Source organism: Solanum verrucosum, unplaced genomic scaffold (assembly GCF_900185275.1).
Source record: "Solanum verrucosum unplaced genomic scaffold, falcon-dt-bn FXZP01000231.1, whole genome shotgun sequence".
NCBI classification, from domain to species: Eukaryota; Viridiplantae; Streptophyta; class Magnoliopsida; order Solanales; family Solanaceae; genus Solanum; species Solanum verrucosum.
In genome coordinates, this window is record NW_026020176.1 from 616,817 (window position 1) to 688,905 (window position 72,089).

Here is a 72,089-nt window from a genome sequence, read left to right on the forward strand (position 1 = left end):
CACAACTCTTCATTAAAGTTGCAACTCTTCATAAAAGTCACAACTTTCCATGAAAAGGGAAGACTAATTTTGGAAATAAATAACTTAAAAGGGAATTCTTGTTTGTAGTGGCGCCACGTAGGCGTGCATAACGTTCTTTTTTATTAATATAAGATTCACTTTAATCCATTAAGTTGTCTGCTTGATTTCTCAATCTTCCATCTTTAATTCTTTTTAGCTCCAAACTTCTTTATTTTTCCATCAATTTAATCCTACAAATAAAATATACTATTAAGCATAATTCATAAAATTCATGCTAAAAAGGACAAATATAAATAATAAATGTGAGGCAAATAATGATTAAAAATATGTATTTTGGCCTCGCATCACTTGTGTTGCACATAATTACCAATTCAGAAAATATATGTTATAGTAAATAATATTGCCTATTTAGGCGAAGATTTGAATACTAAGCTTAGAAAAAAATAATACTGCAGATTCTTTTGTGAATGTTCAATGTGGATCATTTATATCTCTTATTCACGGGAACCTATATGAAGATCGTCAATGGAAATTTTTATTAGTTAAATACAATAATGTATATATTTATTTCAATTTGATGAAGTTCAATCATGTAATTAGTCGTATCTCACTAATATTACCTTATAGACCATATTTGTTGTGTATTTTTCTTGTAATCTAATCAAATGTGCTTTGCAACAACTACATTTTATCTTTAGAACTATTTTTTGCATATTACTATTTATTTTATAAGTTATAACATAATGGATGACTTTCTTGTTGCTGATTCTCATACTTGACTTCTCGATTGACTGTGTACATAAATCAAAGATAATTATCTAATTGTCCATAGTTAACTAAGAAAGGTTTTCTTTTTTTTACCAAAAAAACTAAAATTAAAATTAAAGAATATATTCCATGTGTGAAATCCTATATATAATAATTTGTTCATCTTACACCCAACAAAGATATAATTCATATACTTATAAATTATTTCAATTTATTCAACCAAGTATGATTCATCAAAGGAGAAATAACAACACCATGTTATCACATATATAGGGGCAGTGTAATAATATGAAAAATTATTAGTCAAAAGTAAATATAAGGAAAGATGAAAGATAGAAATATAATTAATGTAATAAATATGGAATTCATAATATTGTACCTAAGAGTATAAAAGAGTGTGAATAATGTTTGCAATAATTAGTAATAATTAAGAGAATTTATAATCTTATAGCTGAAGAATTATTGTGCGATGGCTGAATTTCTAAGAAATTTTATACATACACAAATAAATAAATAAATAGGATTTTTAATATGGAATATACTCTCTTAGGATAGAACGATTTACTTCATCACAATAGTGCCCCATATTCTGTGTAACACCATGTATTCTACATAGACCAGAATGCAGATTTCAGAAGTTGCAGGTGCCAGCGACGGGCACCACCCACGGATCATAGGGTGACCCATGGACCGTAGGTGGGGTCCGTGGATGGCCACCTGCAGACCTTCCTAGAAATAGTCCAGAAAATTGTCTAAGGGTCGACCCATGGTCGGAACCACGGACCGTAGGTCAGACCACAGGTCGTGGTCCTGGTCCGTGGATCAGATCCTTCAACAACCCTCTTTAAAACTCGTCGACGCCTGCCATGATGGACTGTCAGTCTGTCCACGGTTCGTCAGTCTGACCGTCGTTGACCATCGATAGCTTATAAGTTAGGGGTCGTTTGGTCTTTTTCCTTAAACTACGTCGTTTAACCCCTAAAATATGTAGTTTTTTGTCTGTTTTAGCCTAGCAACTAAATTAGAACCTACCCTAGTCAATTCATTCTCCAAAATTCATCCAATTAGAACGAAAAGAGGAGAAAGAAGTCGAGCAGCCCTAGTCCAAGAATGTAGTAAGGTTTCATCTATTCCAGCCCCGAAATCAAAAGATTTCTCCGTGAAATTCGTTACCATGTATGTGGGATTTCACTAGTGGGTTCCTTTCACCCATTAGGTCCCTAGAATTCAGTCAGATTCTTGATTCTCTACAACATGTTAGACCTAGGATTTCTAGAATTTTAGAATTTATGTTGTGATTCAGTTGTTAGACTAATCCAAATCAGATTATCATATTTTCGTGGAATTGTTGCTTAGTTCTTGCTTGAAACTCAAAACCCTAGTCGAGTAGATTTGGTTAGTTCATGAATTACACTTGCTAGGTCAGATTACTTAGATATACAAGCCTTAGTTAAGAATGTTTCATTATCAATACATTAATGATGCATTGTCGGTCAATATTTTAGAACATCGAGCTATTCAATTTATTTCAGTTATACTGTATTCTATGCATTCTATTGGGAGTAGGCTTAAATACTAAGTTGGACTAGAGGCAGTCACCCTCATAGTCCTAGAACTACGTGACCCCAGGTTAAGTCCCCTCTGTGGGCATCAGTTTTAGCGATCAAGCCAGTCATGCCTCTATACCTCATACAAGGTATATTGAGTCCTCTCAATGGGGCATATACATCGGACTCCATATTTATCTCATGTGATTTTATGTCAGTTATTAGTAGCTCCCACAGACAGATTCTAATGTATTGACCAGGTTATCACTTACAGTTCAGTATTCAGTTTCAGCATGTCATAAACTTGGTCATTACATTCAGTTAGTTCATGTTCCTCATGTTTAGTATATTATCATGTTCAGATTATATCATTGCTTTATCGCTTTGTTCAGTTACATGTTTTATTCAGCTTTATTCTATCATGCATGCTCAATACCTTTAAGTACTGGCGCATACTCTGCGCTACATCTTTTTTTGATGTAGGTTTAGGTCCTTAGCATTTAGATCACGCATAGATCGGTTCCCGATATTCAGTTCAGCGGCTTCAGTGGTGAGTCCTCATTCTTTGAGGACAATAGACATATTTCCATATTTAGTCTTTTCATTTTAGTTTTCAGTTTTTGCTAGATTTAGGTAGGGCATGTCCCAGCATCTCTAGTCAGTTAGAGGCATTATTTCAGACATAGTTAGATTCAGTTTTAGCGTTTGAGTTTTATTTCAGTATCTTAAACACTTCTTAGATTTATATATACAAGCAGTATTGGGTATTCCCTATCATTTCAGTTTACCTTATGTTTAAGCTTCCACACAGTATTTCTATTTCAGTAAATCTTTAAGTATGCTTATGATATGCCAACAGGGTTAGCTTGGGGTTACTTGTGATTCTAGGTCCTGCATCCACGCCCTAGGGGTAGCTTCACAACGTGACATCTGCTAAACTTCAAACTCACTCAACGACAATAAATCACACAAAAAATTTTTGAATGCAAGAAGAAGAAGAGTAGAAAATTAAAAAAAAATTGTGGTTGAAAAATAAGAGGAAACCACTCTATTTATAGTCAACAAATGATAGTATGAACAAGTGTTTTTTGTATCTTATATGAAAATTCATGACCTTTTCGAGAAGTTACAACTAGGGTTGTACATGGTCGAGTTGGTTTGGATTTTTCAAATATTAAACCAAACCATTTGTGTCGGATTTTTAAATCTATAAACCAAACCAAACCAATAAAACTCGGGTTTTTCAACCTCGGATTTTTTTGGATTTTTCCGCTAAAGTATTCATACAAACATATAATTTACTTGTACTTCAAATATTTCTTTAGTCCTACCAAAATACAACTATCTAAGGTGTTTCTAAAGAATACAACACAAACAATGATATGATTAATGACACTAAAATATCCAATAATAATAATAATAATGAAATCGCATAAAATAAATATTGCAAATTAACAAGTCATAATGAAAATGATGATAATTTAAAAGTACTAAATCATGCTAAAATAAGTTTAATAAGTATACAGTTACATGACGAAATATTAAAGGAAATTAAAATTAGACTATGTACTTTAATTGTCTAAACCAATGTAAAACCAAAGAACAAATATTCAATATTATTGTTATTCTTAGTGTTAAATTGATTTTCTTTTTTGCATTAGTATTAATTTGATTTTGATTTAAGTTTTATTATAATTACCAACATCTATGGACTATAATCTTTATGGAACCATTCAAAATTCTAAGTTTGAAACTTGAAATAATATATTAAAAGATAAAAACTATGAAAAAGTATAAGAAATATTTAAAAATTATATCAAAGTAAATATTTTTATGTATAAAATAAAATTTTAAAATTATATATATAATGTCGGGTTGGTTTGGTCTCGGGTTGATTTTTTTTAGTTAAAACCAAACCAACCTAGCCAAATATAGTCGGGTTTTTTTTTTCAACACCAAACCAAGTCAAACCAACCACTAGTCGGTTTTTTTTTTTGGTTTGACTCGGTTTGCGGTTTGATTCAAATTTCGGTTCGGTTTTGTACGCCCCTAGTTAGAACCCTTTGGAAAGTCACAACTTATTGAAAAAGTCACAACTCTTTGGAAAAGTCAAAACTCATCGAAAATCACAACCCTTTGGAAAAAGTCCACAACTTATCGAAAAAGTCACAACTCAAGGAAAAAATCACAACCTAAGTTAGGGATATTATTGTAATTTAACATTCAAGTTAGGAGTTCATGCTTTTAAGGTAATATAGATATAGATAGATGAAGTTAATTTGGGATCAAATTAGCATTTTCAAAGTTTTTTAATCTGTTATAAAATATAAAAAAAAACACTATTTTTTTCAGCCACTTTTTTCTTCTTCTTCTTCCTCAGAAAATTGGACTATCAACAAAGATTCTCCTCATTATCTTCTTCCTCATCTCCGTCCGTCACTCTCATTCGAAACTGAAGGTCGTGTTCAACTTAAAACGGGTAAGTTATTTTTTGAAAGATTTTATAATTTTCGAACAACACACTTGATACTAAGTTCTTTTCTTGGGTTAATGAACAAGAAATCATTCTATAGATGTGAAAATTAAATAATGGTGTAATGGTTCTTATTATTTATAATTTTTGAAAGAAAATCAGCAAATCCAAGAAAAATCTAATTTTGAGGAAATGCATATATATTGTTGTTGTTGAGTAAAAAGTCTTTTTTTTTTTTTTACCATTTTGTTCATATAATTGTAGAAATATAGTTTTGTTCAGTTGTCCAACATATATTTCATTCGTATGATGCAACATATTAGTTATATGTTGGTACATATTTCAACATAGTTGTTATATGTTGGAACTTGTCACCTATGTGTTAAAGCAACAAAATGATCATCTGTAGTAACAGGTTACCCATATATTGAAACAGAAGATTCATTTGTGTCAACAAAAGGTACATCTGTGGTAACAAAATGTTCATATGTGTCAACATAAGTATAAATTGCTACCCTTATTATTTTATAATCAGTTGTAAACTGTCAACCTTTTTTTATTTACCTTGTAGATAAAATGTCACAAGAAGCTTCATGTGTGGCAAGAGCTCAATCTTTTGTTGGTGCTTCTTCCTCTTCTAACATCAAATGTTCTTCTTGTCGATGCGAAGGATGTGAGCAACAACATGATTATTTTATTAGTCATAATAAAGAACTCACTAATATTTTTAAGGAAATGACATATAATATTGATGTCCACACATCCAAGAAGATTTCACAGCCTTTGAAATGTAGGAGGTTGAAAAAATCAATTTTCCGATCACTATTTATAATTAGTAAAAGAAACAAAATCAATGACTACTGCTACAGTATCTTCCTCAACTGCAAAAGGCAAGGAGAAAGAGAAAGAGAAAGAGAAAGAGAAGAAAGTCGTCAGTTGTGATGTGAAACAATAATATCCATTTGAAGGTTTTAACATTGTTGGCGAGGGTCCAACTGAACTAATGTCATCCTTCTCGCAATGGATAAACAAGGGTGTTTACAAGCATCATGCAAAAAAGTAAAGTCATTCAACTATTATTAGTATTTTTTTATGTCCACTAAATAATTATTTTTAATGTTTACACAATTACAGAAAAGACAAGGATGATCACTACTTAGTCAATTACTCAAAATTTGGATTCAAACAACTTGATTTTGTAGTTGCATTTCCGAAGAAGAAAGACTGATTCTACGGAATGTCTCAACCCAATAAGTATTAGACCGATGAGGTAAATCCATGTCCACTTACGTTTTGTTTAAGACATACTCATACATACAAATAATTGATACATAAATACACTTATTGATGCATCTGTGCAGCATGCGGATGTCATCTTATACTATTTGCAGAAGAAGTTGAAGCAACAGAGTCATTCTAAATATTGATATACCACTACTAATTGATATTTTTAAAACATACATTGACAACGCTAATGTTGTTCCTAAAATGAGAATAATAGTATACTCATTGGACTACCTTGGCACCTCACAGATGAGGTTTATGTCCCTGTAAATTATAATGGGGAGTTTCATTGGTCCTGGATGTCTTTGTATTGAAGGAACGGTGCATAAAAGGTATATGATTTGATGTCCTCATCTAGAACTAATAGAAAATTGTCCTCCGAGATTCAAAAGTTATCTACAATGTTGCCAAAGTACCTTGAATTCAACGATTTTTTTTTAGCAAAAAGACCGAACCAACTGATCAGTTCTTGAATCTTACCAGTGCAGGAACTAATCTCACCCAAATGAAGTCAAACATGTTATTGATATTGCCCAACAAACAAGCAATAGTCTCTACGTATCACATTCTTTTTTGTGTCCTACCACTATCGAAGTGTGATGTTGTTAGAGATTAGTTTATTATATTTTCTAATTGATTATTTACCATGCAGAGATTGTGAACTTTTTGTTGCTGCGTATATTGAGTTTTTGAATGATGGACTACAAATACCATCTTATGAAATTATTTTTCAATACCTTCGCATGAGATATGCTTCACTCCTATGGAATTATGGGATTTTAAAGGCTCAAAGTGGCTACGTTAGTAACAATGAAGATGCACAGAATCCTAGACCTAAAAATGCAAAGATCATATATCCATATGAAAATGTTGTGATTATCACCATTGAGTAGATTTAGTTTTGATGGTTATGTATACCATTTTGAATTACCTTTTTGTTGATAAGTTGTAAAAAATAATTGGTGAAGTGTTCATTTTTGTTGATATATTAATGATTAATATTATATGTCAATCATGTAGGAAATGAGGAAATGTGGTATCTGTGGCAACATATATAACTTTCATTGTAAAAAAAATCACACAACAGAAAGGTGATATGTGGCAACATATAAAGCCTCTATTGTAAAAAAGATTACAGAATTATCTGCATGTGCCCCAACAAAAAGAATATATATGGCAACATATGTCACTTTAAATTGTCAATGTTGCAACATTATATTGTCAAAATTCAAAAAAATTTAAAAAGGTTGAAAACAACTGTCATTTTCTCTCTCTCCTCTATAAAAGGTCGTTTCATATTCTAAATTTAATTTTCGTTTTGTATTTCCTTCTTTCCTCCCGTCTCTCTTATTTCTCTATTATTCTTCTTCACAAATCCAGTTATTGTTGCGTTATTTTCTACAACATAAGTGTAATATGTTAAAGTTCTCTTTATGTACAATAGTTACAGCGCATCGTCATTGTCCTCATTCCTAATTTATCGTCGATATCTTCTCAGGTAAAATTTAATTAGGATTTTCAAATATTTGCTGGTAATAATCACTTATTTGTTTGTAGGGTTGGTTTGGTGGTTTGGTTGGTTGTTATTCCTTTTGAAATATTATATAGTTTCAAAAAGCTTCAATTTTTAGTTGGTTGATTAGGATTTAGGTAGGATTTTTTGGTTTGTTGGTTGGTTCATGTATGGTATTGAATCATATTTGTAGATGTGTTGTTGTTTGTGTTGTTCTGTGTTGTGTTATTTTGTGTTTGGATGTTGTTATTTTTGTTAAGAAATATTTGATTTTGTGGTTACAAATACAAATATAATGTCTGCTGTCAAAAGAAAAACTGAAGTTACAACTGAAACAACTGATCAAGAAGAAACCTATGGCTAAAACTGGTAGGAAGAAGAAGGAAAATTTCAGTTCCACTCTTTTAGAAGAGCTTGCATCTGAAGCAGTTTCTTCTTCTCAAGTAGAATAATGAGTTTCTTCTTCTCAAGTAGAGCAGGATTTTCTCAAGAAAATCTTGAAATTCTTCATGAAGTTGATGTAGAGGAAGAAGGGCAAGAAAAAAATGAGGATGATTATGATAGAAAAGATACAAATGAAATTGATGATGATGAAGAAAGAGAAGACGAAAAAAAAGAAGTTGAGGAAGAAGAAGGGAAAAAAAAAGAAGTTGAGGAAGATGAAGAATGGGAAAAAATGAAGTTGAGGAAGAAGAAGGAAAAAAAAAAGAAATTGAGAAAGAAGAAGAAGGAAAAAAAGAAGTTGAGGGTGAAGAAGGAAAAAATAAAGAAGTTGAGGAAGAAGACGAAAAAAAAGAAGTTGAGGAAGAAGAAAAAAATGAAGTTGAGGATGATGGGATCAAAGCTGTCAATGCATACTTTTCTTGTGCATTTCCAGCCTAATGCTACTGGTGATAGAATTATAAGGTCATCCCTAGAAAAATCTTTCGACTCCTCCAGGAAGATACTCCGAGAGAATGATTTGAAAGATGTTATTAGGAATAATTATTTTGGGCAATATCTTGATTGGCCTATGAATAATAATGCACGTTTTCAAAAGAGCATTGTCTATGAACTTCTAAAAAAAGGTTCATTTTTTAGAATAATGAAAAAAAGGATGATGGTTGATTAATTATTGTGGCATACCACTCTTCTTTGGCAAAAAAGAGTTTATCATAGTTACATGGTTAAAATGACATTCTCCTTCTGAGCCAATCCTTGTTTTCGCAGCCAAAAAACAACTACGGAGACCAAAGAAAGGAGAAGCACATATAATTAAGGAACAATCAACTGAGGAGCAGGACTTGGTGTCCTTTGCTGGCCCAAGCTTCAAAAATCTCAATTTGATCGCTTTATTGAATGACAAAAATACATCAAAGAAGCACTAGGAGTAATTGTGCTTACTTTGGGTTGTACATAATGTACCTATGTCCAAAGATGTCAACAACAACATACCCCTTAATTGGGTGAAGTTATCTGAGGATATTGAGGATTTCAACAATTATCCTTGGGGTCATGACAACTACAAATTATAACTGTCATATTCTTGTTGGCTTCTTTATCTCCAAAGACCAATAACTTATTTGGCTTTCCTTGGGCTTTCATGGTAAAAATAAATGTTATTAATGTTTTTATATTTTATTGAATAATTCAACATTTGATTTGTGACATGTTTTCCTTTTTTATAGGCTTGGGCATTTGAAGTCATTCCCCATTTGAGGCATCAAGTATCTGCAAAAAAAAAATAGATTTCATCCCCAAGGATATTGAGATGGTTGACAACAAAAAATGTCAAAAATCCTCCAAATCTTTTTAACCCTCCTAATGATGCAATAAGTTGTTATATTACAAATTTCAAATTATGTCATATGTGTCAAATGTTGTTACAGATGAGGCATATGTTGCTAAAGATGAGTCATTTGTTACTACAGATGCCCCATATGTTGTAACATATCAACCATCTGTAGTAATATGTGACCCAAATGTTGCTACAGATGACTCATAAATTGCTAAAGATGATGCATTTGCATGTGATGCAAATGTTGCTACAGATGACCCATATGTTGGTACATATGAGTTATATGTTGCTACATATGATGCATCTATTGCAACATGTGACCCAAATGTTGCTACATATGCCCCATATATTGCAACATATGACTCATCTGTTACAACATGTGACGCAAATATTCCTACAGGTAACTCATTTTTATAATTTTAGATCGTGCATCTATGGCCTGTCCCAACATAAAATGAATTGCAAATGCCATTTCTAATTACTCTAGGGTTGGTTGAAACCTTATTTGATCCTATAGTTGATAGAGCTAAAAGGGAATTGATTGGAGCAACAATCATCAAAAAGGGCAAGAGTTGATAACCAGTTAGTTGTTTTTAATGAGGATATAGTTGATGCAGATGTAAGGGCTGGTGTTAATAGTGGTGTTGGTGTTGGTGTTGATGTTGGTGATGGTATTTGTGTTGGTTGCTGGTGTTGGTGGACAAAGTGTTGGGGCTTGTAGTAGATGCTCTAGCTTTTTATGTGAGAAGTGCAATAAATATGATGACAACTCCATCATGTATCTTCAAACATTGTGAGGTTGTGAATGAATTTAAATACAAGAGGGGGGGTCAGGGTTATTTCATCAAACAAGGTTCGGGATCCATATACTCCATAGGCCAAGAGGAGAAAAAAATCCTTTTTATCAAGACAATACACAATTTGAAAAAAATAATATTTGGAGAATTGCCAATGGCCATAGAAGAGAAGATGGAGCTCAAGCCGGTGAATATTTATTAGATGGTTCCTGTAGCTAAAAAGGTCATTTTGTTGGAACTGAGTAAAGGATCTGCGCGCACAATACGACATGCATAATATTTTGTGGAAATGATTTCAGGTCCATGACAAGCATGGACATTTGGTGGGAAAAATGGGTAATTTTTCTCTACTAATCTTCAATTTATAATGTTTGTTTGTTTTGTATTTTCAATCATTACTCTTCTTTACTCTTTAATATTAGTTTTTATTTCAGTATATTGATGAAATTCTTAGACTCATGCGGGAGAGGCATTTGAGAGTTCATTAGCACTATGATTTCACAGATAGAATCATGGATCTCAACTTCTATACCAACTTCAAAAAAGGGTATGATAGTATAAGCAAGGAGACAACAACACTTGGCGGTAGAATCTTAAAGCAGTTACTTAATGAGTTTGTATGGGATGACGATATGATTAACTACGTTAGGGGCATTAGACCATATCTTATAGGCATGGATTGGATTGGGGCAAAAAGGATTATTGCAGTCATGAACATGAACAATATTTATTTTGTGACTCTTGAAATCCTCTTGCACGAGGGTCGCATGAATGTTTAGGACTGCAACCTGATGAGTCTAGAACATGACAAGTTTTTTGACATTCATACAACTTGTGTTCGAGTTGCTGCCAAGCTTATTGAGGCAAAGTGAAATAATGAAACATTTCCCAGAAAAGTGCATCAATGAACCATGGGAATTTAAAGGTCAATTGGAGCCTATGGTAAAATATAACACCAATTTCGCGTGCGATTCATACTCGCTTGCATTTATTGAGCATTTGATAACTGGCACACCAATTCAACCTACCAACACCAAGTTGTGTGACAATACAGTTGGTCGGATGCAATGGGTTTGGGCTGCTGGGATAGTATCTAGGAGCTTGGAGCCTTAACAATGTGTTGTAATTATTGATAATATTTTATTTTATTTGTTGGTACATATTATTTTATATTATGTTATGTTATATTGAGAACAAGTACACAGTATGTAATGTTATGTTGCTCCAACCAATTCCTTTTTAACTCTATCCACTACACGGTCGAATGGTGCTACAGATGGGTGATATGTTGCAACATTTGGGGCATTTGTAGGAACATTTGATTCATATGTAGAAACATAAGATTCAGATATGCCTTTGTAGCAACATTTAACTCATATGTAGCAACACATGGGTTATCTGTAGCAACATTTGAGTCACATGTTGCTGCAGATGAGTGATATGTTGCAACATTTAGGGCATCTGTAGCAACATTTGATTCATTTCGACAACTATGTTTATTTATTTTGATAACTATGATAATTTTAATGGTTGCACACAACTACATATGAATTTTCCCTCTTTTAAAGTATTTTTGGTAATGCCTAAAATAGAAAAAAAGACCACAACAATCAACATGTAGATTAGCTTCCAGTTGTTAAAACATTTGTTCTTCTTCTTCTCCGTCATCACCCATTTGTTACTTCTTTTAATATGACTTTCATCATCTATTTCCAACTCCTTAATTCTCTTCGCCAACCTCAGAATAATGAACTTGGATCGTATATCAACATCTTCACGATCCCTCTATCTAACTAAGTTGCATGCATTCTCCTAAAATACACCACAAATAAATTTAAATTAAACAAAAACTAAAATAAAGACAAACAGCAGATCTCCAAATCAAGATGTAGAAATGTACATACACAATAGCGTGGACAAGACCAAAATCTTCGATCTCGATTGTTCCCCTACCATGAAGTTTGCATTGAAAGTAAACTTCCATGTTTGCAGCAGATTTTCACACCCAACATGGGACCATTCTCATCATTACAAATTTGATTCAGTATTGCATTTGACATTATATCAAAACTAACAAAAACAAAAAAAATTCGTTCATGAGATCTCTAGTACTACGCTATATTTAAAGACATTTATTATTACCCAACAACTATATTGTAAAATTAATGACTTCATTGATTTGACAGTACATGCCATGTGAATCTCTTATTTATTGATTTGGTTTAACCAAACCAATTAGATGCGTGTTAAAAAAAAAAGAACAGAATGATGATATAAATAACATTATTATATCACATGCACCCCAGAGATCCCTGCACTCCATCACATAAGATAAATGAAAAGAGAAAAATGAGAGGAGAGAGAAAGAGAAGAGATAGAAAGCGAAGCGGGTAAATCGAAGCGGCGAGGAAGAAAATGAAATGAAAACCCTATCTTATCTTGAACAACTTAACTTATTTATATCCCTTCTAGAAATAAAATGATGGGCCGATTGGGCCACTTTTAGGTTGGGCGTGCCCTTGACTTTTATAAAGCTATCCTTTTAATTTGTTGCAACATATGTCAATTATGTGTAATGCAAGTAGTATTACCATTAAGAGAGAAAGTCAAGCACATAATTTGGCAAACATAACTATAAACATAAACATGGTAACATGTTATTGATAGTGACAAACAAGTAGTATCATATCATTAACAGAAGAAAAGGCTAGGTCTAGGCTACATAGAAGCAACATCCATATTTACAAAGACATAAACGCTAACAAAAAAAATAAAAAATTTCATCTGAAACGCTCTAGCCCTATAATACTTCTTTAGCCAACAAAAAAAGGACTTGACTGGAGGATTTGGAGTTAACATTGAGCGATTAAACTTGAAGGGGCATCAACATTCTTTCATGAAGGGTGGTGGATCAGACCTACTCATGTACTCCGTTGCAAGACCACCTACAAAAAAACAAACAATCATAGTGATTTACCCATGCACTCCGTCGCAAGACCACCTATAGAAAAAACAAACAATCATAGTGAGCTACCCAAGCACTCCGTCACCAGACGAGACATGATGTTATAAATCAAGAAGACTTAGCAAATGATGAAGCTACCCTCCAATAGACAAGATCTGAAAAAACAAACAACGACTATCACTAATGCACATTGAGAACACAGTTGAAAAAGAAATCATATTAGCTGAGAACAACATAATTACGTTGATCACCCACAACAAGAGCGTGCATAAACTTAGATTCTTTCAAGGTGGTAACATCTTCTCAAGGAGATTTTGAGTGGAGAGAGGAGGATAAAGAAAGGAAAGATATAAAAAAATGAGAGCTTTGTAAATTGTGAATTAAGGGAACCTAAAGGTTAACCTTTTTATAATGAGTGAGAGTGAGAGAGGAGAAACACTATGGGCCGTTAATTGTAGTTGGGCCAGTTATGGGTTGGGGAACAGTTTGTAAATTATTGCAACTTCTTCGTATTCTGTAGCACTTTTTCCAACAGAATGTCCATATGTTGCCACAGATGTAATTTGATGGATGTGTGAATTGATAAATTAGGCAATATAATAATAAAAAATGTTAAATTGAAACTTATTTTATTAAATTGAACCATAATTAAGCAATAAAAAAATGTTATAATACTATGTTCAACGATTTCCTATGGTGCTATATAACTATCATATGGAATCACTTAGTCACTAGGTGATGAACTAGTGGTATAATAGTATTTGTAAAAATAATTGATAAATTTGATGAAGGTTATTGTATTAGACCATAATTTTGTATTTAGACATGTTATAGGACTATATATTAGTGTAACATGTTGTATTTGGTTACAATTTAATTGAATTAATACCAAAAATCATATGTGGTTAGAAATATGTTGCAACATATGCATGTTTTGTGGAAATTTCAACACAAAATCGATGAGAATATCCAACATAATGTACATATATTACCACATATGCCAATTTGATGGATGTGTGAATCGATAAACTAGGTAATTTAATGATAAAAATGTTAAATCAGACCATAATTAAGCAATAAAAATGTTATAATAGTATGTTCAACGATTTCTATGGTGTTATATAACTTTCATATGAAATTACTTAGTCATTGGATGATGAACTAGTGGTTTAATAATATTTGTAAAAATAATTGATAAATTTGATGAAGGTTGTTATATTAGACCACAATTTTGTATTTAGACATGTTATATGATTATATATTAGTGTTACAAGTTGTATTAGGTCACAAATTTAATTGAATTAATACAAAAAACCAGATGTGAGGTTAGACATATATTGCAACATATGCATATTATGTGGCAATTTGAACACAAAATCGTCTAGATTATCCAACAGAATGTACATATGTTGCCACATATGCCAATTTGATGAATGTGTGAATTGATAAATTAGGTAATTTAATAATAAAAAATGTTAATTTGGACCATAATTTAGCAATAAAAAACTGCTATAACACTTTGAACAACGATTTCCTATGGTGCTATATAATTATCATATGGAATTACTTAGTCATTGGATGATGAACTACTGGTATAATAGTATTTGTAAAAATAATTGATAAATTTGATGAAGGTTGTTGTATTAGACCATAATTTTATATTTAGACATGTTATAGATTTGTATATTAGTGTTACATGTTGTATCAGGTCACAATTTAATTGGATTAACAACAAAAACCATATGTGAGGTTATCTGTATGTTGCAACATATGACACATCTGTGACAATTTCAACATCAAATCCACCAGATTATCTAACAGAATGTACATATGTTGCTATAGATGCCAATTTGATGGATGTGTGAATCAATAAATTAAGCAATTTAGCAATTAAAAAGTTAAATTGGATTATATTTTATTAAATTGGACCATTGTTTAGAAATTAAAAAAATGCTACAACACTTTGTACAATGATTTCCTATGGTGCTATATAACTATCATATGAAATTGCTTAGTTATTGAATGATGAACTAGTGGTATAACAATATTTGTAAAAATAATTGATAAATTTGATGAAGGTTGTTGTATTAGACCATGATTTTGTATTTAGACATGTCATATGACTATATATTAGTGTTATATGTTGTATTGGGTCACAATTTAATTGAATTAATAACAAAACCATATGTGAGGTTATCGATATGTTGCAACATATGACAAAATCTATGACAATTTCAACACAAAATTGACCAGATTATCCAACAAAATGTACATATGTTACCACAGATGCCACATGTGTTGCCACAGATGTCAACAGAATATACATATGTTCTCATATATGCCAAACAACTATATAATAGGGAATAATAACAAAACATATTGAATAGGAAAAAATAAGAAAATATAGATATACATAGATTAAATTAATATATCATGTCAGCTCTACAAAATTTAACTACAAAATAAGAGACATAACTGATGGAATAGGTTTATTGTCCAACAACCCGAGTATGAGGCAAAAATTTAAATATATAATTTAGTTCTAAATCACAGCTACATAATTCATAACTAATATCATCTTCATCGCCACTTCCCTTGGGCCAGTCTTTCTTGCGAAGGTTTTGCTCATATTGATGAACAGTGCAACAAATGGGTCTTTCTCCCAACATATAAGCTTCTAGCACCCACATTCTACCTAAAACTTGCTGTAACTTATGTTGATATGTCCTGATTTTTTGTGGCTCTGTTTGTTTCATGTTGGCAATGAACATTAAGCCTTATCTCATGAATTCACCGAGCCATAGTAACAAAACCTCCCTCTGCTCGGCATTTCGGGTGAAGGCTCCACTCTGCACTGTATCCCATCTATAGCTAAAGTCGGTTGTGTTTAGCGCCCAAGTGTGATCAGGGCCAGGACCGTAGAGGAATCGACTGATGGTCGCATGAGAGATGTTTACCAAGAAACCTCGGACCATGGTTGAGGTGAGGGGATCCTAGGCTGTAGGCTTGGACCGCGTATCAATCGAACCTCAGAGAGTGGCAGCATAGGAAGAATAGAACTCCCATACAATTTCCCCGTTATACGTTTTGGGGTCACGAGCCATCCATTTGCACTTGTGAAGCTTAAATAGGCGGTGAATGTCGGGCATGGTGTGCAGATTTCCTGTGAGGACTCTGCGCTCCTCAGTAATAAGCCGGGCCATCCTCTCTTTCTCATTTAGAATTTTGGCATCCCGGTAGATCTGCCACTGCCACTCAATACACCATCTACTTGGTTCCCCTTCTACTGGATCAGGGTTGTTGTTTTGTGGAACCGGGACTTCTTTCGAACTAGAGGCTTCATTAGACGAGGCAGCTTAATTGTGTGTACTTGAGCCGGTGGCGGAGCCGAACTTAGCCCTTGAGGTAGACCCTGCAACAGAATCAGAGTAGGAACCCTCTCTAGACCCGAAAGCAGACCCAGTTGGTGACCCGATCAGTGTGTCATCCTCATCAGACTGGGAGACAGTGACTACGTCGGTGACCACCTTCCGGGGTATGTTCCTGGTAGACCGGGGTGCAGTTGGGGATGTCCTCGTGGTTAGTGGGACATATGCGGGATCCTTCTCCATTTCGGTGTCCTCATCAATCACCCTTAGAGTTGGGGCAAATGAATTGGACTTCCCTTTCTTGGTGTAACTTACTTGCGTCTTAGGTGCCATGGTACTTGTGAAGGAGTAGTTAGTACCCAAAACAAACCTAAAACAAACTTGAAAAATAATTTTGGTAGTAAGTTACAGTGGCCACCTACGGTGGGGACCTATGGTCCATAGGTAGACTTACGGTCCGTAGAACCCCTCCGTAGCTCAGAGGTACCAAAAAGTTGGTCTCTGTTGGAAACTACGGACATGCAGAACGGTCCGTAGATTGATCTACGAACCATAGTCCACATCCGTAGTTTCACACTTAGTGAATTTTACCAAGTTCCTCCATCTACGGACCTTATCTACGGTCCGTAACTTGACTTACGGTCTGTAGATGGGGTCTCGTAGATGGGGTCTGTGCCAGGTCTTAGATGTGCCTCAATTTTGAAACCCATTTTCAAGCCAATTGCAATATTATCCTAGTCTAATCATGCATTCCAACATAATTCATGCTAGTTTGTCATTCTAAGGGTTCCAATTACGCAATTTTATAATAACTTCAGGACTAGATGTGGAACCCTAAGTCGAAACTTACAGACTATTTATTTTCACTAATTTTATACTATAGCACACACAATCACTGACCATCATCCCAAGGGTTTTAGTACTCCAAATTTAGCATGCATTTATAGACGGTTAACTACCCAAGGTCAAGACCCAACTCCTGATTTTTTATAATCAATCTATGAACCGAAATTCAAAGTGAGGGGAAAGTCTATTACCTTACAAGTAATGAGGAGTGATGTGATTGTGTGACGACACTATGATTCCAATATCACCAACAAAAGTCACCTACTTGTACCGCACCTGAACACCGATGTTTGAAAAATGGGGGTTTAGAGAAATTTGACGGAAAAAGAAAAGAGAATTTGGGAATATGGGGGATGAATTTAGTGTGGGTGATGATGTATTGATGGTGAGAATGAGTGATTTGAGGGGTTTGGGAGGTGGAGAAACGGTTAGGGAGGATTTAGAAGAAGTGGGAAATGATTTGAAGTGGGGGTTTTTAAATTAGAGGTCATCCGGGTCGGGTCGGGTCGGGTCGGTCAAGCTAGGGTTGGACCTACGAGACCACGCTTAGGGTCCGTAGGTCAATCTACGGTCCGTAGATGGGGACCGTAGATCACCTTCACACTTTGTAAAATTTTAGACACTTACCTGGGATCTACGGACGCCATTTACGGTTCGTAGACTGAACTACGGACCATTGATGGGGTCCGTAGACATAAATCCAAGCGACCTTTTCTTAAATTCAAGAGATCTTTTCGTAGGTGTTTGCCCCCGATTCAATCGGGGGATCGAATTGATTATAGAAACATGAGTTTAATTAGTCGATTTATTAGTGAATAAGGAAAAATATTATCAAGACGTATGAATAGATTTACCTTGAAACAACAACGATTAATTACTCTTGCTATAAAACAAGCTCGTATTTTATCTTTGTTACCTTTTCTCAATAATGAGAAACAATTTGAAAGAACCGAGTCGACCGCCTGAACTACTGGTTTTAAAGCCTGAAATAAATAGGCTTACTCTCTGCACCAGACCATTTTCTGCAGATTTTGCCTTGCGCACCTGCACATATAGCAACTATTAGGCCATTTGTTTTACATTTTCTGGGCACTTTTTTAGACACGGACCCCATGCTATATCTAGCCAACACTAACCAAGAAATTAAAGCACCTATCTAATTGAGTACAAAGACGTAATTAACCAAAGAAACTACTAGACGCAAAAGAAAACCTATAGTTGGCTAGATTGTACAGCTTGGGTTGCCTCCCAAGCAGCGCTTGATTTAATGTCGCGGCACGACGCATGCCCCTTGATTACTCAGACATTATCAAGATAGTAGGCCTCAACAACCTCTTGCACACTCTTTGCGTTTCCCAGATAGATCTTGATCCTTTGTCCATTTACCATGAACCTTGTTCCTTCATTATTCTCAAGCTCAACCGCACCATTGGGCAGCACCTTCGTGAGTAAAAATGGCCCGGTCCATTTGGACTTGAGTTTACCCGAAAATAAGCGCAACCTAGAGTTGAATAGAAACACAAGATCACCCATAACAAATTCTCGCTTTTCAATTCGTTGATCATGATACCTCTTCATCTTCTCTTTGTACAAGGCTGAACTTTCATACGCTTTTAGGCGAAACTCATCAAACATATTTAAGTCATGTAACCTTTGATTTGATGTGGCTCCCCAATCCAAATTAAGCTTCTTCATTGCCCACATGGCCTTATGCGCTAACTCTAATGGTATGTGACAAGACTTTCCATACACAAGTTGGTAGGGAGACATACCTATAGGTATCTTGAATGCGGTGCGATAGGCCCATAGAGCATCATCAAGCTTCCTTGACCAATCCGTTCTGTTGGCATTCACAGTCTTCGCCAAAATCTGTTTGATCTCTCTATTGGACACTTCAACTTGCCCACTAGTCTGCAGATGGTAAGGAGTGGCTACATTGTGGCGGACACCATATTTCTCAAGTAGTGCTTTGAAAAACTTATTACAAAAGTGGGAACCTCCATCGCTGATAATTGCCCTAGGTGTACCAAATCTGGAGAAAATATTCTTTTTCAAGAATGGGGTGACACTTTTACCTTCATTGTTGGGGAGCGCAACTCCTTCCACCCATTTCGACATATAATCAACCGCAACAAGAATATACTTCATCCCATGTGAGCTCACAAAGGGACCCATGAAATCAATGCCCATACATCAAACAACTCAATCACCAATATCAAATTCATAGGAGGCTCTTGCCTCTTTGAAATTCCTCCTTCTCTTTGGCAACAATCACAAGACTTGGAGAAATCATGAACATCTTGGTGGATGGTGGGTCAGTAGTACCCACACTGCAAATTCTTATGCGCAATCCGAACACCACTATGATGCCCACCAACAGGCTATGAATGACACGCCTCTAGTATACTCATCATCTCAACCTCTGGCACACAACGACGAATAATCCCATCAGCACAACTACGATACAAATACGGCTCATCCCAAAAGAACATCTTCACATCATGCATAAACTTTTTCCTTTGTTGAGAAGACAAATCCGGAGGCACCAAATCACTTGCCAAATAATTAGCAAAGTCTGCGAACTAAGGAATCAAATCATGAGAAGCAGCCAATACTTGTTCATCCGAAAAAGCATCATTGGTTTCAACCCGACAAGTGATTGGCAACTTGATTTTCAGTCCCCTTTCTATCCTTCACCACAAAGTTGAACTCTTGTAGCAACAATACCCATCTAATCAACCTTGGTTTCACATCCTTCTTCGCCATCAAATACCTCAATGCAGATTGGTCAGTATGCACTATGACCTTAGTACCAAGCTCAATCAGAAGCCTAGAAGAAAGACTGTACCTACCAATCCAATAAGCAGATAGAGTAGAAGAGAAGGCCCAGAACAAGGTTGACTGAGACTGCCAACTGCAAGAGAAGAGAGAAAGCAAGCCGGAAACTTCGAACTTCATTACCGGACAGAATGCCTTCTTCTGATACCTGGAATGAGAGTGAGCTTGCTTCTTCAATGTCGTAGTCTTAGTCTAGGAATGCACTAGTAAACTGTAGCGAAATCACTGGAAATAAGAGAGATGTGAGTGTCAACCATTCTGTCAGCATGCTCAAAGAGTGCTTTCCAGAAGATGGAGAAGTAGAGAATGCACTTACAGCCTCTCTCTCATATTCACCTGCCAAGGCATGACATAGATAGTAGACCACTGTAAGAAGCTCTTGTTCAGTTACCGTATAGTTCTTTTGGGCCACATTTAGAGTTTTGCTAGTATAGTAAATAGGATGGAGAATTTTCTCTCGCCTCTGTCCCAATACCACACCAAGCGCCACTCCACTCGCATCACGCATTACCTCAAACGGTTGTCCCCAATCCAGTGAAATGATGATAGGTACAGTAACTAACTTCTCCTTCAACTCTCCAAATGCTCTTAGACAAGCATCATCAAAATAGAACCTACACTCCTTCTCTAGTAGTTTACACAACGGATGTGCAATTTTTGAGAAATCTTTGATGAACCTCCTATAAAAACCTGCATGCCCAAGAAAACTCCTAACACCTTTTACAAAGATAAGCGGAGGAAGTTTTTCTATTACCTCAACTTTCACTTTATCTATTTCAATGCCCTTCTCAGAAATCCGATGACCTAGAACTATACCTCATTTCACCATAAAATGGCACTTCTCCCAATTGAGCACTAGATTGCAGTCTTCATACCTCTTAAGCACCTCAGCCAAATGATCCAGACAACGATCAAAAGAGTCACCCACCACCAAGAAATCATCCATGAACACCTCAATAGTGTCCTCCACCATATCAGAGAATATTGACATCATACAACGTTGGAAGGTTGCTGGAGCATTGCACAACCCAAATGACATTCGTTTGAAGGCGAATGTCCCATAAGGGCAAGTGAAAGTTGTCTTCTCTTGGTCTTCCGGAGCTATAGAAATTTGATTGTAGCCCAAATAACCGTCAAGAAAGCAATACCAACCTTTACCCGCCAGTCTATCCAGCATCTGATCCCTGAATGACATAGGGAAATGGCCATTTTCTGTCCAAACATTTAACTTTCGGTAGTCCATGTAGACTCTCCATCCAGTCACGGGCCGCATCGGAACAAGTTTGTTTCTCTCATTAGGAACCACAGTAATCCCACCTTTCTTACACTGAACCAAACACACCCAACTATTATCAGCAATGGGATAAATAACTCCGACATCACTTGATGATTTCCTTTTTAACTACCTTTTGCATAGGCAGATTTAATCTTCTTTGGTGTTCAATACTAGGCTTGTGATCCGGCATGAGTTGGATTTTATGAGAACAAATACATGGAGGGATCCCAATAATATCCGCAATAGTCCACCCAATGGCTCACTTGAACCTCTTAAATATGGCAACCAAACACTCTATTTGTCGCCCATTCAAATCAGCCGCAATAATGACCGATAAAGTATCATATTTTCCCAAGAACACGTACCTCAAATGTGGTGGTAGAGCCTTAAGCTCTAATTTGGGTGCCTTCTCAACAAATGGTCGTGCAGGTGGGGACTCACGATTTTTCATGTCCAACTCCAACTTCTTTGGTTTTGACCGATATTCACACTTATCAAGTGCGGCGACCAACTCATCATACTCTTCAATACCATCACTGTCGAAGTACATCATAACTGTTGCTAATGCCTCAACACCCAGTCTCTCTTCAACCTGCACCTCAAAAACACTCTTAGCTTTATAGGTTATCGTCGATACCGATTGGAGCTCACTACTTTGCTTCATAGACCTACAAATATTGAAAGTCGCCTTTTCATTGTTTAGTCTGAATTTCATCTGCCCCTTTTCCATATCAACTAAAGCACTCCCCGTAGCTAAAAATTGTCACCCAAGAATGATGGGAACCTCAAAATCAACCTCGCAGTTAAGAATCACAAAATCTGCCGGAAAGATGAACAACTCCACTTTCACTAGTACATCATGGAGCACACCTATAGGCCTCTTGACAGTTCTGTCGGCCATGAGCAATCGTATCACAGTCAGTTTTGGATCTCCCAAGCCTAACTTTCTGTAAATCGACAATGACATCAGATTAATGCTAACCCCAACATCACACAATGCCTTAGCAAAATGCAACAACCCGATGGTACATGGAATAGTAAAGGCACTAGGATCCTCTTTGTTCTGCACAAGGGACCTAGTAGCAATAACGCTATAATGTTGCAATCTATCATCATCCTCAAAGCTCACGACCCTTTTCTTGGTCACCATATCCTTCATAAATTTTGCATACCCAGGCATTTGCTCCAAAGCCTCTATCAACGAAACATTGATGGAAAGCTGCTTCAACATGCTAATAAACCTGCGGTATTTGCTTCCTTTAGTCTTTTTCACTAACCTTTGTGGTAAAGAAGGTGGAGGTCTGGGTATGGGGACAACTTTCTGAGCTACCTCATCTTCCTTCTCTGTCGCATTCTCTGACCCTCCAGTCACCTCAACCATATTATCATCTTTACTAGCATTAGTTTCTACCCCATACGGCATAGGTGGATTAATGGTCTGCTTACCTCCTCGAGTCGTGACTACCATGCAATGTCCATCATTCTTTGGATTTTGGATAATATTACTAGGAAGAGTGTCAGGTTGATGTGGGTTTACTGTAGTCGACAACTGAGTCATTTGTAGCTCAAGATGCTTGATCCACACTGCGTGGGCGTTAACTTTTTGACCAATACCAGACAAGTCATTTCGCATCTCATTAACATTCTCATCAGTCGCGTCAAACCTCCTCATCATTTTCTGCATCATATCCTCAATACGTGACATATTACCTCCAACTTCCCTAGGAGTAGAATCTCTATTTTGAGGAGGAACATAAGGTCCAGCTTGATTGTTTCTGTTGCCATAGTTGTTCTGGTTGTAATTGTTGTCATGATTGTAGTTCCCATCCCATACATATTGACCCTCGCGGTTGTAATTGTCATAGTTTCGACGTTGGTTTCCTTGACCTTGGCGCCAATTATCCATGTTGGAACCTTAGGCGTTTGGTCGGAAACCCCCAGTTTGCTCATTCACCGCATAAGCATCCTCTTCAAAATAATACTCCTCCACCGGTGGTGGAGTTCTAGTCAAATAGTTCACAACATTTAACTTCTCCGCTCCTCCGGTCACATGCTTTAACACCAACCCTAGTTCAGTTCTCATATGTGCCATCTCCTCACGAATCTCATCTGCGGGTTGGTTGTTTGTAGCTTGAACGACAAATGTGCTCCTCCCAGTGTCTGACTTTCTAGTGCTCCAAGCTTTATTATTTTGAGATATCTTCTCCATTTTCTCTGTAATTTGTACAAAAGTGCATTCACCGTACAAACCTCCCTCTATATTATCAAGCATTGCCTTACCATTATCATCCTATCCTCGGTATAAGTACTCCTTAAATGACTCATCATCAATACGGTGATTCGGGACACCCCTCATGAAGGCAGTGAACCTATCCCAAGAACTACTCACACACTTTCCAGGTAATGCTACAAAGTTGTTGAGTTTATCCTTCTTGTTCAACTTCTTGGACACTGGAAAGAATCTTGCTAAAAATGCCTCTGTCAACTGCTCTCATGTATAGATTGAGTTGTAAGGGAGTTCATTGAACCACACAACAGCATCTCTGGTCAATGATAGAGGGAACACACGCAACCCAATGACGTTCATATCCCAATCCGATCGACCTATACAACTTTTGCAGACATGATTAAGTTTGGGTATGTGAGCATGTGGATCATCCGCTGGCAACCTCACAAATAAGCCCCTCGCTGTAAGCATCTGCATCAAGCTACTAGTCACAAAAAATGTATGCCCCTGAGGTAGAGGTGGTAGGATAAGAGGTCCATCAGAATCGACAATATTAAGGTTGACCCTGAAATTTTCATGCAGACGTAGTCCTTGTGGTTCCTGTTCCCTCGGTGCATTTCCCAATCTATTCTCAATTGGAGCCTGATTATTCGCATCAATTACCCTCGGAGGTTGCAATCCAACACCTTCACCTAACTCTCCCCCGATAGGGTTAATCGAAACTCTTTGATTATTCATTCTCCACAAAGTTCTATTCAGTTCGAGATCGTAGGGAGTAAGTGGTTCGCCTTGGCTCCGTGTACTTGGCATACACTAGAGTAAGACCCTGAGAGAGATAAAAACAACACAAAAAGTAAAATTAGGAAATATTTGACTAAAGTTCAATAATGCAATTAAGCTTAATCTAAAAGCCTTATTCCCCGACAGCGGCGCAAAAATTTGATACGCTCAAATTACACCTCTTTTCGGAAGCATAATCGATCGTTATCACGTAAAGAACCCAACTTGTAGGTTGGGGTCGATCCCACGAGGAATATGGTTTAGAATTAAGTTCAATAACGATTATATTCGTTTAGCCAATGTATTCCAAGAAACAAGACACAATATAAATTTTCTTCTAGCTTAGGAACCTTGGAAGAGCCGTCGTGGAGGCCGGAGAATTGTGGTTTATTCTTTCTTCTCCTTTATTATTTATTTATATTCGTGATTAATAAAAGAGAGTTTAGCTATTGTTCTTAAATTTTTATGATTAACACAAACATATTTATTTTAATAAATTTTAATTGTATTTTTGAGATAATGAGTAGCTAAATTTCATAACTAGGGTTGTGAGAACCATAAGCGATTAACAAAGTATGAATAATAACTAAGTAATTCTTGAATAGTGTTGAAGCATGCATTGATAATTCTTTCGTCTAGAAGTCTTTTTAACGGTGCGCAACATTAGAACTCGCCTTGTTGCTACATACCGGACCAAGGAGGTAGTTAATAAGAAAAGAATTATCAACATAGATTTAGTGTGATACTATCTAATAGTCTAATGTCAATTAGTGCGCAGGTTCAAACTAAGCCATACATTGATGTGATGTCTAATATGAGGTAATGGTAAGGGTTAGTAAATTATATACACGTAGCCGGACCAAGTGCGGGGTGAAATTCTCTATTTGCCGGACCAAGGATTTAGAGATACATAACTTACCACTTTGCATGTGATACACTAGGATAGGATTACTATTATTAGGATTATCGCGTTATGAACTTATGGGGAACACATTCCTAGTTACTTTTAATAATCTGAATATAAATAAATACTTAGTTCAAAGCTATTTTTATTATTTTTATTTTTTTCAACTTAAATCCCCCCATTTTTATATAACGACTATCGAGTTAAACATTTGCTATTGACAATATTCTTCCATATTATCTGTGGGATCGAACCCGACTCATAGTTGGCTAAATATATTGCATACGTTCGTTTATATTTCTTTACAAGAAGTATATTTGAACGTTATCAAGAATGGCACCACTGCATTAAGACCCGAGTTCGATCCCGACAGTGGCGCCAAAATTTGATACGCTCAAATTACACATCTTTTCAGAAGCATAAGCGATCGTTATCACGTAAAGTACCCAACTTGTAGGTTGGGGTCGATCCCACGAGAAATATGGTTTAGACTTAAGTTCAATAACGATTATATTCGTTTAGCCAATGTATTTCCAAGACAAATAAGTAAAAGGGGGGATGTATGTAACAAATTTTGGAAATTATGCAAGTAATTAGTAAGCAAGATTCAAACTTTTGTTGTTATCAAGTTGAGAAGGAAACTAGGGCGTACGTGTTCCCGGAAGCTCATAACTATGTAATCCTAGTAATAGCAATCCCTTCCTAGTGTATTACATGTAAAGCGATAAGTTATGTATCTCTAAATCCTTGGTCCGGCATCTAGAGAATTTTACCCCGCACCTTGGTCCGGCTACGTGTGTGTAATTTACTAACCCTTACCATTACCTCATATTAGACATCACATCGATGTATGACTTAGTTTTGACCCTTGCACCAATCGACATCAATTCTATTAGATAGTATCACACTAAATCTATGTTGATAATTCTTTTCTTATTAACTACCTCCTTGGTCTGGCAAGTAGCAACAATGCGAGTTCTAACGTTGCGCATCGTTAAAAAGACTTCAAGACGAAAAAATTATCAATGCATGCAAAACACTATTCAGGAATTACTTAGTTACTATTCATACTTCGTTAATCGCTCATGGTTCCCACAACCCGAGTTGTAGATTTAGTTACCCATACTAGCAAGAAAACAATTCATAATGTTTGAAGAATAAATCATGAACTTACGTAGTACAGTAGAATAATCCTAGAATTTCAAAGTAAAAATCACCAAAACGTGCTTAGGAAATTAAGAATTGCTAAAGTTGCAAGTTAGTTTCCCAAGCCAAAAACTAGAACAAAAATAATAATCTCCAACCCCTAAATATGAGGTTTACATACCCTATATATAGAAAAATAAGTCTTAACTAAAAAGGAAACGAAAAAGGGAAATAAAGTTGCAAGACGTGTCTTCATTCTATGAGACTGACCTACGGTCCGTAAGTCGATCTACAGTCCGTAGGTCCCTTCCGTGGCTCAGGAATTAGGCAATTTTTCTTTCTTCAAAATCTGCAAAATCTCTGTCGCAATTGGCAATTCAACAGTACGGACCGTAAGTCTATCTACGGTCCGTAATTCTTCTCCATAACGCCACACTTATATTTTTTTCAGCATCAGGTGCTGGAACCAACCTCTGAATGATTTGACGGAGCAACAGTACGGTCCGTAGATCAATCTACGGCCCGTAAGTCACAACCGTGGTTCCACACTTGGTCAAGAATTCCCTGATCTTCAGCAATGCCTTTCCTGCCGTTCTACGACTATCATCTACGGGGCGTAACTAGACCTATGATCCGTAAGTTACCTCCGTAGATGCCCTTTTCTGCACTTCTTTCAGTTGTGTCTTCAAGTTTCCGCGCCTGAACCTATTCCTTGCAAACATGAGAAAAACACATATAAACGAATACAAAATAGCCCTTGACACACACAACTCTCAAGTGAAATGTATCAAAAATACCATAAACTCACGGTGCATTAGCAAGAAACATGCAATAAGAAAGTACACCCCTCAACCTTTATCCTCCTGCCTTTACCATTCCCGTATACCTTAAACGTACTAGTACACTTGACTCTAAACCCCTACTCTATCACCTTGATCGCTCTGTTCTTGATCATAACTTATCCATTTTATCTCATAGAGGAGTTCCTGAATACAACCACTACCAACCCGGCCAACCACTCACGACATGCCCTCGCTTCTTCTGCATCACAATTCATCCTTTGACCATATAGTATACTCTATCAAGTCTCGCCAACAGTTTCGAATACGAATCCCCTTCCCAAGGTAGGACCTAACTACTTTTTTCATTATGAACACTACCCCATTTCTCATTGTTTAAGAAAATAGACAGCCTCTCTAAAGATATCCAATAGTAACACATGGACCCTCGGTCTCCACTTACCAAAATACATAAATTGGGCATGATCATTCACAGTTAATTCCATTAAATGAGATATAAGTAGGTAACCACAACACAGTAAAAGCTTATATACCGAGATACATAATCCGTCATCATTTTAGGAGCAATATACAATTCCCCAATATCAATGACAGGTAGATATGAATGTAGTAGTCACAAATGGTCCTCTCATGGAACCCACACCCAAACTGTTAGTGTGTCGGAACGTGACATCCAATAAAATATATATATATGTGTCGAAACGTGACACCCGGTCCAATGTGTCAGAACATGACACCCGATCTAATATATGTGTCAGAATGTGACACCCGGTCCAATTAGTACAACCACAGCCACAATCACACCCATAATGAATAGTTCACATAGTCACACAGTCAGGTAACATGTTCATGGCATGTAATTGTCCATACTTAGTCATTTCATTAGGTTTGATTCATGTTTCTCTATAACAGACATGCATGCATACAATGGAGCAATTAATAATCATATATAACACAAATAGGAAGTCGAACCATCACCTACCCCTAGTTCACAGGACGAGACTTCCACCCACGATACACATCATATTTAACAACTAGGAGTACATGTACAACCATCCATTTTTCCATGCCCGAAGGCCTAAACATGAATTCTACCATCTATTAGCAATATATTACGCAGTGAGCACAAATTTACGACTACTCAATTAAGTAAACCTAGCCTACCTGGGCGTCAAGCAGCTGTAGACAGACTGTAGCTCCAATCCTGGCTTCTGGACAATGAGACGGTGAATTTTGGTCCGGAATGAGCGAGTTGTCTTCAACCTTGCACTAGAAATATATTTCTTTTTCCTTCCAAAGCCTAGAGCAGATTTTTGGGGATTTCTGGAGTGATCCTCGCCTCTTTTTGGCACTTAGGGAAAAAAGAGGAAATAAGACTTTGCGCCATTAAGTTCTGCCCTCCGACCATCCCGCTCTGGCGCTCCCATATCGCTACCGCCCCCCCCCCCTCCCGGTGTAGCGGCATCATACCGATCTGGCAGGACATTGGGTTTCAGTTACTCACAACGTTTTGCCCTTCATAAGTAATGACAGTTCAAGTCATTACAATTGTGTTGTGCCTATTGAGGTTCGAAAGAACTCACCTGATTCGCCATAGTTGATTGAGAATTGACTATTGCACCTAAAACCTAGCCTACCCACCGAGATTCAACATCTTTGAGTAACTAGTAATTACCCATTACACGAAATTAGCATTCAATTTATCACACTTCCAAGAAACTTTCTCTACTTTTTACTTCCGGGTTTAGTAGTCATAATTTGGTTACTTGAAATCCCCCACCCTCCATTTGGCATTAACTGTGAAAACTTTGTGGTTCACTTTAAAGTTGCGAAGCTTCTACCTCTACAAACAATTAGAAACACAATTTTACTTCTTAATCAAATTCTCTACTATATCACTCCCTGTGGGATCGACCCCAACTCTTAGTTGGGTTTCATACTTGTTAGCGACAACCTACACTTAAAATTTGATTAAGTGTAGCTGAGCGTTATCAATGGATCATAAGATGTTGTGAACCACATGTATGGTACTTTTCATAGATTCTAATGACAAACCTGTCGCTACTTGTAAATTTCACAGCCCTCAACCACCACTTACACTCCGGGTATGAACATTTAAAAGAATACACATTACAAGAATTAATCACCTTTGTCAGTCTAAAATCTTTTTTTAAGCAAGCGATGTTCAATAAATTTGTTAGTTCTTCCCTGTTCTTGAATGTCATTCCCTTATAAAAATCAATTTTATCGTCTTGAACATTATTCACACGTGATGATTAAGAAGAAGAAGGATTGGTGCTCCCAATAAAAGGTGTAGGGAAATTGTTACTCCCAAGGTCCGGCACTTCATCTCCTTCAATTTCATCATGGTGATTATTCATATCCATGACATCAAATTCATCATTTAACATATCTTGTTGTTTTTCTTCTGGATTATGATTCTCCTCGATAGGATTTTTAACCACGTAGGCTCTTAACATGGGCCTCACTGCTCCTTCCAAATAAACAAGCGAACTAGGATGATTGGTTATTTTAAAAGGTAAGACCATCCCATTATGAAATAAGCTAGGAATGTAACTGATGACAAGATCTTTCAGTTGACAATTAAGTCCACAACTATGGATGATTAAATTCACAAAATCATCATACTAAATATTTCTTTCGACAGTCATCTCTACCGACTGTTTCATACCATCCTTCCAATGCCAAATATATCAATTTTTCTTTTCAATTTATTCATCACAACAATCAACCCTTGTGAATAGTCCCTCAATTTATTGTACCTGAATAAATTAATTCAAAAAATAATTAGAACTAATGATAGAGTATGACTTCATTATTTGTTGCAACATATGAGTCTTATGTGGCAACATGTGATTATTTTGTTGCGACTTAGAAGTCATATGTTGTTACATATGTCTATTATTTTATGAAAGACAAATCACATGTTGGAAGAGGTGCAATTCATTTGGTGCAACATATGACAATTTTGTTGAAACATGTAAGTCATATGACTATTCTGTTGCAACATATAAGTCATATGTTGCTACGTATAGGTATTCTATTCCGACACATAAATTACATGTTGGAAGAGGTACAAGTCATCTAGTGCAACATATGACTATTGTGTTGGAACATGTAAGTTATATGTTCCAACATATGATCATTCTGTTGCGACATAAAAGTCATATATTGCTACATATGTCGATTATGTTTCGAAAGATAAATAACATGTTGGAATAGGTGCAAGTCATCTAGTGCAACATATGACTATTTTGTTGGAACATGTAAGTCATATGTTCTAACATATGACTATTCTGTTGCGACATAAAAACATATGCTGCTCTATATAACTGTTTCGTTGCGAAATGTAATCACATATTGGAAAAGGTGCAAGTCATCTGGTGCAACATATGACTATTCTATTGTAACACATAAATCACATATGCAAGTTATATGTTACAACATATGACTATTTTATTGCGATTGATAAATCATATGTTGCAACATATGACTATTCTATTACGACAACTCCAAGAAGGAAAGTCATATGTGCAACATATGACTAGACTGTGGCAACATGTAGATCATATGTTGCAACATATAACCTTTCTATTGCAACATAGACTATCATCTGTTCCAATATCTGACCTATTCAACATGAGTCAACTATTGCAATAGATATAACCATCTGTTGAAAACGCGAATGCAAATTGTTGAAAAAATTACAGTTATGCCCTGATGATGATGAATGATTCAAAGTACTATTAATTTTACTTACCAAACAATGGTGTGTGAACACAATCACTTATGAAGTAATGTCGATTGATATAGAACGATATTTGGTCCACTGATTAGCTAAATCTGATTCAAAAAGAAGATAAGAAGAAGAAGCACAAGGAATAACATCCAAGAGAAACAATGTACGAACAAGAAGAAGAAGAAAAAGACTACGGGAACAGGAAGAAAGCGAGCAAGAACGAACAAGAAGAAGAAGAAAAAGAGAGGAATCCGGCTAGAAGGCGGGGATATTTGCATTTTTTATTTCCCCTTTCGGTGTGATGGCTTCCCTCCATATTTTATTCCCACCATATTTGGTTAAATTAGGTTTCAGTCTTTTACCTTTTTACCCCTCATTTAATACAATGGACCAAAATACCAACTTAAAAACTTGAGGGCAACTCCCACAAATGCCTCATAAATCCTTAATCCTTAATTACATAATTGTCACCTACACTCAATTATTAAAACTTATGTCACCGCCATTTAATTTTGACATCTTAATGTCACCCTTAATTCAAAATCCTGACTAATTCACCGGGTCTTTGACTAAGTCAACAGCCCTCCAAATTTCGAAAATATCTTTTTTAATAAGCTAGTTTTTAATATATATATATATATATATATATACACACACACACCATAAAGTAATTAGTTTCAATTATATACAATAAATTGTTCAAGAAATCATATAATTCGGATCATAAAAGTGGTAAATTCAAATGTGGGTTTGATTACCCTAACTATGGAAATAACTTCATGAAAATTGAGAAGTTTATACATGAGAATGAAAGGAAATATTCATTAAAGTCCTACATACCTTAAATTTGAAGTTTAAGAAAAAAAAATTATAATTTAAATCTATAGAATCCTTGTAGATCTTGTTCTTTGAAGTGTTGGGGGAGGGGGGGGGGATGAGAAAAAATTATTGTAACCTATAAAATCTAATTAAATATTACTTTTCGGAGATGTTAATAGACGTGGGCGGGGGTGGACCTAGGTGGACGGGCGAACCCCCTCGTCAAAAAATTACACTGTATATATAATGTCAAATTCTGATTTTATGCGTATATATATTAAAATGAACCCCCAGAAAACAAAGTACAGGTTTGGCTTAGCGGATAAGTGGTTCAACAAATGCCCCTAGGCCACGGGTTCGAAACCCATGGACAACATTTTTTCCCTCCTTTAAATGCTTTGGAAAATGGAACTTTTTGGGCATAGACTTTCTTCTTCTTTTTCATTATTTTTTCCTTTTGTTCCATTTCTTCTTTTTAATTTGTTTTTCTTTAAATTTATTAGACACATTTTTTTAATCTATTATTTAGTTGTTTCAACGTAACTCTTTTTTCATATACTAACTTAAATAACTCCTTTAAAAAATTATGAATTATATTCAACTAAAAATTGATGAGATAGAAATATAATTTATTTTTTAAATAGAGGTAAATTAGGTGTAATTGAATGAAGCAACTTAAATATCGTCAACATCCTTTCAAAAATATTAATTTATAGAATTCATGAAACTTTTTTTATATTTTAATTCTATTTTAGAGAGATGGAAACTAAACATATTTGATTTATTCATTATTAGTCCTTTTTACAAATTATGACTAATTTAGTAAATTGAAATATATGAACTAAAATAATTGACGATACTATTTATTTATCTTCTGAATATGCATTATAATATTAGTAACTCTATTCTTACACACTTTTAGAGAATCTTGACGATTTTCATAGTAATATGTGATTGAATGGATGCTAATTTAAAAAAATTTAAAGGTAAATATTAAAGTAAGACATTACAAAATAAAAGTATAAAAAGCACAAGAAATTTTAAGAATGCTCGATGGAGCATGATAAAAGTAGAAAGAAATGATTAATACAATATGATAAAGTAAGTTAAATTTAGCATGATAGGGTAAATATATTTCTTCCCCGTCTTTCTCCCTTTTTCATCATTTAATTTTTATGTGTTTTAGGAGTTAACTTATGTAATACAGTCGATCCATTAAAATTCTTATGAATGTATCTTTGTCCTCAATATCTTTGATTAGTTTAGTGTTTACTTTTATGAACCAATGAAGTATCTATGGTTCTTGTACAAAGAGCATGCCAAGGGACTACTACGCTTACCGCGCACTTGCATTACCACCTGAACTTCTCCTTTATACTTTGAACCCCTGAGCAAAATTTCTGAGTCCGCCACTGGACGTGAGTTGAGATTATGAGATGAGGAAAGGATGAAAACACCCATTATAGAATGTGGAAAGAATAGAAAACTAAAAGAATTTCATAGAACATATGCGATCGCACACCTGGAGACTAGGGCGCGTGGCTATTCCCGCAACCTTGGCAATAAGCACTGGTCCTACTGCACAGTCACGTCATTGGTGTCCTTCCGCGCAGGGGGTCATGTAGATTGTATAATATCTAGTCAAATGTGACTAATTCTTAGCACAAAATTTGAATCGACGAACTATAAAATGAGTTGGAAAGAAGACTTCAAGATATTTCATTTGGTTGGTTTTAGGCCATAAAATTTTTCATATTATAAAAGTCTCTTATGACCTTAATCCACATTAAATACACTTGTGACACTTAAGAACTGATCTAAGCAAATATATATACAATTATAAATCATCAGATTCGAGCCTATATGCATATGGAATAGTTTGGATTTTTGCTTAGAAGTTGTAGGATGATGAGTCCACGATTTGGACTTTAGGGCTTTATTTTAATAGATTTAGTGTCCTTAAATGCATATTTTGTGCCAATAACTGATGTAAATCCTTAATTTTCAGGTATTTGGATTGAGAAACAAAGCGTGGACACTAATGAGCAAAAAGGAACAAGGCAGTTGAAAGAACGAAGAAAAGAAGGCCTGATGATTGCCTAAACCATTGGGCGAGTCGCCGAATGTCTATGGTCTCGCCTAATATTCCAGTGTGCCAAGCCCTGAAAGAGAAAATCAAGTCGGCGATAGAAATGAGCAGTCGGTGAGTCGCCGAACGGTTCCGCAATGCAGTGCCATATCACCCAAAGTTTCATAACTTGAAGATGTTGAAGGCTAAAGAAAAAAGGCGATGGAATTGACCAAAGGGCGGATCGCCGAGTGGATCGGCGATCCTGACTTATTGCGCCGAATGACCCTTCGCAACACATTTTTGGCAACTATAAATACATTTTTAAATTCTTAGTTTAGTATCTAACATTCAATGGTTTTCATTATTGTTTAGTTTTCAAGTTTGAGAGCTTAGAACTGAGTTTAGAGACAATATTTCCTTAGCTTTGAAGATTTGAAGATTTGAAGATTTGAAGATTTTCATTTATGAGAAATTGGAAGTCGGTGTTGAATATTCTTCATCTTAGACCATTGTTAAGAAAATATTAATCTTACCCAATTGATGGAGACACAATTTGGTAACGATTTTTACCTTTTTATGATGTCTAGCTAAAACCCCAATTCTTGGGGTGTGATTATGTGATTATGGGTTGATTTAGCTGCTGGGTATTGTTAATTGATAGTGTAAATGTTGTTTAAATGTAATTTCATTAAGTAATTGTGGCTTAATCTAAAGGGTTGTAGTTGCAAATGCAACTCTACCTTCGTATTTTTGGTTTGCTCGAGAGAGAGGTTTTAAAACCAAGATTATTGAATTGATGGTCTGTGGGTATTGGGTTGTCATGGGTTCAGCTCGAGAGAGTGAATCCTAAACCCTTTTCCACACATTCAGCTCGAGAGAGTGAATGGACTAAAGCGAAGGCTGTTCTTAATTGCTACTTATTGGTGTTCGAGAGAAACCAATTTGATTCGGGGTAAATTGTTCGAGAGAAAGTTTATCCCCACTAAAGTCTAGTTTATTCACTGATTTACAACTATTCATTATTGATTGCAATCACCCATTTGTCTACCTTAGCCCATAATCCGATCACATCCCAAGAATCCCGTCTCTATAGTTGTTATTTCGTGTTATTTGTTGTTATAGCTGATAGTTGAAACCAAATCCCCCTGATATTTGACACTTGTGTCCCCCCTAACTTGAAGCATGCTTTTATTCGTAAATGTTTTTACCTATGATTGACTTGATCATATTCATGCTTGTCTGTTGATTCTCAAATATGTACCACTCCCCTTGAGACTTGACCCTAACTCACTTAGTTGGGTTATATTACTGACTAACGATTGACACTTAGTATTGGATGAAGTGTCCTGATACGTGAAATCACGGGGTGTTACACTATTCAATCTCGATCAACTTAAAATCACCTATAAAAGTCCCACATTTTAGATATGAAATCATTTCGATGTTTCAAGTCTTTTAATATATAATTATCTCGAAGCGATTCATGTTTATAGTATGTCAATTTTATTTTTTATTTTTACAAAAGAAGAGGGATACGAAGAAGAAGATGCAAAAGAAGAATGACAAAAAAAGAGAAGGAGAAGAAGACAAAAGTGTTGACTGATCACTTATTGTAATAAGTGGCTTATTTTTTTAAGTGGCTTATTTTTTTAAGTGGCTTATTTTTGCAAAAAAAACTAACCTATTGGACATTTTGTCTTTTTTTTCATTTCTTCTTAAGGAAAAATTACTATAATATACAACTTAAAATTTTAATTAACCATATATACATATACTTATATTTAATTACAAATATAATTTTAAAATTACGAACTTAACAAATTATTAATTTTCCAATTTAAGTTAATTATTCAGTTTCCAAATTTTCTCTCTCCCTCCTTATAGGAATTTTTTTTTTTTTTTTATATAAATACTCATTTAATAGAATAAATATAGATAATAATATCAATATTTATTTATTTTTAATTCAACATTGGGCATAGCCCATTTATTCCTTAAAAAGAAATAAAACAGGAATAACCCAAGCCCAAAAGTGACCTGGGACTATCTACTAACAACAAAAAATAAAAGCTAAAAAAAGGAAAGTAATCAAACGATGTTGTCCAAGAACACTTCTCCATCCAGAATGCTTATCTATGTTCCTCCGAAATGGCTCCAAATTCTTTAAATTGTTGTTGAACCAGTATTGTTGAGCTTGAGTGAATTCCGCATATACACTTAACATCTCACAAGTGCCATGGAATCGATCTCCTTGAAGACTTCTTCAGCTCAAAATGGGTTCCAACAACAGATCTAGGAGCTTGTAGCCTCGACCCGCAACCTTCATCAAGAATCAGCCTTGGTGATAAATCCTCTTGAATCTTTCCTTCTACGCAGAATGAGCTCCGAAGAACTGATACCACTGTGAAGAGATCCATCTCCAAGAGGTATTTTCGACTCAACTAACCCCAATTTGTTACTAGCAATCGATATGTGAAATCGGCTTCGGTGTTACCGTATCTCTTTTATTTGCATCTGATATTCATTTCCCGTTGACTTGTCCTTTTAATCCTTAATTCCTTGGTTATGTGCTGAAACTCTTGTTTTGCATCTTCTTAATCCGTATATGTGGGATTTTTCTTTGTTCCGTCAGTAAGATTTTCCTTGCTAGTTGTGGTAGTTCCTGTGTGCTATTAAATTGAATGACATTAGTACCTGCAAAATGAACAATGTGGTTAGCTAAATAATCTGCCAGTCTGTTTCTTTCCCTGTATGTGTGAACTACCTCCACCTCTCCATTCTCCATCCATAATTTGATGCATTGTATGTCGACTGAGATTGACCATGGAACTTCCCATACTCCATCCAATACTTTTTTAATACTGAATGAATCAGTTTCCATGATTATAGGTAGCAAGTCATTCTCTATACAACACTTCAATCCTGCCTTGAATGGCTTCACTTCTGCAACTATAGCATAACATGCTTCAATAACACTAGCTTCTGCAAATATTAAGTCGCCTTCTTCATTTCGAATACAAAAAGCTGTAGAACTAGGCCCAGGATTCCCTTTACTAGTGCCATCAGTATTGCATTTATATCTTCCTACGGGAGGATGCATCCAATATACCACTCTACAACATACTAGTGGTGAGTATTCTTCCAATAATTTGACTATCGTAGGCCATGTATTAGGGAGATTTTTCAGCCATGGATATCTATTTTTGGCAAAAGGATACAGATGCTTGTTAATCTCTCTAACCATGTTATGAGTCGACATACATCCTCCATGCTTAACGATATTCCTTCTCTTCCATAACTGCCAAATAATGAAAATGGGAACAACATGTAACATTGGATTCAACTTGCTTCCACAATCAGCTTCCCACCATAATTGTATCACCTGTCTTAGTTGAACCATTGGGCCTTGAATACCTGTAGCCTATGCAAATTGTCTCCATAAACAGTATGCTATGGGGCAATGAATAAAGAGATGATCACATGTCTCCTCTGCATTGGTGTTACAGATACAACACTTAACAGAGTTGACAATTCTCATTCTCACCAGCACCTCTCCTATTGGAATTCTCATATGCCATAGTCTTCATATCAAAAATGAGATTTTAAAAGGCAACCCTTTCTCCCAAATATACATGATTTTATCAACTTCATCATTTTTCCTTCTCATTAACTCCCAAGCACTACCAACAGAGAATTTACATGTACTAGTAGGCATCCACCATGGCTTGTCTCTTTCATCAGATCTTTGTATTCTGCCCAAATTTGAAGTGATGTGATTACTAACTTCTTTAGACAAATTCTCATGTAGCAAGGTGTTATTCCATCCCTCCACAAGCATTAACTGTTGCACCTCTTCTAATTGACCATGATCATGGTTAATAGGCAAGTAGTAGTGTAATGCCCCCAACTGTGTCCAATTATCAAACCAAACACTACACTGACCATTTCTGGGTTCCCACCAAATTTCCTGGTCAATGAAATCTCTAGCCTGTAGCATAAGTTTCCATACCTGAGAGCCCCCCCTCCATTCTACAACTTGAGGTCTGTGTCTTTTGCAGTACTTGTTCCACATGAAGTTTGACCATAATGTGTTGGTTGTTCTAAAATTCCACCATAATTTAGCAAAGAGCGCCTTTGAGACATCAAATAAAGATCTAAAACCAAGCCCCCCTTCATCCTTTGGTAAACATATATCATCCCAAGCAATCCATTGTTTAGCCCTCCCTTCATCCTTGGAATTCCATAGGAATTTTGCAAAAATCCTATGTATATCATGTATAACACATTTTGGTGGACAAATAGCAGATAGCAAGTATATAGGAATGCTCTGCAGTACATGATTAATCAACACTGTTTTTCCTCCAAAAGATAACAACCTCCCCTTCCACACCTGCAATTTGCTTTGGATCTTCTTGATAAGTTCTGAGTAATGAACCTTCTTCTTCTTAGCATGCCCAATGGGACATCCAAGATAAGTCAATGGAAAGCTTCCTCTCATAAATCCAGTAGTATCCTCCACTTCATGAACTATGACATGTGCAGTCTTGTTGAACATGTAAAATAAACTCTTTCCTTTATTAATAAGTTGGCCTAATTGAGCTTCATACAACGGAGAGTTTCCATGATTAATTGCATAGATTTTTTGTCAGCAGATGTGAATATGATGGTATCATCTGCATAAGCAAGATGATTTAGTTGATCACTCCATTTGGGTAAACCAAAGCTCTTAAACTCATTGTTGTAAAACAAATGATTTAGAGTCCTAGATAATACTTCAGCTGATAATATAAAAAGTGCAGGTGATAAAGGATCTCCTTGTTTTACCCCTCTAGTGGAGTGAAAGAAGCCATGAGCCTGCCCATTAACTAGTACAGAGTACCAATTATTGGCTACCAACCTCCAAATCATATCCAACATCCTGTTATCAAAGCCCATTTTCTCCAATACACTAATCAGAAACTTCCAATCCACCCTATCATAAGCTTTAGCCATGTCTAACTTAATGACCACATTAGCAGGCTTCCCTCTTTTTCTGATCTCTGAGATTATTTCTTGTGCCAACAATACATTTTCAGTGATATTTCTCCCTTTAACAAATCCTGATTGGTTAGGAGATATCAGTTTTGGCAGTATCCCTTCCAACCTATCATGTATAAGTCTGGAAATGATTTTGTTAAGAAAATTGCTCAAACTAATTGGCCTAAAATCAGAAAAAGATTGAATAATATCTTTTTTGGGTAATAGGACCAAATTTGTATGAGTAATAGACTTAGGCAGTGAGTAACCCAAAAAGAAAGGATGAACCACTTTCACATTATACGTACCAACAATATCCCAACAAGTTTGATAAAAGTGACCTGTAAACCCATCTGGTCCACAAGCACTCTCAGCATTAAGCTCAAATACAACTTTCTTGATCTCCTCTTCCTGTGGTATTGCAATCAAGCTGCCATTTTCATCTTGTTCTATTTGAGGATGTATATATTGTAATAAGGACAACTCAGAATTAGTAGCTCCCCCGATGAACTGATCTTTAAAAAAACACACAGCCCCTTTTGCAATCTCTTTATCATCCTCAGCCCAGGAACCATCTGTTTTCATCATTTTGTTAATTTTCAGCCTCTTTCTTCTTCCCTTTACCAGACCATAAAAAAATCTGGTATTTCTATCTCTCTCCTCAAACCATTGCATCCTAGCTTTCTACCTCCAATACTCTTCTTCATAATGAATATAGAGCTTTAATTTAGCTTGAGCCTGCTGTAATACTGCTCTATTTTCTGGAGATGGACATTCTTCAAAAAACTCTTCTTTAATCCTCACAATTTCCTCCCTAATAGCCAATTGATTGAAAATGTCTCCAAATTTTTCCTTGCTCCACTTTGACAGTGCTTGCTTAGTACTTTTTTGCTTTAACTTGAGTTGTATAAATATATCCTCCACATCATCCGAAACCCAATTTTGTAGCACTACATCTCTAAAGTCATCACTTTCTGTCCAGAACTTCAGGAACTTGAAGGGTTTAACAATTTTCTGATTGCTGTTCCCACAAGTTAATAACAATGGAGCATGGTCAAACCCTGTTCTGGCTAGATGTTGTAAATTGGTGTCTCCATATAAATCAGAAAACTTTTGGTTCACCACCACTCTATCCAGCCTTTTGAAAATACATTCATCATTTATTTTGCCATTCCACAATGTAAAAGGACTCCCATAAAATTTGACATCAGAAAGATCACAAGAGTTAATACAGGTGGCAAAGTCCTCATTTTCCTGAGGATACATAGATAAGCCTCCAATCTTCTCCTCTACGCCCATTATTACATTGAAGTCTCCACCCACAATCCAAGGTAATGAAAATTATAACTAATGGAATAAAGCTCATCCCAAAGTCTTAACCTTTCATTAGCATTACATTTAGCATATACTATTGTTGTGATCACTTGATTACCATCCTCTAAAGTAAGCTGTACGGAGAGTTGTTGCTCAGTGCCTGAAATAATTCCCACCTGAATATGTTCTTTGATAAAAATCCAAATCTGGTCATTACTATTATAATTCACATAGCTCATCCCCAACCTCCTTTTGTATTTTTGAATATGTCTAGAGTCCTGAAATGGTTCCATTAGAGCAATCACTTCAAACTTATGATGTTTGTTTAACATTTGCACTTTATGAAAAGCATTTTGTGTATTCACCGATCTAATATTCCAAAAAAGAGCTTTTACAGTCATTGAGTTACTGTTTTTACCCCTCTTTTGGCCTATATCCTTGTTGGAATGCTGCTTGTGCTTTCTCCCTTACTTTTACCTTTTTTGGATTTAGGCAAAATTCTAGGAGATAGCCCTGCCCCCTTGCTTACTTTATGTATGATGTTGTTGTTGTTTTCCTCTTCTTTATCTTCTTCTCTTGTGCATTCATCTCCTTTTCCATTATTTTCTAGAGCTAAGATTTGTTTGGAATCTGCAGGGACCTTATACTGGCCTTGGTGTGACACTAGTGCATGCAACCTGTTCATTGGATGTGATTTCTGATATGTACTAACCACCCCCACCGCCATATCTTTCTGCCCGGTATCCCTCTCTATTTGCCATACTTACTCCTGTATAAAGTCAGGTGGGAATCTACCTTCATGTGCTGTAACCATTTGTAGTGGTCTCTGATCACTAATATTTGTCATATCATTCATGTAAGTAAGATCAGTATGCTCATTTTGAATTGTACATATCTGTAATTGCTTCTCCTTGTTAATCCCCTCGGTATTTTCCGTTGTAGGACTATCCACATCTTCAATTGTGTTTTGCTCAATGTTCACTTGCCCATCTGCAGGTGATTCCTCCATTTCCTTTTCAGTTTGTTGCTCCTTATCATCTGCTCATTTATCCTTGGTAGGCAGTGTTGTAGAGGAATTACATATCTCATCCGGAGTGACCATTTGCTGCTCTATTGCCCTCTGTTTGATTTCCATTTCATTTACATGGATCTTCTCAATATGTATCTCCTCAACTGCTGCATTTAGTTTACTAAACTGTTTTGTCTGATTTATGTCCTTTGTGTTTCCTATATTGCTTTGTTGCTGAACTTCTTTTTCTGTCTTGTGATCTGTTAATACATCAAAAGTATTTGCAATGTTAACACCTTCTTGCCCTCCTGCAACTGTGTTTTCACCCCCTCCAACATGAATCTTATTGCTAGGAAGTCTTTTATTAGTAGGAAGCCATCTTTTAAATTGCCTTCCAACTCTAAACACAGGCTGCTCATTCTTTTCCATGTTATCACCCTCTTCTATTTCCTTCTCTTTTTCATTGTCCTCCTTATATCTCCGCAATTCTGGATGCAAAATCCGACACTCCTGTTCCGCATGTCCTTGTAGTTTGCACTCTTTACAATACTTAGGTAACATATCATATTGTACCTTTATTCTCTCAATTCTAGATGTTGCTGCAACCTCATTGACAACTTCTAACTCAACAAAGTTAGGTAAATCACATAGCAAGTCTACTTGCACTTTGACCCTGGCACAACTAGGTCTTGTCTTGTTGATAGTAGCAGAATCTAATTGTAGAGGTTTTCCAATTGCATATGCTAATGAAAAGATGGATTCTTTAACGAAAAATGTTGGCTTCAAATCCGGAAAAGAGATCCATGCCATTGCCTGCGTAGTTTCCTCATCTACATTGAACTTAGCATCATAAATCAGCGGCCTCATTAAATATGAATATCCATCCTTAGAAAGGATATAATAGCTTGATTTTGACATAATATTAATAAAATCATCTTGTCGATTAAACCTCATTAATATATGTCTATTTCTCAATAACCCAATCTTACAATCTCCCTTAACATTGCATTGCTTTGGTATTTAAGTTCTAAGTTCCTCCAAATCAGGCCACCCATATGAGAATTTACCAACTACAACATATTGTAAATTCTCAATGGTGTTCATTCGATCAACTTCAACTTCCGTCCAAGTAACTCTGGGAATTCCATTATTATAACAGATCTCCTTAATGGGGATAGGCTCTATGGTCGTTGTAGTAGGTACTACCATATTGTTACCTTTAACAATATTGACATAACGATTTGTAGATGATGCCGCATCGTTGATTAAATCAATAGGAGCTTTGGGCATCTTAGGTTTTACAACCTCAGGAGTAGTGCAAGAAGGCTTAGATGGGTGTATAAGTGGTGGAAAATCAACAAAATTATTTGATCAGTCACAGGAGGTGGCTGACCAGTGGCCAGCCCGGCCATAACTGGTGGCAATATTCAAAAAAGACGGCAGCTAAGCAACATATGTTAAGCAGTGGTGGCGGTGATTTCCTTATAGGAATTCATGCCTAAATTTATGGATGTTTTTTTAATTCCTCACATTACTTTCTTTAATAAATAAACACATTACTTCCTTTAATAAATAATTATTTTTTATTATTTTGTGATGCAATCTAGATAAGGTAAAAGTAAAAACTTTTAGTTTTTCCATCATTATTTCTTAATTTTACAAGTGACTGATATTTAATATAATATTTATTTTTATTTTATTTCTTTTATGATACAATCTAGGTAAGGTAAAAAGAAAATACTTTTACTCTTTTTAATATTACTCCTTCCCTGGTTAGTCACGCTTTTAGAATTCTTCCTTCTCTCTTCTTCCTTCTTTTTTTCTGTTTCTCCATTGTTGTGTTTCTTCTGTTTCTCCATTATTGCATTTTATTATTCTTGCACCATTGACCGGAGTTTCTTCTTTGTTTATGTTTTAGATGGATAGGACACCGCGGAAAATCCCTAGGCTAAACAAACCAGTCGTTGATAGCCCCTCCATCATATGTTCTAGTCCTTTGTTTGAGTTGAACGCGTTCACTCAAACTCTGATAAAAAAAAGGCGGAAAAGATGATAATAAAATAGGTAAAGAAAAAAATGAATTTATTGTCATCAATTCCTCATCAACCAGCAAGATTCAGTAGAAATCTCGTTTGATTCTCAATCAAAACAAAAAGGGTAAAGAAAAGGCGAGTGAAGCTTCTATATCTGAAAACTATCAACATGATAGTGATTTTGAAGATGAAATGCAATTTCCAAAAGATTAAGATTAAATACAGATTCTAAAGCATTAGAAAAATCACGTAAAAAGGTAATTATTTAACTCTGAATTGAATCTCTTTTGATCTAAATAAACTTGGACACCCATATCGTTATGAATCTTCATTGGTGGAGATGGACCATTCACGACGTATTTGAGTTCTAAATGAAATATGATCGTATCCACACCCAATTGAAAAGATATAGTATGCATCAAGCCTTCGTATTTGGTGTTTGAATCATACATCACTACTTCGACATCGTACTCCACGTAATTAATTACCTATATAAAATTACAAATTATCAATCAACTTCATAACTTAGCAGAATGCATTTCATACATAAATTAAATTACACAGTTTATAATAGTTGTCACTTAGCTTTATATATATGTATATATGTGATATACCATGAGTTTACGGTATTTATAATACATTTCACTTATAAGTTGTGTGTGTCTAAGGCCTTTTTGCATGGGTTTTTATGTGTTTTATTGTATTTTTGCAGGAAAGATGTTCAGGCGTAGAGAAAAATGCAGAAAAAGGGCATTCACGAAGGTGATCTACGGACCGTAGGTCCATTGATGGTCCGTAGGTGATGACCGTAGATCAGCAAGCAAGGTATGGATGACAAATCAGGGAAATCTGACAAAGTGTGGAACCACGGTGGCCATTGACGGTCCGTAGATTGATCTACGGACCGTACTGATCGATCCGTAGAATGAGACTGCGAGGGTTCCAGTACTTGATTTTTGAAGATTCTAAGTGCGGAGCTACGGAGGGGATTGACGAACCGTAGATCGATCTACGGTTCGTACTGCAAGTCCGTCGTTTGCTTCAGAGAAGCTGATTTTTGGAAGCTAAAATATTTTCTAAGTCTTGGCTGACGGAAGGGACATACGGACCGTAGATCCATCGACGGTCCGTAAGTCAGTCTCGTGGAACGAAGACGCGTGCCTGAACAAACTTTCCTTAAATTGTTTCCCTTTTAATTTAGGATTTGTTTTCTATAAATAGGGCATGTAAACCTCGTTTTTTGGGGGTTAGACATTATTATTCTAGTTTTGCCTTGTGACTTTGGAGATTAATTTGCAACTCTAGCAATTATTGATTTTCGAAGTTCGTGTTGAAGATCTTGGCTTTGCAATTCAAGTTAAATTTCTGGGTTTATTATTCTCTTTACGTAAGCTCATGATTTCTTCATCTAAAATTATGAATTGTGTTCTTGCCAATATGGGTAACTAAATCCACAACTAGGGTTGTGGGAACCATGAGCGATTAACAAAGTATGAATAGTAAATAAGCAATTCGTGAATAGTGTTTTGCATGCCTTGATAATTCTTTTGTTTAGAAGTCTTTTTAACGAGTGCACGCGTTAGAACTCGCCTTGTTGCTACTTGCCGGACCAAGGAGGTAATCAACAAGAAAAGAATTATCAACATAGATTTAGTGTGATACTATCTAATAGGCTAGTGTCGATTGGTGCGAAGTAATAACTAAGCCAAACATCGATTATGATGTCTAATATGAGGTAAAGGTAAGGGTTAGTAAATTATACACACGTAGCCGGACCAAGGTGCGGGGTGAAATTCTCTAGATGCCGGACCAAGGATTTAGAGATACCTAACTTATCACTTTGCATGTAATACACTAGAAAAGGATTGTTGTTACTAGGATTACTGTGTTATGAGCTTGTGGGGAACACGTATACCCTGGTTATTTCTCTTATCTTGATAACAACCAAAGTCGAGTTTTGATTACTGATTACTTATTAAGTTCTTACTATTTGTTTCACACAAACACAACCCCCTTTTTATTACCTGTTTCTGGAAGTAATTTAACTAATTGAATATAATTGTTGGTTAAAGTAAAGTCTAAACCATTTTCCTTGTGGGATCGACCCCAACCTACAAGTTGGGTTCTTTACTTGATAACGATCACTTATACTTCTGAAGGGAGGTGTAATTTGAGCGTATCAATATGTTGGTATTAATTATTAGTGGTTAGTATGAGAATCAATGGTATACATACGAGTGTTGTTTTTAAGTAGTTGTCAGATCAACATTTTCACCAGAAACAAAACTACATAATACCTTTGAGATTGCTTATGGTGTTTATAAAATCATAATTCACACTATCAATTTCACCACACAAATTAGCCAACTCAATATTTATTTAAACATGTTATATATACCAAATCAGGCAAATTAATACATTACAAACACATTGTCACCAAATCACGTACCACAATTGGTAACTATCACTTACCAAATGACTAACCAAATCATATACCAAAACATAATTTATACTATCAACTATACTAAAATATGCAACTCAATATTTCTTTAAACATGTTATATACACCAATTCAGACAAATTAATACACCAATTTGATGTACGAAAATATTTACAACAACACTTATCAAATCAAACACCAAAAAAGTTGATATGAAATTTGGTTTTTATAAAAAATATAATACACAAGATCAACTAAACGAAATCATCTACACCATCTTTAAGCATTATAACCAACACGTAATTCTTTAATTTTGTTAGCTATAATATGTACATAAATATTAATTTTTAACTTGATTTTTATACAGGGTCAAAAAATTACTAATTACACCAAAGCACATACCATAAGTATTTGAGAATTAAGATATAAAATTCGTTATCATACCAATCAGACAAACAAATTCACCAACACACATACCAAATATTGATTGAACTTGATATATTATATAAGGCCTTAAAAAATATCAATAACAAAATATCACACACAAAAATAAATTATTTATTTATGTTCTTTATATGAGGCATGTACCATACCTATTACATCTGATCACATATTAAAAGATTTTTTCAAATTAGATACACCAATACACGTATCAGAATTTTAACTTGAAGGTGATCTTTGTATAACGTATAAATATTAACAATAACACCATATTGATTTTTGCTGGTAATATAACATATGCAACATACCAATTAAACTGTTTTGATGGCAGCATGCTTACTTAAGTTGTATTGTTTTATACGCACATTAACCAAAAGTTTATTTTCTATACCACCAAAAACCTAATAATATAACAAAACCCTAATATTATACCAAAAACTATTACCAATATATAATGCTTATTCAACAATAAAATCCATCCAATCGATGCACCATGCTATTAACGAAATCATATAAATTTTATATTACACCACAACAACGTACAATATAAACAATTGGCTAATTATCAAAAACATTAAACACAGATGGTGAGAAAAATCAAATATATAAACAACGTAGAAAACACCAATTCAATTGTTTTTATTCACATACCTGATGAGTCCCATCCCCCGTTGTGTTGTATTAGAATTGAAAAATTGTTGGTATCCATTTTCAATAGTTGATCAGAGTAGTCAGGGAGTTTTATTTTTGTTAGAAACCTCTCTTCATGGAAGAGAATATTTAACAAATATGAGTAAATCAGGGAAGGTAAATTAATTGGAGAAAATTAAGGGATATGTAATAATGTGGGTTCTACGTTTCTTTTTTTCTTTTTTAAATATTCTAATTTTACGTTTTTAAAAAAAAAATAAAAATAAAAAAATTATAATTTTGTAAAAAAACTTATAAGTTAAAAAAAAAAAGTATTGTTATACAGTAGTAATTAAGGTACTTAAGTTGTATACTTAAGTTTCTTTTTGGGAAAATTAGCAAACTAGTAAAAAATCCTAACATAATTATTAAAAACATCTATAGTTTGTAAATATTACTAAAAATGTCAAAATGTCAATATTTTAAAAAACATTGTGTATCCTAATTTAGTTCCTATTTTACCTCACCTTAATTAAAGTTTTCTAACTCATTCTCTCTCATATCTTTTCAAAAACAAAAAAAAAGTATTTTCTCTCTCACTATTTTCCTCTTCCAATTCTTCTTCATCTTTCAACTCCCACTTCTCTCTCTTCCGTTTTTTCGATTCTTTTTTCCAGAAATAGAAAAAATATATCTCTTAAGATATTCACAACAATCCCTTGGGTTAAGGTATGCATATTTATCCAATTTTTAGGTTTGTTTACTGGTTTTATTTTTGTTTAAATCTTTCAAAATTTTTGTTTGACCAATTTCGTTTAGAGTTTGAAAGCCTCAAAATCACTCTAGAGCTATCCAACTAAATCAGCAATTTTCAAAGTGATTTTCCATCCTTTATTGATTATATTACCATTACAATATTTACATGTTCAGTTAAGTTGTTAAAATCATAAAAATCATGATTTTCTATTAGTCTCGAGTATCTGTAACAATTTTCTTTTGTATTCAAAATTTATTAAGTATGCGTATTGATATAAAATAATATTGTTATTGTCTATGGATATTGTGGGTTTATCAGTATAGATATTGTATTCCTTAATTTTTTTTATACTTTTTGTATTTGTGGACATTCTATTAGTTTTGATAATATACCCACATACTTGGACTCATCATATCTATGTATCCTTTTCTAGTTGTGGACATTTTAAGAGTGTTAATTGAATCCAATCAATTAAAGATACACATTTACTTTATATAGTTGTATTCATTTTTTAAGAAATAGTGATGTTATTTCATTATGTTATATCTGTTGTATTTTGTGTGCAGTATAGTTTGTTTTGAGATAAAACATGTTTCGGTCATTATATGAGAATCAAGTATTTGTTAACTGTTGAATCATTAATTTGTTTGGAAGTTTGGACATGAAAGTTTTTTAAATATCTTGGATAATTATAATTTTTTTGGATGATGAGACAGAGTTTTACTAATGCACAAGTGAATACGGATTCAGATTTGGGTTTGCTGAACAAAAAAATAGAAAGAGGAACATAACAGACGGAGAAGAAGAAATAAAGAGTGAGAGAAGAAGGTTACAAAAATTGTATTCATATTAATTTTTGTTTGTCAATTATTTTTCTTTTACTCAACATTTATATTTGTTTTAAGAACATTGTATTTCTTTTTTAGTTTGTAGTCATTTCAATAGGTATGCCAAATGGATTTGTATTTCTTAAGCATTGGTGTATCATATTTCTTTCACAGTCAATTTGTATTTTTTTTAGAATATTGTATTCTTCCTCAAAAGATTGTATTATTTCCACTATGTATTCTATTTTCTTCCAAAATCGTTTATCCTTTCTTAAATCGTTCATATGCAATGATTAGATTATATTTTTATAATACAAATAAAAGAAAAATATATTTGGCAGCCATGTAATACAATTTTGATCACTGGATATAATTTTTAGTTTTCACTATGAAAGTAAAATACATACATAACTCAATGGAGGATCATCAATGGAGAATTGAAACTCGTTAATGGATGCTGAGGAAGACGTGAGAATTTGTGCCTATTTTAGTCTCCTAATCTGTAAATTAAGTAATAATATATTTTCAGCACTATTTACTTAATTTGAAAGATTCTCTCCCATGATTTTCTCTAATTTGTTAATTGCTTAGTTGTATTTCATTAAGTTAAATCAAAGAAAAAAAATACATAAATCAACAATATAACAAATTAAAATATTTACATTTTTAATAAATATTGAAAGTGTGGCTAAGGAATTCTATTAAATGCTAAAATATTAACATTTTGAAAATTTTCCCTAAGTTTATGACATTTTTAATTAATCTCTATTTGTCTATCTACTTTATATAAGAGCCCGTGTCAGGCCCAATATATGTTACTCTTTTTGTCCAATTTATGGAGGAAAAAAAGTCATATATAATCTTTACAAGAGTTAGTCTTGATATTTTATTCCTACAAAAAATAATCTATCAAAAATTACATTTATTAATTTGATAAAAATTATTTGAAAAAATTGTCCTTCAAAGTTGTAAACAAATTGTCCTTCAAAGTCGTAAATAATCTTTACAAGAGTTAGTCTTGATATTTTATCCCTACAAAAAATAATCTATCAAAAATTACATTTATATATGGCAAAAAAAACTTAACTATACAATTTAAGCATTCAAATTACTTCTATATAACAATAGTTTGACTTTTCACCAACATAACAATAAAATAATTACAAAACAGAACAAAAAAAAAAAACAACCAAAAAAATATAAAAATATAATAAAGGGACACGTTTCTTGTCCCTAAACTCTCCTTTTTTTAATCTTTTTCCTAAAATATATCTCCTCAATATTTTTACTTCCTATCTTTCTCTTCTTTTCTAATTTTCTTCCTAAAATATTGAATAAACATATTCCCATTTTCTCTCTCCACCCATTTATTTTTTGAAATTTTTCTCTTTCCTTTTCTTATTTCTCTCTCTTCACTCGTTTCTTCCTCCTTTCCTCTTTTTTTTTTCTTTTACCATTTTTACCCCATTTTATTTTCCTCAAATTTTCTTTGTTTTTTCTTATTTCCCTCCCTTCAAATTTTTATTTGAATCATTTTATACACCAATGTAGGTTGGAACATATAACAAAAATTGATTTTTATCATCAATCTATGAATTTATTTTTAAAAAATTATTTGACTATAATTTGATATAATTCATTCATTATGGTAAAATTGAATCAGATTAAGTTGAACTTGATACCAAGGTTAAATCATATTGTACAACATATAAAGTAATTTGATCACACTAAAAAGTTGGTACATACTTGATTAGATTATGATGTTACGTATTATAGGGTTGTAACATATAGCTAAAATTCAACTTTACCATCAATTATAAATCAATATCTTTTATAGTTCTAAACCAACATATCATAATAAATATTATCATACCATACATCAAAATATATACACTATGACATATTTGTAACTTTAAATCATCATTATTTTTTAACCAACAAATCCACAAATTATTTTTAATTGTTATAGTTATTATAATTTGAACTTGACACAAAGATTATAACACATTACACACCATGTAAATTAACTTGATGATACTAAAAAAAATGATAAATATTTGATTAGATTATGGTGTTGTGCATGGTAAAGTTGGAACATATAACTCAAATCAACCTTACCATCAATTATAGATCAATTTCTTTTATAGTTCTAAATCAACATATCACTAAAAAAATTAGCCACACTAACCATCAAATTTAAATCAACAGATTATCAATATTTTAACTATATAATCCATCAAAACATATACATTAAAACATAAATCGCCAACTATTGTACCAGATCAACCATCAAAGTAAGTTCCTTAATACATATCACTATTTAAAATAACATATCATCAACAATTATACCAAATCGGTCACCAAGTGTATACACTAAAATAAGTTTGTGTTTAAAAGTTATGCCGATAATTTATGCACCACATGATACAAATCATATCTATGATCATGTGGATCTTCTTCAAATTAACCATTGTAACTTTTTCTCCTTACCTTTTTTTTTTGCCGATTTGAATGTAATAATGAGAGAATCTACACTAATATCTTTCTCCTTATTACCTTTTTCTTGCGAATTAATTGTAATTTCACTATTGATGGCATGAATTGCTCTTTCATATTCACTTATGAGAAATATAGTGAATGCATTCAACTCAAAACATAATTTAAAACATAGGATAGAGATGTTAATATTGTGTTGAAGCCTTCACCTAAGATTTTTTCTAGGAGTAGAATTCAAGGATTAAAAACAATAACAAAATAATGTTTGTTCTTGAATTAGAGGTGAGCTTTCTTTTTAAAAAAAAGAATAGAAAAGAATTAAAATTAGCAAGAATGGAGGTTTGACCTAGATACTAACAATGGAAGAGATGAGAGAATATTTTTGTGATTCAGATGAATAATGGAGAGAGAATAAATAGATTTTGTTATGGGTCCCAAAAAATAAGTAAACTAACCCAAAAATAAAATGAAATAACGTGTATTATTTAAAGTGTCATATTCGTAATTAAAAATTTAGTTTTGTAAATAAAAAAGAGTATATTTTATATTGTAAATTAAAGTCTTAAACACAATATCCTTGTTATTTTTCCATATTTCTATATAATTATGTATATAATTACACCTTTGATAAATAGTCTAAAATCATGTCAAAAAGATTTTATTTTTAATTTAATATTTTGTTAATTAGTTTAGTTTGAATCAATTATTTATATTTGTAATAGGTTAAGTATTTTATTCTGATACGATTAAGAAGCTTGTTAATTAATTAGTATTTTAATTTGTAGCCAATTCACCTACTAAACCAATAGGTTAATTTATGGATTAAAATCGTGATGCAATTGACCATTCAATTCTGCTAAAATTGCAGCTCACTAGCCAAATTTTTCACCAACTCGGCCCAACCCATTTCCTGAATACAACATGAAATCACCCAACGGTCCATTACATACAAATCCCCCAAAAATTTGAGCTGACCAACCTTATTTCATTGAATTTTGAATTTAAATTCTCTCCGGCGAAGAATACACAATTTCACCCTATAATACATAAGTTTTAGAAAGGAAAAATTCTTAAAAGTGTACAAGTCTTGGTCTGCTTGTGGTGGTGGAAAGCTCCTGCATAGCTTGTCGTTTCTAAGTTCAGTGCTCAACAAGAAGTAACTCCTTTCTTTGTAGTAATATTTTTTTTTCATCTTTTCGTATTTCGTTGCTGAGATGGCGTTTTGAAGTTTTCAATTTGTGATAATATATGTTGTTGTTGTTTACTTAAGGTTGTTGTCTTAACATGTTGAGGAATTAACAACTTGCACCACTGTGCATTAGTTAATTCAGTGTAACAGAATTAGTTAATTGTTTCATACTGAATAGTCAGCTACTTAGCTAGTCGGTTAGCTACTTAGTTAGTGGGTTAGATTAGTTAATTATGAATCACTTGTAAATTGATCATGAGTGACAAGTATAAATAGTTGTAAATCAACATAAGAGGATTCATTCAATACAATACATTTTTTCCCCCAAAATTGTTTCTCTCTGTTTTTCTTCCGCTAATATTCTTCCATTGGATTTCATGGAGATAGTTGAATCTTAACATAGTATCAGAGCAGTAATTACGTGAATCTAGGGAATTTTCATCACGAATTGTTGAAGATCGAGAGATTCACCTTCTCTTCTCGCACAATTTCCTTTTCTCGTCTGCAATTTTTTTTTGATTTTGCACTCATGAAAGTGGATGGAATTTCTGTCTCTGTTTCTAATATTGTTGGTTCTAAGGATTTGATTGAGATCAATTACAATCATCCACTGTTTCTGCATGCGTCCGATGCTCTGAGCTCGATGTCAATTGGTATGCCATTGGTTGGCATGGAGAACTACTCCTTATGGCGTGAAGCTATGCAACTTTCCTTACTCACATGAAACAAGCTTGGTTTCGTGGTTGGATCTGCCACTCGAGATACGTTTGGAAAGACTTATGAATTGGTTATGGGATCGTTGTAATGCTATAGTGACGTCGTGGATTATGAACAACGTGAGTTGCGATCTGATCAATGGAGTTTTGTTTCGATCTAGCGCACACACAATTTGGGAGGATCTGCGTGAGGGATTCGACAAGATCACTGCATCACGTATGTTTTCGTTGCACAAATCGATTTTCACCTTGACGCAGGGAACTCTTCCAGTTTCCATTTACTACTCTAAGTTGAAGGATCTACGGGATGAATACGACTCGTTGATGCCTCCACCTTGCTGCGATTGTGTTAAATCTAAGGAATATGCTGCTCAACTTCAATATCAGCGACTTCTCCAGTTCCTTATGGGGCTTAACGATGGATATGCCTCAGCAAGGAGCCAAATCCTGATGAAGTCCACCATACCTAATGTCAATCAAGCTTATGCAATCAACGACTCATTGATGCCTCCACCTGATAACGGTGTATGAATCATAGACATGATAACACTTCTATCTTAACCAATGGGTATGCATGAGGAGTGATACAAATCAGTATGGATTAGTTTTGCTTCCTTAGAGGTCGTTGGGTGTGATAGATAAGGAAAAATAATCCTAGATAAATTTTTAGCACCCCTCAATTCTTTCTGTGTGGCATAACTTATGTCAAGGTTAATAATTATATCCCTACATGTGGGTGGAGTACTAATCCCGAGATAGCTTATTCCGAGATAAAAATGTAAAATACTAACAAAAGTATCCCCTTAAACCCTCTTTTATAAACGGACAATTTATTCTTAGAGAGTATTTTTGTAAACAAACAACTTATTCTTAGAAATTATGTCCTGCATATTAATTCAACATAACTTATCCCAGTATAATTTATCTCATCATAATTAATCATAACATAACTTGTCTTCAAACCAAACGAATATTGTTGAGAATTTGTTCATCTTTGAAAAGTTTATCTTTAAGATCATTGACAAGCCTCTTCATAAAATTGTCATGCCCAATAACGTTTTTTTTAATCTCTATCAGTTGTTGTGTGGTAATAAGCATGTACTTCCTCCGTTTCACAAAGAATGACCTAGTTTGACTTGGTATGAAGTTTAAAAAAATAAAGAAGACTTTTGAATCTTGTGGTCCTAAATTAAAGTTATGTCAAATGTACAAAATTACCCTTTAATCTTGTGGCCTTAAACATGCCACGTGGAAAACTAAAATTAAAATGTTACCAAAAATAAAAAGAGGTCATTCTGTTTTGAAACAGACTAAAAAGGAAAGAAGGTCATTCTTTTTGAAATGGAGGAAGTAATATTTTTCTCTTGAAGCATGATGTTTATTTGAATTCATTTTTTTTCTTCTTAATCAATATGTTATTTTTAATCTTTGTGTGTAAGAATGTAGTCATGTTTGTCTTTGGTCTAAACCTCTCAAATTGACTCTGTTTCTTCTAGCTTGGTTTGGATAATAATTTGTTGCTTTTTGTTCCTATCTAATAGTATAAATTGTATGAAATAACAAACTATTACTTCAAATTAAATGTTATACCCATAGTTTATTTTAATTGTAATTCACAGCAAACATCTCATTTTTTTGCCATTTGATTCGGCATACAAATAGCCATTTTCGGTATACAATTAGCCATTTTATACATTTCGGTATAAAATGTATAAAATGCGTTTGTATTTGTATAAAGCGAGAGAAAAGTGTATATACAAATACAAATACATATATTTTCATCCTATACACTTATAATTATACAAATACAGATCTCATTATACAAATTACAATGTATAAATGAATTTAAACAAAGCTGAACAATTTTTATAAAATTGGATGTATCTTGCGAATTATACAAATCAAAAGTTTCATAGCAAACATCAAATTTGCTATGGAGCACAATTATGTAAACTATAGCTATAACATACAAATATGATTTTTATGTTTGCTATATATGAAGATTGCTCTATCTAATATGCATTTCTTGAGATGTGACGAGCACAAACACACTATAAGATTAGCGCTTTGATAGTCAAAGATAGTATAGTACAAAGATCGTCTCCGCAGGGATTGGTACAAATAATAATTCAATTAAATCTTGCTAACTATTATTTAAGTGATCAAAAGAAAGGAGTTGGTTGTGATTATGAACCACTTTTATAGAATAAATTATAATTAAAAACAATTAGTAACTATGAAGTTTAATATGAATAATAAAAGATAGGGTACAAGATGAAACAAATGCATAATGATAGTTGGGATTTGACCACATTCATTTATCACATCTAAAGTTCTATCGATTCTCTCAAATTCGATAGCTTATTAGAGTATCCTTACGCCTTAGATTTTTCTTCCGAGTAAATCTCAAGTTAAAGAATAAACGAATTATAATCCTGTGATTCTATTATGCAAGAATATGTTAATGAGTGTTCTTAAGGAAGTAATGTCCTTCGACTATTTTTCCTTGAGATTTAATCAATAATGATCAACAAGCTCCTTCAATTACTTTATAGAAGATAAATTGATTCAATCCAACAAAACTATTCAACAATATTCACCAAGATATTCCTCTTTCGATCAAATAAAATAATGAACAAGGTTGCAATTCAATTCAAATTCTCATAACAAGCTCAAGCATAAGAATGAAAATCAAAATCCCAACAAATTCATCAATACAATTTGTTTGTCAAATACCCTTTAAGAATCTACTCCATGGATGAGAACAAGTTTACTAAGAACAAAGATGAAAAAGAAGACATAGTAATCAAACTATGAATCCCTACTTCCGTTTTGGATTCGAGTAGTATACCACATGTTCCACCTCCTCGTCTTCGTAACCTAGTGTTTCTTTTTGCTTTTTTGTTTTCATAATTCAATTCTCTACACTTCCGCTTATAATTCCAATTAAGAGAGTGACACAGAGGGGATTAGACTAAAGGGATGTATAGGCTAATCAAAGAAAATAGATTATTATAAGGCTCAAATTGGTTGACTAGGGATACTTATCATCAATGGTCGGTGAATTTAGGCTAGAAGTGGGTTAATCAAAGAAAGCCTACAATCATATTCTTCCTCAAATACTCCTAGCATTTCGCCTAAAAAAACTACCATGCCAAGTTCTAAATTCTTTCAAACATGAGTACATATCAAGATCTTCTCACCACACAATATTCAAGGATTGATAATGCCTCAACTTCACATGCCAACAAGTAAGTAAATTTCAATTAAGCAAGCAATACAACCTCTAGATAGGAATCAATCAATTTATACCTCTAGCACTTGTTCAACAATTATGCTACGACTCTTATCCTAAAAAATGTCTGATTCAAAATAAATATTGTTATGCCCCGAGGCAACCCCTGGACGCGGACACGAGACTTAGGATCACGAGTGACCCCAAGCTAACCCTGCTGGCATAATCATAAGCAAACTAAAGATAAACTGAAGAAATAAAACAGTGCAGAAGTTGAATCATAAGAAAATCTGAAATGATGGGGAATACCCATATACTAAATCTGAATATATGAAAACTGAGAGTTTGAATACAAATGAAAAGTCAAACTCTAACACTAAGCTGAAACTAACTATGTCTGAAATAAAGCCTCTACTAACTAGAAATGTTGGGACATGCCCTAGCTAGATCTAGCAAAATTGAAACTAAAGCTAAAAGCAAGAAAGATAATCATGTCACTAGTCCTCGAATAATGAGGACTCACCAAGCTGATGTTGTTGAACTGAGCATCAAGAACCGATCTATGCGTGATCTGATTGCTGAGGACCTAAACCTATATCATAAGAAGATATAGTGCAGAGTATGCATCAATACTTGAAAGGTACTGAGCATATAGGATAGAATAAAATTGAACAATAACATAACTGAACAAGCAATAAAGCAATGGTATAATCTGAACATGATAAGGATATTGAAAGTACTCTACATGACTAAACTGAATGCAATGACCAAGTTTATAACATGCTGCGACTAAATACTGAACTATATTGATAACATGGTCAATGCAATAATATAATCTGACTGAACTGTAAGGGAGCTACTAATAATCGACATATAACCACATGAGCTAAATGTGGAGTCTGATGTATACTCCCCATCGAGAGGACCCAATATACCTTGTCAGAGCTATTGTCACACCCCGAGACTACCCCCAAGACGCGGACACGGGACCTAGGACCACAAATGATCCCAAGCTAACCCTACTAGCATGATCATGAGCATACAAAAGATAAGTTGAATAGTAAACTAATGCGGAAGCTATAATCATAAATAAAATGAAAAAAATGGGGAATACCCATATACTATAACTGAGATGAATGAAAACTGATGAGTTTAATACAAAGAAAATATTAACTCAATACTAAGTTGAATCTAACTATGTCTGAAAATAGCCTCTAACTGACTAGAAAGGTTGGGAAATGCCCCAACTAAGTCTAGAAAAACTGAAACTAAAGGACTAAAAATATTGAAAAGATAAACATGTCACTGGTCCTCGAAGAATGTGGACTCACCACTGATTCCACTGAACTGGAGATCGAGAACCGATCTAAGCGTGATCTGGATGCTGAGAACCTGAACCTACATCACGAGAAGATGTAGCGCACGTATGCGTCAATACTTGAAAGGTATTGAGCATGCATGATAGAATAAAGCTGAAATAAACATATAACTAAATGAGCAATAAAGCGAGAGCATAATCTGAACATGATAAACATATTGAATACTTAGCTAATTGAATGTAATGACCAAATTTATAACATGCTGAAACTGAATACTGATTGTACTGTAAATGAGGTCAATGCAATAGAATCTAAGTGAACTGTAGGAGCTACTAATAATCGACAATAAAACCACATGAGCTAAATGTGGAGTCTGATGTATACGCCCCATTAAGCGGACCCAATATACCCGACCAAAGGTATAGAGGCATGACTGGAGTGATCACTAACTTATATTGCCCACAGATGGGACTTACACCTACCTGGCTCGTAGTTCTGGGACTATATGGGTACGCTGAACCCTAGTCCAACTCGGTATTATGCAACTCCCAATAGATTAAGTGGTTAACACATTATGACTAAGTTTCTGTATATAATGGATAGCTCAAAACTGAACATGCCTTCTGAGAATGCAATAATTAATCTGATAATGATGCATTCATAAACTGAGACATGTATAACTGAATACATTATGACTGAAATACTGAATAACTCAAAATACTAACATGTAGATACTCATACTTGAAAACTCCTTCTGAGAAAACAATTCAAAATCATATTTTACTATGATCATTGATGACTTGGGAAGTCATACTGTATAAACATTGATGGTATATCAAGATACCATATTGTTCATACATTGATGACCTACTCGATTATCATACTAATCATGTTTTAGAAGCTCTTTCTCAAAACTCATCTTAACTTTCTCAAAAACTCAGTTTAAAACTCAAGTGTTGTCTTAAAAAACAAGCTTCTCAAGATTTATAACTTAAAATAGGGTTTATGCTGAAATATACTGATAATGTGGCGTTCAAAACTGGAGCATATATATATGAATAACTGAAATATCTGACCTAGCATGTGTAATTCAAGAACTAAAGAAATACATAGCTAGGGTTCTGCAATTCATGCAATAAACTGAGTACAAACATGATAATCTAATTTGGGACATATTCATAAGTAATTCATGATAATCTTCTGAAATTCTAGAAACCCTAGGTCTGTTCATAGTAAGAGAATCAAGAAACTGAATGAGTTCTAGAGACCTAATGGGTAAAAAGGAACCTACTAGTGAAATCCCACATACCTGGTGATGAATTCCACGAAGAAATCCTTCGATTTCAGGGCTGGAACTGGAGGAAACTTGCTGCGTTCTTGAACTAGGGTTCTTGACTTCTCTTCTCCTCTTACGCTCTAATTTTCTAAGTTTTGATTAATGATTTGACTTAGGTAAGTTCTAGTTATGTTTCTAGGCTTAAACTGACTAAAACCTTATAATTTAGGGTCTAAACGACTTAGCTTAGGGGTCCAATGAAATAGGTAAAGACCAAAAGACCCCTGACTTAACTGTTGTCGGAGTGATCGACGGACAGGACCTATGGGCCGTAGGTCAAACTACGGTCCGTAGATTGGAGTCGTAGGTCAAGTCTGCCCGACAGGGCTTCACGAGCATAACTTTTTACTTGGAGGTCAGATTTTAGCAAACTCGGTGGCGTTGGAAAAAGGATTCAATTATCTATCATATCATAGGTCATGGGATACATAATTCCTTTTGTGCTAAGAGATGTGCCTATTTGAAGTTGACCCAATCAACAATTTTCCTTTAACTGGGTTCTGACCCTCACCTACGGTCAGACCTACGAACCGTGGATCGAACGACGGTCCGTGTTGGTCAGTCGTTGTTTGCGTCAGAGGCTGGGTAAAGGGGGCCTTGATCCATGGGCACAGACCACGGACCGTTGTCTGACCTACAGACCGTGGGTCTGTCTGTGGGTCGAAACTTAGCCGATTTTCTGAGCTGGGTTTGGGGAGGGGTTGCAGTGGTGAACCGTGGACCACCAACACAGGCTGTGGTCTGACCTATGGTCTGTGGATGGCAACCGTGGGTTGCACCTGTAACTTCTCAAAATCTACATTTTTGGTATGTTTCGAATACGGGGTGTTACATTATCTCCCCCTTGGGACCATTCGTCCTCGAATGAAGACTAAACTAGCTGAAATAGAGGGATAGGGGCTGCAATCCCTACCACTAAATAGTGAGAACTGAATTTCTGACTGTATTGAGTTCCAAGAACATGAAAATACGTTGAAAATGCAAGTACAAACTGAAGGAACATGATTCTAAGATTGAATTTTCGCATGAATGACTGAAAAATTGAAGAGGAACTATTACCTCAAGCTGGAGTGGAATCGGAAAGAAAGAGGTGAGGATACTTGGCTTTCGTGGCTGCTTTTGCTTCCCAAGTAGCTCCCTCTACGCACTGACTCCTCCACAAAACCTTAACGTAAGCGACTTCTTTGTTTCTCAACCTTATAACCTGATGATCGAGAATCTCAACTGGTACATCCTCATACGAGAGACTATCTTTCACAGCCACACTCTCTAATGGCACTACGGATACTGGATCACCTACACACTTCTTCAAAAGAGAAATGTGAAAGACTGGATGTACAACTCCTAGTTCTGTTGGTAACTCTAACTCATAAGCCACTTTACCAATCATTTTCAGAATCTTGTAAGGGCCTATACTAGGACTGAGCTTCTCTTTCTTGCCAAATCTCATCTTCCCTTTCATAGCTGACACTTTCAAGAAAACTTAATCATCTATCTCAAACTTTAATTTCCTTCTCATTACATCTGCATAGGACTTCTATCTTAAGTCTATTTCTGACGAGCTGAACTTTTTCCCATAGCTTCATAAACTAAATCTGGCCCAATCAAGGCTGCTTCACCTACTCATCCACCTAAGGAACACATAATCGACCCTGATAGCGAAGCACACCATCTCACCCTTGGGAGAAAACCTCAACTCTCTGTTGGTGGACTACACCCTTAAGTTGAACCAAGATTGGATCATTGTCTTACTTTTCCTTAACCTCCGCTACCAATGAAGATTCTGACCCATTCTGAACTGTTACACCACTCTCTTATATGCTCATAAGGTAAACTCCCAAGCGAGCAAGCCTATGAACATCCTTCACTAGCTCTTTTCTTTCTTCGTCAACATGTGCTACACTACCCATAGATAGTCTGCTAAGAGCATCTCCTACTACAGTCGCCTTACCAGGATGGTAATGCATGCTCATATCATAATCCTTGAGGAACTCAAGCCATCTTCTCTGGCGAAGATTCAACTCTTTCTGGGTGAATACATACTGGAGGCACTTATGGTCTGTGAACACATCTACATGAACACCATACAAGTAGTGTCTCCAAATCTTGAGTGCAAACACCACTGCTGCAAACTCGAGGTCATGAGTTAGATAATTCTTCTCATGTGCCTTAAACTGTCTAGAAGCATAAGCTATAACCTTACCTGGCTGCATCAACACACAACCTAGGCAGACCCTGGATGCATCACAATAGATCACATAACTATCTGAACCCTCTGATAGAGTCAAAACGAGAGTTGTAGTCAACCTAGTTTTCAATTTTGCAAAGATTTTCTCACAATCATCTGACCATCGAAATTGGACCATCTTTTGAGTCAACCTTGTCAATGGTGAAGGTATGGATGAAAATTCTTTCACGAACCGTCTGTAATAGCCCGCTAGACCCAAGAAACTTCTGATATCTGTAGCAGAGGTAGGTTTGGTCCATTGTTTCATTGCTTCTATCTTCTGGGAATCTACTCGAATTCCTTCAGTAGACACAATATGCCCAAAGAAGGCAACTGATTGTAAACAAAACTCGCACTTGTTAAATTTTGCAAATAACTGGCGATCTTTGAGAGTTTGCAGAACAACTCTCAAATGACTCGCATGTTCTTCCTCATTCCTAGAGTAATTGAGGATATCACCAATAAAGACGATAACGAACAAGTCCAAATACTGCTTGAACACTCTGTTCATCAAATCCATGAAAGCTGCAGGAGCATTGGTTAGTCCAAATGACACGACTACAAATTCATAATGACCATACCGAGTTCTGAGGCTATCCTCGGAATGTCACTATCTCTGACTTTAAGCTGATGATAACTCGATCTAAGGTCTATCTTTGAGAATGACTAGCACCCTGAAGTTGGTCAAACAAGTCATCAATCTTGGGGATGGGATACTTATTCTTGATTATGACATTGTTCAACTGCCTATAGTCAGTGCACATTTTGAGAGAACCATCTTTCTTCTTTACGAACAACATTGGTGCACCCCATGGTAAAATACTAGGTCTGATGAAGCCCTTATCTAGAAGGTCTTTCAACTGCTCCTTCATTTTCTTAAGCTCTGTTGGAGCCATTATGTAAGGAGGAATAGAGATAGGCTGGGTATTTGGAAGGAGATCAATTCCAAAGTCGATTTCCCTTTCGGGAGGAACTCCGGGAAGATCATCTGGAAACACTTCTGGAAACTCATTGACCACAGGGACTGACTCAAGAGTTGGGGATTCAGAACTTGAATCCTTAAATCGAACTAGAAGATAGAGACAACCTTTAGAGATTATCTTTCTGGACTTAAGGTAAGAAACGAATTGACCCATAGGCGCTAAGCTACTACCCTTCCATTCTAAGATTGGTTCGTCTGGAAACTGAAAACGAACAATCCTAGTTCTACTATCAATTGCGGCATAACAGGAATGTAACCAATCCATGCCTAGAATGACATCAAAGTCTACCATTTCTAACTCTACAAGATCTGCTAAGGTGACTTTCTGAGAGACTGTGACAGGGCAATTTATGTATACCTGTCAAGCTATAACTGGGTCACTGACTGGAGTAGAGACTGAGAAGGGTTCTGATAGAGTTTTTGGACTGACACCTACGATTACTGCTATAAAGGGACTTACAAAAGAAAAAGTAGCTCATGTTGTCTTTCCACTGAGTGAACCATATGTGAGCCACATCCTCAAGCTGGTAGGATGCCAACTCAACCCTACTATTACCAGTCACTTGCATCACTCCAAAGATTTTCTTAACATTATCAATGAAGTTTTGTGGGTCCTCACCAACTTAGGACCCTAAAAACTCAGGTGGATTCATCCTAACAAAATCTCAAACTCTAGCTGCCATTGATCCACCATTTCTATTAGTAGGAACTAGAACCCGTTGATTGTTTTGGTTGGTCATACTTTGAGCCAAAAGCTGAATCACATTCCAAAACTCTACGTTCGAAACCTCAAGGTCTGGAACGGGAGGAATTGCATTAGCAATGTGTGCATTAACATTCCTTGAGTAAGCTCTACGAGGAGGCATAATCTTAAGCGCATAACGATGGATTAGAAAGGAGATCATACCAATGCACGATAAGAGTATCAAGAAAGTGAAGTTTTCCTAAAGAACTTCATAGCCTCCCTCTCATTAGATGTGGTGCACTTCACACCCATGAAAAAGACTCTACTTAGTGAGGCTATTCTGCTATCCTAGGACTCTTAAACCTAATGCTCTGATACCAAGTTTGTCATGCCCTGAGACTACCCCCGAGACGCGGACACGGGACCTAGGACCACAAGTGATCCCAAGCTAACCCTACTGGCATGATCATGAGCATACAAAAGATAAGTTGAATAATAAACTGATGTAGAAAATATAATCATAAATAAAATGAAAAAAAATGGGGAATACCCATATACTATAACTGAGATGAATGAAAACTGAGGAGTTTAATACAAAGAAAATATTAACTCAATACTAAGTTGAATCTAACTATGTCTGAAAATAGCATCTAACTGACTAGAAAGGCTGGGACATGCCCCAGCTAAGTCTAGCAAAACTGAAACTAAAGGACTAAAAATATTGAAAAGATAAACATGTCACTAGTACTCGAAGAATGAGGACTCACCACTCATTCCGCTGAAATGGAGATCGAGAACCGATCTAAGCGTGATCTGGATGCTGAGAACCTGAACCTACATCATGAGAAGATGTAGCGCACGTATGCGTCAATACTTGAAAGGTATTGAGCATGCATGATAGAATAAAGCTGAAATAAACATATAAATGAATGAGCAATAAAGCGAGAGCATAATCTGAACATGATAAATATATTGAATACTGAGCTAACTGAATGCAATGACCAAATTTATAACATGCTGAAACTGAATACTGATTGTACTATAAATGAGGTCAATGCAATAGAATCTGAGTGAACTGTGGGAGCTACTAATAACCGACAATAAAACCACATGAGTTAAATGTGGAGTCCGATGTATACGCCCCATCGAGAAGACCCAATAAACCCGGCCAAAGGTATGAGGCATGATTGGCGTGATCACTAACTGATATTGCCCACAGAGGGGACATACACCTACGCGGCTTGTAGTTCTGGGACTATATGGGTACGCTGAACCCTAGTCCAACTCGATATTATGCTACTCCTAATAGATTAAGTGGTTAACACATTATGACTGAGTTTCTGTATATAATGGATAACTCAAGATTGAACATGCAATCTGAGAATGCAACAATTAATCTGATAATGATGCATTCATAAACTGAGGCTTGTATAACTGAATACATTATAACTGAAATACTGAATAGCTCAAAATACTGACATGTAGATACTCATACTTGAAAACTCCTTAGGCAACAATTCAAAATCATATTATACTATGATCATTGATGACTTGGGAAGTCATACTTCATAAACATTGATGATATATCTAGATACCGTATTGTTCATACATTGATGACCTACTCGATTGTCATACTAATCATGTTTTAAAAGCTCTTTCTCAAAACTCATCTTAACTTTCTCAAAAATTCAGTTTAAAACTCAAGTGTTGTCTTAAAAAACAAGCTTCTCAAGATTTATAACTCAAAATAAGGTTTATGCTTAAATATACTGATAATGTGGCGTTCAAAACTAGAACATGTATATATGTATAACTGAAATATCTGACCTAGCATGTCTAATTCAAGAACTAAAGAATTACATAGCTAGGGTTCTGCAATTCATGCAATTAACTGAGTACAAATTTTTTTTTTTTTTTTTTAAGAACGACCCTTGAGGGGGTCAAGGGCTGAGCAACACCCTCAGGCCTTATCATATATAAAATTCAAAAATACATGGAGGGGGGCAATTACCCTACCTCCAATCCTATGGTGGGTAGAAGTAAACCTACCTACTAAGGTTAGTCTACTTCACCCAATACAATAAGATGTAAATTAAACTAAGCACCTAGAAAGGATTCCTCTCTAAGACATAGTATTAATAATACATAACTGAGGGAGACTCTCCCCTTACAAGAAATGAAGATACACCTAAACAAACTAATATACCTAAATAAGACATATTAGATCCGAATAGAATATATCTCAAGAATTCATTGTAAGAATCAAGTGATGACTTAATCGATCTCATAAGAGATGGTAAGTCCTGTAATAAAATATCCTTGCCTATCATTGATATTGAAAAGGCTAGACTGTTGAACAAATTATTGTTAATCAAGGTGGTTGTTTTATCCTTTTTAGCTTCTTGCGTATGAAATTGTGAACTCCCATTTTCTCCAGAAGATAACTTCCTTTAACTGCATGAGGTAGTTGTTGTGGAGTGTAGTAATGTTGTTCAATATCATTTTGATGACTATGTTTGGCCAATAGATCTGCAGTACTATTGGCCTCCCTGTAGATATGCAAACACTTAAAACAAACAAGTTGGTTAGCAAGAGTTTTCAATTCCTGTATAAACCTGTGTATTCTCCAAGGAATAGAAACTTGCAAAAGCCACTTAGTTAACAATTCAGAATCAACTTCTAGCAAGATATTGTTATAACCATGTTGTATACACAAATTTAATCCATAACATGCAGCCTGCACTTCAGCCTGATTATTAGTGCCTTCACCAAAAGGAACAGCAAAGGCATATATAATAACTCCTTGATCATCTCTAAGAATGCCTCCTCCTCCAATTTTCCCAGGACTGTGTAGGGCACTACCATTCGTATTCAATTTATATTTATTAGTAGGAGGTGTCTTCCACATTACCAACGTAATTCTGATATCCTGATTGCATTTTGCAATGCAGTCCACAACTTCTGGCCAGCTCCAAGGCAGCTGTAGGTAAGGAAAAGCAGAATGGAGAAGTAAAAGCATATCTTTAAAAATCAAATATTTAACTTTGAGGATACTAGATACCTTTCCTCCATATTTGGCTGAACATCTATTTTTCCATAAATTCCAGCATATAACTATAGGCAGAGTTTTGATAATGGTCGTGTGTGCTACATTCTTCCCTGTAATATCATTCCAGCTCAAAAGTTGATTAATCAGTGAAGTTTGCTGAATCTTGAATCCCATGCTACCTGCAAAAAACTTCCAAATATGACCTGCAAAATGTCCTTGAATGAAGATGTGATCCACTTCATCCCATCCCTGTTTAAGACAGCAGAAGCATTTCACTGGTTCCACTCCGAAAGCTGCTAGTATTTCATTAGTGGGCAATTTATATCGTAATGCTCTCCATAGCAAAAAAGACATCTTGAAAGGTATATATTTGTGCCAGATTTGAGCATTAAGGATTGTATGTTCCTTCTTAGTTCTGCACATTTCCCAGGCTGATGTGCAGCTGAATTTTCCAGCTTCAGTCTGCTTCCAAACTGTTGTATCTTTAATTCCCTGCACCAACTGGATTTTAGTATTTAAAATATAAGGAATTAGAAGAGGTGGAACCTGTTGCCTCAGCTTTCTTTCATTCCATTTCCCATCTACGAAAAAATGTGCCACAGTAGCATTATTTAAGCTGGATACAAAAGAAGTATAATTAGCAATGACACCTCCTCCTAGCCAATCATCCCACCAAAAAGAGCAGCTACCCGAGTTGATTTGCCAACCTATATACTCTTCAACTTTAATATTGTGTTTCATCATGTATTTCCACATCAAAGACTATCTAGTATCCACATTTTTAGCAACTGGATGAGCTCTTTGACAATATTTGGATTTAAGAAATTGACTCCATAAGGACACCTTAGACCTGAAACTCCACCATTGTTTGTATTGTAGAGAGGTACAAATATCAGTTAATCTTCTTATCCCTAACCCCCTTCATTATAAGGTAAACACATAGTATCTAGGGAGGCCCAATGATATTTCCTTTTATCCAATTCTTTTCCCCAGAAAAATTCAGCAATAATGGCATTAATGTATTTAATAGTAGTGTTGGGAGGAGAAATTGCAGCCATAGTATGTAGAGGTATAGATTGCAAAGCATGCTTGATTAGTGTAATTTTCCCCCCAAAACTAAGCATTCTAGCCTGCCACCCACAGAATTTTTTGGAGATTTTCTCAACTAAGTATGAGTAATAATTAATCCTTTGTCGACCAATGTAAAGGGGACAACCTAGATAAGTAAGAGGACTGGTTTTCTGTGAGAAAGTAGTTACTTCTTGAATGATCTTGATAATATCCGGATGAGTATTGTCAGGGATCATAAAATGGCTCTTCTCTCTGTTTATAAGCTGGCCAGAAGTATGTTCATACTCCCTAAGTTGTCCATAATGAGCTTTAAAGACTATCTGTCAGTAGCAGCAAAGATAATAACATCATCCGCAAAGCTTAGGTGATTGATCTGAGGTCCTTTAGGTTCCATATAAAAACCTTTATAGCTTGGAATCTGATGCAGGGAATTAAGTAACCTTGATAAGACCTCTGCTCCTAAAATAAATAGGGCAGGAGACAATAGATCACCTTGTTTAAGTCCTCTAGTAGAGTGAAAGAAGCCATGTCTATGCCCATTAATAATAATAGAGTACCAATTATTACTCATAATTCTCCATACTAAATCAATAAGTAACTCCCCAAAACCAAATCTCCTTAGTACTAAACATATGAAAGACCAAGACACTCTATCATATGCCTTGGCCATATCAAGTTTGAGAACAACATTATTTCCAATTTGAGGTTTTTTAATACCATGAGTGATCTCCTGGGCAAGCATTATGCTTTCTGTAATGCTTCTACCTCGAACAAAGCCGGACTGATTATATGATACTAGTAAAGGCAAAAAAGTAGCCAGTCTTATGCTCAATAATTTGGAGATTATCTTATTAGTAAAATTACTAAGGCTGATAGGTCGAAGATCTTTGAATCTGATAGGCTGCTCATTTTTAGGAAGCAACACCAAGCATGCATGAGTTATAAATTTAGGCATATTATTACCACAAAAGAAAGATTGTACTGCTGCCAGCAAGTCTTCTTTAATGATACTCCAACATGCTTGATAGAATTTACCCCCAAAACCATTAGGACCTGCTGCTGAATTTGGATTCATAGCAAATACTACTTGTTTGAGTTCCTCCATCGTAGGCATCGTTTGCATCATTTCATTCTGTTCAGCAGTGACAATTGTAGGGATATTCTGAATAATTCTTTCATCTATTCGATCATTCTGTCCAGTGAATATTTGCTGATAATAATCACAGGCTGCCTTAGCAATTTGTTCCTCACCTTGCACCCATATCTCATTTTCAGTACAAATCTTATGTAGAAATAACCTCTTTCTTCTACCTCTCATTAAAGCATGAAAGTATTTGGTATTTGCATCACCCTCCTTAAACCATTGAAGTTGTGTCTTTTGTTTAAGGATGGATTCTTCAATTTTTAAATACCTAATATAAGTGGCATTCCTCTGCTGCAGTGACTGTCTGAAAGCTTCAGTGTTGTTAGTCATAAGTTCTTCCTCGGATTTCCTGATATTATCTTCAAACTCCCTAACCTTAGCAAAAATATCTCCATATTCTTGTTTAGACCAAATGCTAAGTGTGGCTGAAACTCTTTTTAATTTCTGATGAAATTTCCTCATTGTGCACCATGGTATCACCCATTGTGCACCATGGTATCTCAATGTTAGAATAGAATAGTAATCTGTCCCATAGAGGTTTCCTCATATAGTCCTTACATTTAGCATATATAAAAGTCATCATGAATTTATCTGGGATATCAGTATGCTGAAAGGTGACTATGATATGCTGTTCATGCTGTTCTAGAATAGAACCAGCAACTTCATTAGACCAAAACAACCAAATTTTCCCATTAGGATTACTGGTTGCATGATCCATTTGGAGTTGAAGTTTAAACCTATGAATGTAAGAATTATCTGCAAAAGGTTCCAGTATAGCAATAATGGATAAATGATGAAGTTTCTTAAGAGTTTGTAATCTTTCCAGCGACCCTTTGGTGTTGATACTCCTAGCATTCCAAAAAATGGCCCTAATCATTAAAAACCTTTTGATTTGGACCTAGTCATGGGCCTGCTAGAGGTGTCAGACATACTGGTGGTAGGTTGATTATGATTGTGTCTAGTCTTTTTCCTTCCCCTTGGGGATAAACCCTGTTGTTCTGTCATTCTTTGAACATCTGGGCATTTATCCTGCAAGGTAGAACCAAACACTTGACCTGTATGCTCCCTGGTATCCTCAATATCTTCATCAGACTCTTCTATAGATTGATTATCAGGGTCCATCTCATCATCAGAGTTAATTACCCCATAATCATCAGTAGTCAATTTACCCTTATTGATTAAATTAGGATCCTGTTCATCAACATGTTGACTGGAGTCTAAGAGATTCTGATCTTTATGAGAGACATGTGCCAGTCTCTTCTTTATAGCTTCTCTTTTCTTTTTACTCAATCTGTCCCCAGACTTGTTATTAAATCTACTCTGAGATTGCCCTGTATTAATAAATTGAGGAGTTCCAGATTTATGCTGATCTGTGGTAGGGGTAGCAGGGGCTCGAGAGTCTCTATTATGGTCAACTTCCATTTCAACATTAGCTAATTCCCCCCCCCCTTTGGCAACCCCTTCCTGCAAATTAATTGGTGTCTCCTGACCCTTTCCATCCAATCCTCCTACAGCTTCCACAATAATAATATTCACAACATTATCAAGGGGTTAAGGGGAAGGGAGCATTGAGTCAATACATGTGACTGCTGGGCCTTTAAAAACTTCTTTTCCTTTATTGTTACCTGTTGAAGATATAGGAATGTTATCCACCTATACCTGTTTGTTAGTGTTATCCTTTCCCATATTTGTTGCTGTAATTCTGAGTTGGTCTCCTTGGTCTTGCTGCTTTTGTACTGAAGTCTGAGGTATTCTAGCACTGCTGTTACCTTTGTGTTTATTCCTGACCTCTAATCCCTGTGGTGTCTCCTGCACATCAAGATTAATGTAGGTATTTTGTGTAGGAATAGTAATGTTACCTGCCTGTTTAGTAGTCTGATCTGCATGACTAGTGGTGCCTCTAGGAACCTGCATTTGATTAGTGTTCTTTCACCTTTGAGTTTGCCAATGTTCTTCTTGTTGAAGTTGTATCTGTTCCGGATCTCTTTGCTGTTTGTTTTGTTGATTATTAGTCTCCTGTTACTCTTCTTCTGTGTGTCCCTTAGGTTGTTGAGAATTTTTGCCTGCATCTCTATTATTCTTGTTTCGCACATTTTCCATTTCCTTTTTCTTCTTATCCTCATCCCTTTGCCTTATGGTACAATCAGTTTCCAAATGCCCTTGGTGCTTACAATAAAAACAGTAATCCGGAATATTATCATACTCTATTTTCTGCCATCTACCATCCGTAATGTCCTCCCCTATATAACCCATCCAAATATAAGGAGGTCTCTTTTGAGTAAGATCAACTTGTACCTTCACCCTAGCTTGACTACCCCTAGTCTTTTTAATAGACGCATAATCTATGTATAACACTTTGCCAATAGGAGACAACAAACTAGAAACAAACTCCTTATTATAACAATGCCAAGGTAATTCAGGTAATGAGATCCAAATGGGAACTATAGGAGTTTCTTCCGCAGGTTTAAAATTAGGAGTCCACACTAGAATTCTCATGATCTGTCCAGCTATACTCATCCGTTGCTTAGTCCAAACCATATTGTAGTCGAGCTCATTATCCAAGTCAATATACACATGTCTAGAATTAAAATGTGCTATCTTAACTCCACCAGATAATTGAGTCTGAAGAGTGAAATTCTTCCTAATAAGATCCACTTTAGGCATGGTGTAACTGAATTTTCCAATGAGAGTGAATTTACAGGCAGCTGCTAAGTCGCAAATGATCTCGTCTTTAACATAGAGAACAGCAGGTAATCCTTGTTTAGTGGTAATTTCAGATGTTGTCAAGTGAATGTTAACTTCACATTTGGCCTGATTATGTCGAAGTCGATCAACATAGGTCTGTACTACTGTGTAAGGCGCAGGCTCAGTTACTTTGATCATTTTTTTGAGGATTGGGAGGTGTTCATTTAGGTCTAGCAATATTCACATTAGATTTAGGAATCTGTCTATCGAAATTGCTAGAAATCCTAGGAAAGTTAGAATGATACACCTGTTGTTGATCCATTCGAGTATCATCCTTATTCTGTTTACCTTGAATCTGTCTTAGATCTTTAGGATTGCCCTGTTCCTTATTAACCCAACCTTTCGATTGATCAAGCTCATTTCTATGGAACTCCTTACCAGAATTCTCAGAAACATTATACGCAGGAATCACATTTGTAAGAGATTTATCAGTTGGAAGCTTACCTGTGTCCTTGCCTTGTTTCTTGATGGAATCGTCCATATGAGAATAACTAGATTGACCCACATCTTGAACCTGTTGTGTTCTAGCCTTGTGTGGTTGTTGCATCTGTGCCAAGAACTGCAAATCCTCATCATGTGGCAATTTTTCGATATTTGTCGACGGAGTTGCGGGATTGTCTCCACCGGCGAATCCTCCATGGAAGGTGCTTGAAGCTTCAGTGAGATGTCCTCCACGACTAGGGTTAGAATTTCCAATATCAACGTCAGTTCGAAGCGCCTCTTCAGGTCTTCGATTTTGAAGGCGCCGCTGGGACGAGTCACCAGTGTTTATTGCCGTCATCGCATGTGGGTTAATCGCTGATGGAACGGTTAAATCGTGCGATTTTTGACTATTATGTACCTATTGTGACTGCGAATCTTTGTCTCCAGTCCGTGTACTAGGAATTTGATGCAAATCCACCATGGGAAAATTAATACGAGTCCCGTCCAACTCCTTCTCCAGAGCAGTGTGGATCGCCTCTTCTCTCACCTGCGAGGAGTTGTAGGATGAGCCTGAAGACGATTCTGGCATCGCTGAATGTAAATTTTGCTTCTCCATCACATTAACAGGATCTGGTGGCCTAAATCTAGCATCTGTCGGCGCACCAGTCATCTTGATGGTAACAATTTGTGAACAATTAGCCGAGATAGCTAATTCTTTGACGAATTCTTGGATAATTCTAGAGAGAGAAAAAATTCATGAAAAAAGGGTAGAGGTCTAAATAATGCTGCCAACTGAGTACAAACTTGATAATCTGATTTGGGACATATTCATAAGTAATTCATTGTAATCTTCTGAAATTCTAGAAACCCTAGGTCTATTCATAGTAAGAGAATCAAGAAACTGATTGAGTTCTAGGGACCTAATAGGCAAAAGGAACCCACTAGTGAAATCCCACATACCTGGTGACGAATTCCACGAAGAAATCCTTCGATTTCAGGGCTGGAACTGGAGGAAACATGTTGCG

General features: G+C 35.2%; 1 protein-coding gene across 1 annotated transcript; it reads right to left on the minus strand.

Annotated features, from left to right (window-relative positions):
• Window positions 1-41,073: 41,073 nt before the first annotated feature.
• Window positions 41,074-42,186, minus strand: LOC125828976 (uncharacterized). The gene is made up of 2 exons (XM_049508271.1): window positions 41,391-42,186; window positions 41,074-41,348 (listed from the first exon to the last, which is right to left on the minus strand). Exons 1-2 carry the CDS (start codon window positions 42,184-42,186, stop codon window positions 41,074-41,076), a joined length of 1,071 nt encoding a protein of 356 aa, XP_049364228.1.
• Between the last annotated feature and the right edge of the window lie 29,903 nt (window positions 42,187-72,089).

What these genes read in the sequence shown, in the direction of transcription:
- LOC125828976 (XM_049508271.1), bottom strand. Translation starts at nt 42,186, where the DNA reads ATGAGGCCGCTGATTTATGATGCTAAGTTCAATGTAGATGAGGAAACT. An exon ending in GGTCACTCCGGATGAGATAT is followed by an intron (nt 41,349 to 41,390) that starts GTAATTCCTCTA and finishes ATAAATGAGCAG; the next exon opens with ATGATAAGGAGCAACAAACT.